General features: G+C 45.9%; 2 protein-coding genes across 8 annotated transcripts; both read right to left on the reverse strand.

Annotated features, from left to right (window-relative positions):
* Nucleotides 1-3,394: 3,394 nt before the first annotated feature.
* MKNK1 (MAPK interacting serine/threonine kinase 1) lies at nucleotides 3,395-25,672 on the reverse strand. 6 transcript variants are annotated; one of them, XM_056497628.1, is made up of 14 exons: nucleotides 25,567-25,672; nucleotides 24,645-24,758; nucleotides 22,124-22,219; nucleotides 19,045-19,143; nucleotides 18,254-18,351; nucleotides 16,795-16,874; nucleotides 15,294-15,367; nucleotides 12,218-12,322; nucleotides 9,235-9,290; nucleotides 8,578-8,673; nucleotides 7,611-7,805; nucleotides 6,827-6,991; nucleotides 6,169-6,209; nucleotides 3,395-5,239 (listed from the first exon to the last, which is right to left on the reverse strand). In XM_056497628.1, exons 4-14 carry the CDS (start codon nucleotides 19,139-19,141, stop codon nucleotides 5,011-5,013), a joined length of 1,236 nt encoding a protein of 411 aa, XP_056353603.1. In that variant the 5' UTR covers nucleotides 19,142-19,143; nucleotides 22,124-22,219; nucleotides 24,645-24,758; nucleotides 25,567-25,672; the 3' UTR covers nucleotides 3,395-5,010. The 6 variants fall into 6 exon arrangements, with proteins under 6 accessions (XP_056353603.1, XP_056353601.1, XP_056353600.1 ...); XM_056497626.1 differs by having other exon boundaries at nucleotides 6,169-6,212; XM_056497625.1 differs by having other exon boundaries at nucleotides 19,045-19,279.
* A 7,084-nt stretch (nucleotides 25,673-32,756) lies between these two features.
* MOB3C (MOB kinase activator 3C) lies at nucleotides 32,757-54,264 on the reverse strand. 2 transcript variants are annotated; one of them, XM_056498030.1, is made up of 5 exons: nucleotides 53,746-54,264; nucleotides 53,036-53,206; nucleotides 46,314-46,813; nucleotides 37,440-37,642; nucleotides 32,757-34,329 (listed from the first exon to the last, which is right to left on the reverse strand). In XM_056498030.1, exons 3-5 carry the CDS (start codon nucleotides 46,729-46,731, stop codon nucleotides 34,300-34,302), a joined length of 651 nt encoding a protein of 216 aa, XP_056354005.1. In that variant the 5' UTR covers nucleotides 46,732-46,813; nucleotides 53,036-53,206; nucleotides 53,746-54,264; the 3' UTR covers nucleotides 32,757-34,299. The 2 variants fall into 2 exon arrangements, with proteins under 2 accessions (XP_056354005.1, XP_056354006.1); XM_056498031.1 differs by having other exon boundaries at nucleotides 53,036-53,199; nucleotides 53,746-54,149.
* Between the last annotated feature and the right edge of the window lie 7,294 nt (nucleotides 54,265-61,558).

Here is a 61,558-nt window from a genome sequence, read left to right on the forward strand (position 1 = left end):
GGAGCACCTCAAAAATGGCTTTGCAGGGCATCACAGCACTGTGAGGCAGTTTAAGGCCAGTCATGAGGAAAAGCTGCATCCTGATGCTGCTGGAAGAACATGTGGGGGATAAACAGGACCTTCCCAAGCCAGGGGTGACATGAACTTTTCACAAAACACAGCAGGAAGTTCTGGATGGCATACTCCACTTAACTCGGACAGAATTAGAAGATTGCTGTAAACTCAGCTTGAAAATAACCAAACTGGGTTAAGAGTTCTCTGTAGAGCAGCAAGGCTATGAAACAGCTCAACATAAGAGGAAGTCAGCCAGAGTGGAAGCAACACTTGCTGAAAGTCACTTGGAAGCTTTGTACCAGAGCTTGGAGCTTAGGCTGAGCACAGAAAGCATTTGCTCCACAAAAGTTTTCCATGGCAGGGAATTACATTTTTCTCTGAAAGCAGCACATCCCCATGGACAATGTCACACTGAGCACAACTCTCACTTGTGAATTATCAAATGAGTCCACTCCTGTATCACCCCAGCAGTGCTGAGTGCAGCCCATTCTGCCCTCCCTTATCTAGCACTACTTGTCTCAACCCCTCTGCTAGAGAACAAAAGTCAATCTGCTTCATCCACCACCACCAGAAGTCCCTGGATTGTTACTGTCACCAACAAAACCCCTCAGTAAAGCTTAGTGACCAACAGGACCAGCCTCATAGGTCTCCAGCAGACAGCAATGGTGCTGTTTCTCCATTCCACAGCAGGCTGCAGAGGCTGCAGGAGAATCCCCTGGCTAAGCCAGTGGATCTAGAGCTGCTGCAAGAACATGAGGGTGAAAAATAGGAATGAAAAAAGGAGCAGGAAATAGATGAGGCAGCTCTGCTTTCCCCACAAGTAGTCTGGAGCTGGGTGCAGGCATGACAGTGCTTAAGGCAGCTGATAAGAAAAGCTCTCAAGTCCTGAGGGTGATGATTTTGGGCAAGGGGACAATGAGGGAAGTAAGATTCCCACCCATATACACACACAGTGTTGCCTCAGAACTGGCCACAGGACTCTAATCAGATGTGGTGCCAGTTAGCTTTGTTCTGGATCAAAGAGAAAGCAAAAGCATGAAGCATCTGACTCCAAGCTCCTGTGTACCCTCTGCTCTGCAGTCCTTACCCTGCTTCTTGCTTAGCAAAACATTTCAGGAGGCCCAATTCCCCCTTCCCTCCCACTCCAGGCTGAATCAGAGCAAAGTTGCTGAACTGGGGCTGCTTGTCAGCCTGCCAAACCCTGCTAACCAATCTGAGTGTGAAAGCAGCTGTGACAGGCAGCAAGAGAAAATCTGGTGTCAAATTAATTAGTTGGAAGGGACCCAGCCAAACACTGGTACTGTGGCTCACAACCACTGGATGAGTCAATTCTCACCCTCCTCAGTATTACAGATATTGGGTTGGGTGCAGAGTCCAGTTTCCCAAACCAGCCCATGACAGCAAGCCCCCAAAAACAATCTAAACATGAAGCATTTCTTTTAGAGGTTTGTTTTGTTTTGTTTTGTTTTTCTTTCATATTGGAAGGGAATTTGTGTCTTAGTGAAAGATCCCTCCAGACTTGAAAGAGGTGTTTGTTTTTTTTTTCCCAAACAATGGCAGTGAAATGGCACCATTGGTTTTACAACTTTTTTTTTTTTCTTCCCAGAGAAGTGAATTTCTATGGTTGGAGAATTTTAAAAGTGCTGATGGATTCTGGCAGGGGTAACTAAATACACACATGGGGGGAAGGAAGGGAAGGAAGGGAAGCCTTTTGGTTACCATGGCAGTATGTTTCCATGGAAGCCAAATTTGAAGCCTGTTGCTGCCACTGGAGTGGCCTGAAGAAAATTATTAGTTTTGAAAATTAACAAAGCTACTCACTACCTTGAAAGCCAGCCCACCCACAGCCCTCCAAATAACAAAGGCATCTTTGCATCCCTGATAAAAGATTCAATAAACATCTGGGGAAGGAAGAGAGAGCAGAAAATATACAACAAAATGAAAAATGGGACCTTCTTTTTATGCAACCAACAATGCAGAAACCATGCTGGTAAGCAGAAGGCTGAGTGCAGTTTGTGAAATATTGCACATAAAGGTCAGCAATATCCTACAGAACATCCTGTGTCACTGGCTCCTGAGGGGACTGCTTTGAGACCAGAGCTGCTTGGTTGCCATTTGTTTGAAATTATTTCCCCATAAATCATGCTGACAGCTCTCCCTCAGTTTGCTCACCCACCTCCCAGAAAAACCTTGGGGATGGAAAGCAAGATTTTCTTGTGGGTTGCCTAATCAATATTAAAGATCAGCTTAGCTGCTCTGATGCTCTCCTTGCTGGTCAGAATATCTTTTTGAATTCTTGAAAGTCACCTTGTGCTTTCCCAATCCAATTTCTTCACCAAGAAAACACTTTTCCCTCATTTTTCAGAAGCCAGGGAGCCCACACAAGCTGCCTGGTGTAGTTTAGCACATGTAACTGAAAAAACATGGCACAGATTCAGCCCCCTTCCCAAAGGGGAGGCACTGGGATTCAGGGATGAAGCATTCATGTTCCACAGGCTGCCAAACAAGAGGTCCACAGGCAACACAAGCAGATCCAGCACTGCTTCAAAAGCACAGATCAGAGTCCCTGATTTAGTGACCTTCCACCTAGAAGCAAGCACCTCTTCCTCACTGACATGAAAAAAGCATTGTGAAGGCCTTCCAATGAGGCCCTCTGGGGATAACTCACCTGAAGAAAGCTGAGCTCTCAGTCAAAGGTAAAGATCAGAGGAAAAGAGGCATCTTTTGGATCACCAGCTGAATCTGACTTCTCATTTTGAGGCAAAGAAAGATTTAATGATCTGAAGCCCCACTGAAACATCACTCCTGTACTCCTGCTGAAAGGTCTCCTGTGCTCTGCTGCCTCTCTTGTCCAGGAGGAAAAGGGAAGGAGAAGCAGATAATTTTAAAGCACAGTTTAACTAAAAGCATTTCCTTTGAAAGAAAGGCAAGTAAAAATAAAAGGCCTGGCACCTGGTTTGGGATTCCTGCTCTGTTCAGATTTCACTCAAGGCAGGAGCTGCACAGAGCACTGGGGAGTGCTGCATCCCAGCCTCTGGGAAAACAAGAGCCACAGACCTCCAAAGAAACTAAAAAATGACTCTGCAAGAGGCATTCAGAACTAGACTACACAGAGAGCAGAACAATTGGCTTAAGTTAACACCTCTTCCCTGCTTGAGGCTCTTTTCTCAGCTTCCAAAAAGAAATCTGAGATCACAGACTGATAAATAAAATAAATCAATAGAAGAGGGAGGTATGCCTAGTCCTCAGAGACTTCAACTGTCTTAAATCCAGTATCACACAAAGAAGTAATTCTCTTTTCTGTGTCACCACAAATAAAAAAACACAAAGAACTGCCAAATGTGTTAAATACATAACTTAGGGCATTTTAATTAAAAAAGCAAAATACATTTAATCGTTCATAGGCTGGCACGATGTATAAAAACTTTTACATAACAACTTTAATATTAGTCACAAAATACAGCATGTTTTATAAAAATAGCTGTGTGCACTGATATTACTGATAATGTAAAACCACTCTAAATAGGCCATGCAAAGACATTCAATTTGACCTTTCAACTTCCAAGTGCTTGTTGCATCTGCTACTTTAGTCCTCCTCACTCTGCTTGGGAGGGTTTTGTGCTGGCACCTGGGAGCCTCCTCCTCCCCCTCTGCACACAAAGCCCTGGAGAAAGGTTTCTGAAAGGGCTGACAAGTTAAGGTGCATCATGGGCATCTCAGTTGCCCAATTTTCACAGCTTATGTTTCAGAAAGTGCTCAACATCTGTGTCCTTCTCCACAGACCTCCCTTTGGTCACTCAAAATCTTCAGCTTTTCAGCCAAAACCCTTCCAAATGATTCTTTGCTCTGTTGCACCACAGTATTGAAACTGGAAGCAAAACTCTAGACATCCAGCCTGAGATTACTGCAGGAGGCAGAATTTAATGGCTGCAGCACCATTTTTGTACAGTTGTACCTCTGCTCGTGGCATTTCTAAATTATTCACATGCCAAAATTCACTGATGCCTGTCTGTTCATGTTAGGAACTCCAGGCAGGAGACACAAAAGGTCATGGAGAAATACAATTTTACAGAGAGGAAGGTTTAGCTGAGGATAGCATTAATATAATAAAACCCCACATTAGTATTAAAAAGCCTACCAAACTGCAAATATAAACTGTTACATAAACAGTCTCTTACACTGTGGTTATCAGATTTAAGAATGTAACTATTCCAAGGGGACACCAAACTCCAGAAAATTAAAAAAGAGATGGTTTGGAGTACATTATAGTTAAGGGTGAAGATATGCCAGATAAAAAACCCCACCTCTTCAAGTTCTCACCCCACATGCTGACACACAAATTATCAACAATGTAAAAAAGCTACCCAAAAGTTCTCTCCATCTCTAGAAGTATGAGCAATCCTTGCACCTTTACAGTGCCATCCTCATTCCATTTAAGCCCAACAAATGTAATGGAGACAGAGATCCACCCAGCCATCATCTTCATTCCTGAGTCTGCAGAAAGAGAGGAGGGCACTGTTGGTTGAGAACAGTCCCTACTGCTGGCAATAACAGCAGCACCTTCAAAATGTGCCATCAAGGAGGGCAGCCACTGGCAGGGAGAGGCTTGATGCTCTGCCTGGCAAAGTGTGGGTTTTTCCTGATGTTTTCAAGTTTGCATTTTAAATTGTGCTCTTCTAAGAAGAAAATGAGGAAAACTTAGTGATTTATCACCTCAGATAATACAGCAGCAAACTCATCTTCTGCAGTTAAAAAAAAAATCAGTTGAATTATCTTAATGCACTAAATCTGACAGACAAAAAACATTCCCATAAAAGCTGTCCCCTTAAAGTTACAAGTCACATCACAAGTGCAAGCTCCTAATCAAAGTGTCAGAAGCAGAGCAGCTTTTATCAGCGCTGAAAATCCAAATAAGAACACAGACTGCGCCTGACCCCCACGCAGCAGGAAAGAACTTCAGAAGGCTTTATGGGGAACCGGCTGGAAGTCGCTGTTTTTGGTGGCGTGGGCCATGGCCCTGCGCCGGGCCAGGCGGGATTTGGAGGGAGGGGACAGTCTCACGGAGCACACGGTGTGGGCGGTGCTCTCCTGCTCCGCGCTCAGCTCGCTCTCGTGCTGGGACAGCTGCCGGTTCAGCGCTATGGCCTCGGCAGCGAACAGGGTCAGCTCCTTGGTGCTGCTGTTCCTGGCCAGGCAAAGAAAAGGAGGAAACAGTTTCAACACAGGCACTTCACCCACTTGTTCTCACAGCAAAGTATCTATTTCCAGGCCTGTTTATTTCTTTTACCAAATCATTGAGACTGCAGACAGAATGACCAGTTAATATTTGCATTCATCCTCACTCAGAGGACCAGCAATACATGAGAAAAACACTCTGGTATTTTGGAAACAGCCATAGTTCTACTCCTCCTTCTGCCAAGGACTTCTGATTATAAACCCAGGAAGCCACCTGAGATGTCACCCTTAATTTCTACCTGACCTCAAAGGAAGGGTATATGGGCCCATGCTGCTGTCCTTCTCCAGAGAACTGCAGCCCCACCATAACTGCACCTGTGGTGTAAGGAAATGCATTTCTGATGGGAGAACCTCCTGAAACCACCAGCAGCAGACAGAGACAGAAACAGCTGTGTGACTCAGCCTCTCTGGCATACAGAATCTCACATCAAATCACCTCCAATGAGGCTTGCCCTGCTCACAGTAAATGGCTATTGTGAGTGCCACCAACTACAAGGAAAGTCAGATCCAAGGCTGTGTTTATGGTGATTATTCACCCATCAGAAAGCAGTCTCTTTGGGTAGCACACGCCTTTATGCCTTTTTCTCTCCCTCCTGGGCAGCAAGCTGACAAAACCATCATTATCTCCTGTCTAAGATTAACACTGCACTGCAGGAATTCCCTCTAATGCTTTTCCCATAAACAAGCACGATTAGACCATAAAGAGAATTCAGAGCTTTAATTTTTCTGATGTTCTTAACAAAATTAGTGAGGCACATTTATGAAGCTCCATTCTCAGCCAGGGATGTTACCTCCTCATTTGTCAACTCCTCTCTCCCACCCATTCTTTCAGTAATTATTCTTGGCCAAGTTTACAGATGTTTAGAAAACAAACCCTACCTTCGAAGAACTTGGGGGGTGGGCAATCCCCTTTCAGGAGCCTGCTAGAAGAAGCAGTTAAGAGAAGTTAGTTACATACTAGCAGCTGGGAATCAAGCTTTCCAAGAGTGAGAAAAACCAAGTGACTCCCCCAAATCTTTACAATTAACAGATACTGCAAATAAACTAATTCACTGTCAGCTTACAAATCACTGTTTGCAAAGCATATTTCATAATCTGTCTCCCCTCTCAAGAAGATTTCACAGCTTGCAGGTGTAAGACTACAGCTTTGGAAGCTCTCCAGAGGGTCTATTCCTTCTTTCCTGAACTGGAAACTGAAACAAAAGAGGAACACTGCTGTTCTTTTATAACCGTATTTACCAGCATTCTGCATTACTGTATTAGCACAATAATTTGTGTACTGCAGTGCTTGCTATTCACAAGAAAGCCATTTAAAATGCACAAAGCAATAATTAAACAAAACAAACATTTAAAAAGCTGACATATTCATCCAAATATCTACCACTCAGAAAAAAAAAAGCCACTGCATATAATTTAATTAATCAAGATACAAGCACTGAAACACAAAAGGACTCTAATAAAAAGTTCAGAGACAGGGAACAGCTTGTTTGTCACTTTGGAAGAAGAATAACTCTTAATATAAAGGGGGGATACATACTCCTTGAACCCATGAATGTTGCAAAACTTGAGCAGCACTAAGTCGTTCTCTGGCATCACAAACCAGCAGCTTTGAGATGAGATCTTTGGCCTCAGAGGAAATATGTGACCAGTCCTTGTCAGGAAATTCATATTTGCCTTCCTGAATGCTCTCAAAAAGCTTGTTCTAGTAAAGAAAAAAATATTCAATTGAAATACAGTGCAACCAGAAGGTTTCTCAGGTGAGACCTCCTACTCACTTTTATCCACCTAATGTGGAAGGCAACAACTGAAACCATCCAGTCTCCTTATGCAGTCACTGGTGAGTGACAGGCAGCTCCACAGAGTGGCTCAGTGCAGCCTAAGATGGACACAACACACTGTCTGCTGTAAACACTTCCTCCCACCCCTAAGAGGGCAGATAAAAAACTCCATTTCTAGAAAATAAATTCAGGCCCTGCATAGCAACTGTCCCAGGGCTCAGCTTTTATCTGAGGAATTGCAGTGACTACCATAAACCAGATCAAGAATTACAGAACAAGGCAGGATTACAGAGTGGGGAAGAGGGTGAGGAGAAGCTCTGAGATCTCACAACAGGAAGAAGGAGAAGCAGTTGCCCAACCTTCCTTTAGCAACTGGCATCACTCAACTTCTATACTGCCACCCTCACTTCTCAGTGACAGCTCACCCTCCAGCTACCTGCCAGCATCAGGCACAGCTCCCCACTGCTGACATTACAGCAAGTCCTACACACAAAGCCCAGGGGGCACTCTGCACTCCCCACACACCAGGAAATGCACACCCACCTGGCAAACTCTGCAGACTTCTCCTCTGTCCCAGCCACAGTCCGTGCCGCAGTTGCCCACGAAAGGGGGGTAACCACTGAGCATGATGTACAGAATCACCCCCAGGCTCCACAGATCACACCTCTTGTCATAGAACGTGGCCTCCTCCATGAAGACTTCCACCACTTCAGGGGCCATGTATTCTGCAGAGCCACACTAAGAAAACAAATTCAAGCAAGTTTTTAAAGGGAGGGTCACATCAAGACAAGACTCAGGTTTCTCATTTTCCACTCTGTATACCAAGTGACTCGGTGTAAAAGCAGAAATTAGGCATCAGTGAATACTGAAATTCCTATAGCTCTTTAGCACCACTACAAGTTGTTCCACATGGCTGTGAACCTTTAATCCAAGGTCAAAATATTAATTTACATTTTTCAGGTTTTTAAATCTTATCCATTAGTTATAAGACAAGTGTATCAAGGGAATAGATTTCTGTAAGACTTCTGCAACACTTCTGGAATTTTATCTTTCACAGTAAATGGCAAAAGCACAGGACTGTAGTTTTTCAAACTAATGGGTATTATAAAGCTACACACATTACAGAGCTTGCATTCTCTTTAGCTTGCTGGCTTGGCTACAGAACCAAAACGTGGGGAAATGAACACAAAACCAAGTTTCAAAGTCTGTCCATAAGCACACAAAAATGGGCACAAAAATTTTCCCCACTCGATTGTGTAAGAGGTAAGCAGGACCAATGTGTTGTGTGCTTGCCAACAGGAGAATTAACACTGTGAGCTCCTGTGCTTTTGCGTATTTGCTCTGTGACTGGGAAAGTGTGCCAGTATTTACCACACATACACTTGCTTGAAATGAACTGTCCAGCACTGGGTGCAGTGGCAGTAAGCCCTTTGGAAGGTCTCCTCTGGAGATAACAAAAACTGGTTTCTAGTAGAACAACAAAAGCACAGAACCACACTAGGTCTCTCACCGGCGTTGTTAATTCGGGAGTAGTTATCGGAGTACATGCACTGTTCAGCTTCACCCCACTGCCAAGATCAAAGTCACATATTTTTACTGGTGATATCTAAAAACATTAAGAGGTCAGGAGAATTGGGATTAATGCAAAATATATTAATACATATATATGTGAAGTAGAAAACCGCAGGACAGAACACAAGTCCTAGTGAGAGCCAGTCTCTTACAGCCACCTTCCACTCCTTGCCTTTACCTGCCCTGCCCCAGCTGCACCCACACCACCAGCACCTGATCCTGCTACATCATTTTTTTATTTGGTTAGGCAAGTGCCAGTACACACGGGGGCACTTTGAAAAGTGGTCATATAATGTGACCAGCTGGCCTCTAAATGCTGCTTGTCTATCTGGGTACTGGCTCAGAACAGATGAGGCACTAGGGTGCCATTGCCATCCCTCTATAAGGCCAGTTGGCTCTTTATCTCTTAGCCAGCTGTTCACATTTTCACAGCTCAAAGAAGATTTTAGTCTCTTTTAAGCTTCAGTTCTGTTAGATTTAGTTGAAGTTCACTAATGGGTTCAACAGCTTTCAAGAAGAGAAAAAACACAAGGGCTGTTTTTGAGAACCAAGTTTTAAAAATTCAGTTTGGAAAGTTAAGAGACTAGAGCAGCACCTTTTCTGGAGATTCACACAGGATGTTTTCAGGCTTCAGGTCCCTGTGAGCAATACCTAAACACAGAGTACAAATGTTCATTAGAAAGGATACTCCCCTGTTTTATTTCTCATAACTTCTCTTTATTAGAAGGTGGCCTGAGAAATATTCTAAATCTGAGCCTGCTACACAGATCTGCCCCCCTTAAATATAAAAACTTAATTGTAAAGTGCAACTGTTAAAAATCACTGTTGCATCCTGCTATGCCTTTATCATCCTTAACTGTACAGGAGAGTCTGTCAAGCAAATAAGAACCTGACATCAGAACTTTTTGTTAGCCCAAATTAATTACGTTAAAACCAGCTTATTGAGATGACTGACGTGTAGGAAAGTTTAATTCTTTAAACAGTTTAATGAAATTGGTTTTTGTGCCTTTTACAGTAAAGTTGTTCTTTCCAAATGGATCAACTGGCTTGCTGAAATTCTGTCAGCACAAACAGTACTTGAGGCACTCTGCTCTGCAAAAAATCCCCCGACTCCCAGATGAAAATATCCCTTTGAGGCACATACTCATTGCTGAAGCAAATGAAAAATTAAGGGTTCAGTTAGAGATGCAGAAGAAAAGCTAAAGGAAAATAACCAAAGGGCTTCTTCATTCAACTCCTATCAGAATAGGCAAACCTAACAGGGAAGCACAAAGTTATCTGTGTAATCCACATGCAAGGTGGTTCTCTGCTGTCAAAGAAGTTCTTCAAATGCCTAAAACCACAATTTCTGGAAGTCCTCCATTAAATTTGATCAAACTTAGTTGGAAGATAGAAAACAAGAGGCAAAACAAATCAAATCCAATGAGCAACTTGGCTGTAATTAACTGCAGTCTAGCCTTGATTTAGAAACTTACACTCCAAGGACACCTGATATTACTTCAGAGTACAAGAAGGAAAATTTTACCAAACTCTAGGCAAGGGAGCTTTTAATGTCGTTTCTTCAGCACACTCCACAAGATGTGGCTTAAAATGTAACACCAGAGCCCAAACCTAAAGGAATCAGTGTTCATACTGACACAGTGCACATGGCCTTGGCACAAAAGATGGAACAAGGAACCCATGGAGGTGGCCTGTGCTGACATTTACAGCAAGACTGACCAAACTCCCAACAGTTGGCTCACAAGGGGAAAGTCATCAGAATCTTTTTGTATTATTGTGTGAATTCAAATGTCTGATTATGTAACATTTGATTTTGCAGTTGCCCAGAGCACTGAGAAAACAACTGCCTTTAAACACCCCTCCAGCAGATTATTAGCAATAAAGCACACACATCCCAAGTGGGTGTAAGGCAGGATTATCATCCAGCTGAGTTTTAAACTACTTCTGGCAAAAGGATTAGTTGTCCTCATTCAAATTTTTTTAAAACCATTTAGCTATAGGACTTTACCATTAAGCTGTGCAATAAAACTGCTTTAATTTCCTGTTTACTTCAGTGTTCTGTATCCTACTTACTAATTATTTTAATGTCACACGGAAGAACCATAAAGAGAACTATAAAATGAAAAGGGGATGTGGCTGACTCTGCAAGCTATGTCCCTGCTGTCCCAGCCCACAGCAAACAACAAGAGAACAGATTGCTGCTCTACAGCTATTTTAATCAAACACCCTCCTCTTCTTTGGGAAAAGGGGAATTAAAACTAAAAGCTAAGAGAGAACTACAGAAAGGTATTAGCTCAATTGATGTTAAACCTCTTGAGTGGGGTACCTGGACTTTCAGCTGTTAAGAAACCTACTATAGCCCTGAACATCAAAAAAGAATTTTTCCACACATTCAGCCTAAGTTTCCTGTTTCTTATACGTCCCATATCTCAAAAGTCAAAATCTTCTAAATGCAGGTATTCAAGAAGCACCATCTCTGAAGGTTTAATGTTGAATTATCACATAGCCTGTGAAGATTACAAAAACTCTTAATGCAAACTAAATTTGGTTTCATATTCAGAATAACTTCTTGTAATAGTCACAACATCTGACAAGATCCACATCCCTCAGGTTTACCACTGTTACCCCTATGCATTGTTACAATTTTCTTAATGGGTCCAACCTGTTGAGGAACCCAGTGCTATGATTCCATCTCAGCATATAAACAGTCCTGTGACTTAAAAGTAGACTAAACATTTATTGAACCAGGGCCAGTACTAAGCAATTTAGGCAGCAAATGCAAATCTATTGAGATCTACCAGGCTAATCAGAACTGAAAAAAGAAAAAATACATCAAATAACCCATAAACAGTTTCCAATTAGATGCCATTCTATTCAGAGCTAGCTACTGTAACTGAAGCTGCAAGGCCAGATAATCACAAAATAGGAAAGACTTCAAAAGTATCCATCACATTCAACCCAAAAATATACTCTGGGATGACCATAATGCACAGAACTTTTTGAATTTAAACCAAAGTATTCCCAAGTCAAAAAAGCAGCAGAAAAACACTAACATAAAAAAAAAATCTCTACAAATATAATTGCTTTAAATCTAAGCAAATTTCAAAGGAATTGAAGACACTTTGAAATAAAGACTATGGTTCACTTAGGTCTCTCAACAGTGAGAGTCTAAATGTGAGGGCCAAAAGCTACTACAAACCAACAGGTCTCGTGACCAGCAGAAATTTTGAGTAATCACAATAAAGTAACTCTGTTCACATGGAAAACGGGGAAATTAAAATTTTATTAGATCTCTTTTGAGTAACCTTTATATGGTGGCTTATGTAACAGGAATAAACAGAGTGAACCCTAATGTTAACTCTCCCTGTTTTCTTCTTGAAAAGCCTATATCATCTAAACACTCCCAATCACTTAAAATACTACAATATGAAAATAATATCATAAAGAAAAACAGCTGAAGTCATCTGGCATTGCTGTAAATGCAAACATCAGCAAAAGCTGGCTACTTAGAGATACATGTGCTTTATAACCTGAGTGTATAGTATTAACCAGTAAAGATGGAGGCAGCCTTCTCTCACCTTTTGTATGAAGAAAGTCCAGAGCAGAGGCAATGTCTCTCACCACTTTGCTTGCTTCTCGTTCATTGAAGTGCTTTCTCTTTTGTATATGGGCCAGGATTGAACCTGTCAGGGTAACAGGTGAAAGAGAAAACCTCAGTATGAGTGCTGAACTAGTTCCAAGTATCATGAATCCACAACCTCATTTTCACACTTTATAGCAGCCTTTCACAGCAGGCAACTTCTGTGAAGCAAAGAGGGGAATGACTAAGAAGAAAAGGCACAACTGAGCAGCTTCACCTCTTAAGTGTGCTAGAACATAATTTTCAAACAGTACAGCTGTCTAGTTTAAGCACAGCATGAGAGGCAATCACTTTTTACTGCCCCAGGACATGACTGGTCTGTTTTCCACACACTGGGACAGTAGAGATTTGCCAATAGTACCAGTAAAACTCAAACATCAGAAAAGGAGATACATAAACAATTCAGCAAAACCCAACCTACCCGAGGTCCTGGGTGGTCATACTCAAACTCTCCTCATTTTCTATCATGTCACCACTGAAACCCTGCCCTGAAAGTCAAGGATACATGTTTTGTGCCTCAAAACTATCTAAGTAAAAAGAGATTTGACCTTTAAATACACATCAAAATTCCCACAGGCATCAAGACAAGGCTTCTGCACTGATACAAAATCTGACAAAAGATCTCTAAATTAAAATATTCTGAAGGACTGGTAGCTTGCAGGCAGAACCTCACTGGTATCACTTTAACAAAGAATAAAGGGAGGTTTGATTCCTCATCTTCTTAAAGTGAATTCAGCCAAACCTCCCAAAAGATTAAAAACCATGTAGTCCACAGAGATCCCAGCTCCCTAAGTAGCCTTACTATTGCCTTTTATTTTCTTATTCAGAGAGGTGTATTTGTAAAAGCAATCAAACAAAGAAATTCAAAGAGTAACTGCCATTTGTTATTAGCCCCAGTACACTAATTTCTATCTCAGGTGATTTCATTTTTATTCTTCAGTTCTAGATGTGGAAGGAAATCTCCTACTGGGTAATTCCTATTCTAATACCATCAATGCCACTGCCACTTCTCCACAGTGAGCATTCAGAGAGGGAAGAGAAAGGATATTCAGAAAGGAGAGATGGACAAAAGACTGCTCAGATATGCACAGCCATGCTGTGTCAGGTAGGTGGAGGAAGGCCACTTTGGACCAATTTATTAGATTTCAAACACAGACATTTTCCCTTGCCAAAACCAACACCTTCTAGTTTGCTACAGATTTCCTGAGTGCACAAAGTTCAAAGGGGTTTCCTGGTGTAGTTGTTTTTTGCACCTTTAGAAACCAGTAACAGCTCTTCAATGTTTCCAGCCCAGTGGAAAAGACTCCACACTTTGCAGGAAACAACACTAAGCCATTTGAAGTTCTCATTTCACTCAGCAGGTTTATCTGAAATTACCTTTCTGAATAGAGCTGATGTTCAAACTCTCTCAGATAAGAATTATATCAATAAAAACATACTTTACTGATTTTATATTCAGCCCACATAGAGAATTCTCATGAAGAAAGAATAGCAGGGCACTCCTGCCACAGTTGTTCTTACCTTTCCAGTACTCAGAGAGAAAGCATCATATAGCACCTCTCAAAATGCTTTTCAAAGGTGGGGGGGGGGAAAGAGGAAAAAACTCTTAAATCATGTAAGTTCAATCTAATCAGCTCAATTTAAACTCATTCAATTATAAAATGTTGTCAGACAAGGATACTAAAGGGACTCTGGACATCACAGTGAACTGAAAACATAAAACAAGAGCAGAGCTCCTTCAGTTACCACAGCTACTGGAAGGCAAAGTTGAAAATGGAAAGCCCAAAATTTGCTCCAACACTGTAAGTAAGAGCAGCCTCTGAAACTGGAGTTATTGAAGTAAGGCTTGCATTGAAGATCAATGTTCTCATTCTTGCCAGCCTTGCCACTCACATCAGAATCTGTAGTGCATCAGATCTGACCCTAATTCCCACACTTTGTCTTCAAACCATGTACCTAACTCTTCAAGTACTTTTTTTTAAAGTATATTTTTTTAAGTATTTTTTTTTAAGAGAAAACTGGCCTCAGCCCTAGCTGAGCCTGTAAAAACAGTTAAGAGGGAAGGAGTAGCATTATTTTCCTCTTAGCAGCTGTGCAGGTACAATCAGAGACTCACAAAGAAGAGGGTTAACTAATGGAAGAATGTGGAGATGAAAAAAAGACAAAGTGTTACGGAAAAACACTATAAAAAGATGCAGCAATTTTGAGAAAAGTTAAACAAAAGCTTTTTAGTCACGAAAAAAACACATCCATCTCTTTCAAAAATAGTTCTGCATCTATGCAGAAAGAGTTTTTATTTCTTGAACATACAGTTTAGATCTGGAAACCTTGTTGACCAGAGACAACAGATGATGTTCTCAGGGCAGCAGGATACTCCAGAAGCTCAGTTTTCCTTTGAAGGGTTGGCCACATTCACTCCTGGTTTTGCACAGCCATGCAATCAGTGTGTACTGTAATTATACTCCATGCAGACAAATGTGAGAAAGTCCATAAAGTGCTTGCTGCAGCTTTCTCATTCCCCAGGTGAGTGGGAAATGCTGGAGCCCAGTGACCACTCAGGCTCACTCGATGGACTCTCCAACACCCACAAGCACAACTGGTTCTCAATAACACCAACCCCAGGCACAGGCAAGATGATTTTCATGAGTTGCAGGCAATGAAGGCCATCCTACATCAAGGGAAAACTCTGCCAGAGATGCTGCACTAGGATCAGGCATAACACCTGACATCCTGTGTCTCCCCTTGCCAAAGGGTACTGTGACCTACTGACTGTATTTCAAACCTGCCACTTTAATAGAGCTGACATTTCCATCACTCAGCCACAGAAAGGGATTGCAAATGCATGACCAAACCCATCAATATTCCAGAATAACCATACTTCAAGCTGTGTGTAATACTTCCTCTACTTTTGTCTTGAAATTCTCAAGCATTTTAAAGTAAGTTCTTCAATTACTACTTCAAAGCAGAGGCAAATAGGAGCCAAAATGAGCAAAGGCCCAGTTTCTGCACAGTACCTCCTCGTAGCTTCTCAAAGACCAGGTAGTATCTTGTGTCATCTTCAAAAAATTCTATTAACTCCAAAATATTCCTTTAAAAAAAGAAAGAAAAAAGAAGGGAATAAAAGAAACAAGCATGGAGTGTACACACAGCAATGAAGAGCTTCAGCATGGATAACTAGGAAGTGCCAGAAGTAACCAAAAATACAAGTTCTAGTTAAACAAGTTGTTTTGGTTGCCTGTGGCATTAAAACCACATTTCCAATTCACACTGAAATTTAAGCACAGGAAACAGGCCAAACACCACACTCAGACAAGATTGTGAGAGCTCTGCTACTGCTCAATTGACAGGAAGATAACTGGTACTAGCTTGTGTTTAATAATTTAAAACACTGCATTTGTGCTGAAGGCAGAAATAAAGAAAAAATAATTAAACTGGCGTTCTTTCTCTGCAGAAATCACAAAGCAAAACACACAGGGCTCAAAGGATACAGGCATCTGTCAACAAGATATTAAATCCAGCTCCTTAGTTGCCATTTTTACACCAACTCCTGTTTAGCTCATGTAAATTCTTTGCAGCACAAATACCCCAGGTTGCTTTGAGAATGCCAAACATCTAAGTCAGAATTTTTTATATTTAATGGTACACCCAACCCCCAAAATTCTGCATATGGTTGTGTGAGCTTGAGTTTTCCATCAGTTGTGCACTGGATGACCATTTAACCTCACAAAATAAGAAAGACATGGTCTGCTCCTCTACAGCACAACATAAGCCCATGAGTTTGGTAAACAAATTGGTTTAAAAATTATTTCTGTATATTATATTAACTATTTGTTGGAAAAATTCAATCTAAACTGCACAACTGAAATATATACACCATCTGTTGTATATACATTATATATTAACATAGACATCTAAAAGTAGCCTCAGAACTGGCTCAAATCCATCACAAAGCTCCCAGAGAATGCTGCCAGTGCCTGCACAGCTTTTCTTCTCTTCAGACATGAGTAGCAGTTTTACAGTTGCTTCATCCTGTGGCTACATGAAGTCAGCACACATCCAAATGAGAACTACATTAGCTTTTTGCTGATCTAAGAGTTCCAGTGCAAAAGCAGGAAGGCTAACACAAGGAGGAAGACAAATCACACATCAGGGAAAGGAATGGTAAGACTTCCTTTCCACAGCAGCTGGTACCATGTCAGCTTTTGCTGATGGTGAAATCACAGGGGAGAGTATCAAAATGTTAATTTCACATCTGGACAAAAGCCATGCAGCACTGAAGCACAATCAAGCTACATTGACCTGGATGCTAATTGAGTTCTGTAACTATTGATCTGTAAATAGCTCCTCTAAATTTAACAGGTAAAGAAGGGGAAATTCTTACTCTGAATAAGTCAAGTCTAAATTTCAAGTGGTTTTAAGGAGACTACTACAGAGCTTCTAAACTTGTCACACATAAAAATTTGAAAACAAATAATCAAAACAACTTTAAATAAACACAATCAAGACTGTACTTACTTGTTACCTTGACACTGGTACAGAGTTTCTATTTCACGAAAAACCCGACTCCGACTGTGCCCAGCATTTTTTTCAATGATCTGTGAAAAAGAGTTTTAAGAACTCATATTTGAAAAATTACTGCAGGAAGCATGCATGTAGCTCTGGAACTAGGTAACTGTTCCAAGGTTTGAATCTAGGGCATGCCCACTGGAGAAAAACACTCCACACCTCTGTTTGTTTGTTCAATTTCTTATTTGGCAATTGTTTACAGAGCAGAGCAGTTTCAGCAGAGCTCTGGAAGGCATTCAGAGGACAAGAGAAATTAAGGCAGGAAGAGAAGAAAGGAACAAAATCCACGTGTTACACAGTCAGGAACCAGCTACCACAAGCTTTTTCTTGCATCATTTTAACTTTGCAATGTGCAGAACAGGATATCCTCCTGAGTTCTACCAAAAATAGATTTGAGTCACATCAGACACTGACCAGTCAAAAAGAAGAGATTTGTCATTAGAGGTACTTAAGCAACAAGTACTAAATTCACCACAAAATGAGAGTTAAGTTCATAGTGTTAACTTTATGGAGACCCAATAATAAAACCTAAAGAAAATATACATTCAGTCTCAGAGTCACCTTCCTTCACACCATCCTCAGGTTGAAAGAGGATGAGAACAAGGGCTTTCCACAGAGACTGAGCCTGAATGATTGCTGCATAAACTGAAAGCCCATGATACTACCAAAACACCACCAACATCTTTATTCAGGACTGGCTTCTCATTTCTGCAGTCTGAGTTCTCTGGTGCAGAACAGGCAACTGCTCACCACAGGTCTCTGTATCTGATCACATCAAATTCCCAACGCAGAGCTTTGTTTATTTCAGCCTTCCAACTTGAACAATTTTACAAAGTACAGACAAAATCCCAGCATCTACAGAACCACATTTTTAAAGGGACTTAAAATTTTGTGCTTATTTTTGAATAGAATCAAACATAAAGATATTATTTGTGTTTGTAATTAAATGGGGGGTTCAGGATGGCAACGAATTTGTAAATGAATCCTAACACTTTACAGTGATATTACAGGAAAAAGATTGGCCTCTATCAAAAAATAAAGCTTTACATGAACCATTGGCAGCTCTCTGAACTTGGAGCAGCACCCTAAAGCTTTGGGAGGCCATGCTGTATAGTGACTCAGCCTCTTTCACAAGAAGAGACAAAGATAGACTACAACTAAAGCAGGGCCTGAGAGGAAAGCTTGCCCTGAGATCCAACCATTACAGTGATTTACTGCTTTTGATTTTTACCTGCAGCTGAAGGCACAACAGTTAAGATGATAAGTTTTCTCAACACTTATAAAACAAGCTCATTTCAAACATCAAAAACTTCCTAGAAGGATTTGCTATTACCCACTCTATTGCAGACACTCAGAGGGAGAGGACACATCACAGACAGAAGTGATGCTGCTTTTGCTCTTTACTTACTTTCACTGCATATTCTTTCCCAGTCTGGAGACTGATAGCACCCTGAACTTTAGCATATGCTCCCTCACCAAGCAGCTCAGCAGTCAGCTTGTACAAGTCTGCCAAAGAAATCCAAAGAAAGGACACATCCATCAAAGTGAATTCTGAAAGTGGAAGTTATTTTAACAGATAATATCACGACAAGCATCTGATAAGCATCCCTCAAATTTATGTGGTATTAAAGCAGACATGCCAGTTCTAACTATACTTCCTCTTTCACCTCCCTCTTTCAAGTTCCAGAAAAATTAGAATTAAACTTTATTACAGCATCAAAACTTCACATTAGTTCACACTAGAAATGTTTTACATCTCAGCAATCTCTAGGATCTCAGCCACCTTCTCTATCTTCATGTAAAACTGAAACATTTTTTTCAGGTGGAAAACAACTCTTTGCTCAGAAAATGCCTACCATACATAACCTACTTGAAGAGATGGTTTTAAGTATAACAAACTTGAACATTTAAACCTAGAACATTATTACCATTTTTATTTGAAATGTACCTTCCATTGCTACTTGCCCACTAAGAACTTTTACACTACTCATTTTTCTCACTTATATTTTAAGTGAGTTATAATTATAAAACTGTATTTTACTTACAAAAACTTCACACTATTTGTGCACATATCTATTCAATGAAAACACTTTGACATCAGCACTGTTGCTACCAAAAATGCAATGTTTAGCTAAGAAAAGAGAGAAACAGCAGAAGCAAAGCAGACTAACAATTAAAAGCTCTTAAACTGTCACCAACCTTCGAACTTCCCAGGGACCTGATCTGTGGCTCTGGTTCTTTTTTTCTTTTTCCTTTTCCCACTGTCTGCTATGGGGACAGGCTGACTGCTGACCATCTCTGTGTGGCAGAACATAGAGGTGACTTTAACAATCAATTACTTCAGGAGAAAATGCACATGTTCTTATCTATCCAAAAGTTTCTCTGCTTTTTTTCATCACAAGCTGCCATCTCTTTTCCAAATATCAGAGGAAACCTAAAAAGGCAATTGGAGTGTCAATTAATAGTGGGGGGGAGGGAGGTTGATAAATAAATGTAAAAACAGGAAGGAACAATAATACATCTACACTGAACCCTTATCTCACAGCACAGTAAGGCAAAGCACAGAAACAACCCACAATAGAACACATGCCCTGATACCAGATAGCAAATGCAGCCCTCACAAGGGCTCTCTTCTCTGAGCTATTCTACTGTTTTACAAAGAGATTTTTTTCAAATCAGCTCAAGAGCCTCCAAAACAGCAGGAAAGTGTGGGGAAGTTTCAAACCACCCAGTGAAACAAAGCAACCACAGGAGTTAGGGTATCACAGGAACAATCTAGGTCAGTTGATGCTGCCAAAAGGCCATAAAGAAAACCATTTCTCACAGAACCATAATATATCTTTCTAAACCACTGATCAGTGGGTAATTTATGCTCCAAAGCAAGAAGTGTTCATGGCATTTAGATTTTTCTTCCTACAATACTAGCTGCAGATACTACAAGAGCTTACTCAGAGATAACAATTCACTGATGCAAGATAACACGGCAGAAAAAAACATCTGCATATTGTTACTGAAGGCCTAAATAAGAACACTGCCATATCTGTGCAGCTAACCTATCTCCAAAAAAGTTAAATGATTCCATGCTGAGGTTCTAGGTGAGAGCACTCCACACCAGTCAAATCCAGCCAGGTTTGCCTCAACATTTTGAAATCTCAGCTGAAAGTCTTCAAGGCAGTAGCAAAGTGCAACTAAGTCACTTCACAGCCAGGAGGAATTCTGACTAAATTCACTTTTAGAGATATTGTACTGCAGAAAAAGCTAAATCAATAGAAATAGTGTAATTATGAGAACACTGGTAATGAAAGAGCAAGTCCCAAAAACTTCTGTCAATTCTCTTTTAACAGAGATTGTGAAGAGCAGTTTTTCTGCCTCTCGCTGTTTCTAAAGGACTCAAAACATGGGAGAAGCTCCAATGCAGAAAACATTCCACAACAATCTACCAATACATGAAGTACTTTTTCTTTGTTCCATTACATTTTTCTTGTTCTTATCTGTCAGTAATAGCTACTGTGTATGTCACTTAAAATCCACATGTCTAAAAATTTAGGACAAGTGTTATTTTGAAAGTCCTTTCCCCTTAACTTAGTGAAACACTTAAACATATCACTCAAAGCCTCAAAACAATAGTAAAACCTCATTTTCAAATCTTAGGCAGAATGTGTTCAGAAATGATCACGATGGATGTTATATGTGACTTCTTAAATACAGTAATATAAAGGACAATTTTACCAATTTCTGAAGAAACAGCTTCCTCTTAACTCAATCTGACACACAGCTTCAAATTTTAACATAAAGAGAAGATGAGCCTTTGGCAGCTAATTCCAGCTCTCCTCTTTTTCAATCCAACCTGCATCAGGAGTTACTCAGAACTGGGACTGAGATGACACACATAAAGCTGCTCAGAGATAGGGCTGCTCTGCTTGAAGGTGGTGCTTGATTTCCAGATGTCAAATGGGTAACTTTAATGACCTGACCTTCTATAAGGCATAGCTAGACAGATTCTATTCCATTTCAAATATCACAGTTTCAGAGCTTGAAAGAGACTGAAACTCAGCAAAAACTCCAGAATGTGAATCCTGTCTCTTAGCACAGTGACATATTCACAACCAGCTCCTGCACTCTACCAGTTGGCTCTGATACTTACAGTCAGCTGTTTATTAACTCACTACATTATTTCAATTCCCTTTAGCCTGACTCAATTCCTAAATTACAGAGAATTGCTTCCCTGAAAACAGGAAGTTCACTAGTCATGTATATAGAAACCAAATTGCTGAAAAGTTGACATTTTTAACCTACAGTCTTGACTAAATTTGCCATCACACTAAAGCATGAAATATTTGCTGTATTAGATTCTTATTACTGCTCTGGTCTGCTATTTCACATCTTTGTGTAGCTCACTTCTGCCAACACAGCTTATCCCTTAAAGGTATCACAGCTTCACTCTCATTACTCACTTTGTTATAATAAACCAGTAGTTAAGTAATAATTGGGAGTACAAGAAAATGCCTTTAGTCCAGCCAAACACTTCAGAGATTTTTCAAGCTTTCAAAGAAATGCTTTTTCTGCAACTGCACGACCAAAAGAGTTTCTGGTGGCACTGAAGGACAGTGTGCCTCAACCACCCAAGCAATGCTGAGGTGTTCTGCACACTGCAGGAGTGCTTCTGGTGACAGGGACACTGTGGGCTCTGAGGCAGCTCATCCTGCCAGACAGAGAGCCCAGGGACTGGATGGACTGCTCTGGAGGGAAATGGCCTGTGGCCACATCAGGTCCAGGATGAGTGTCTTCAGATTCTGGTCTGTCCTTCTCCAGTCAGGTTAGGATTACTACTCACAGGGTAATGTTACCAGTGAAATCCACACTGTAAGTAAAATGAGAGCAAGTTTCTGTCTTAGCTGTGCTTTTGTTGAATTTAATCACCATCATCATCACTCAGTGTTGAGGCAATATTTAACACACACATTATTCAGAGCCTGTGTGGGAAGGCAGTCACAGCCTTTTGCTGTTAAAAAAAAAACAACTTGCAAACAAAGGCAAGAGAAGAAAAAAGGGAACAATTACCACAAGTTTCACTTCATTCAGACTTTAAGTCGTCCTTATCTTGCTTCCTAACACTCCATATATGAACATGCCAAAATCCACTACCCAGACCTAACTCCCCTTACATTTTAATCCAAAGGAAGGAAGAGTATATTTGGAAAACAAGCACATGTGTGTAACAGGAAGCACATGGAGAAAAGAGAAGAGATGCCTTTTTGGAGAACACAGAAGAAAATACCTTGCTTGTGCGTTTGAACTCAGTGGAAGAAAGCAGAGTCCAGGTACCACCACCTGCTCCAAAACTGGGTCTTGCTTGAGCCAAATTGTTCTGGAGCTGAAAAAATACACCTTCACATTACCACTAAAAATCATGAAAATGTTTTTCCACATATTTTGGTAGTGCCAGAGACTAAAGACATTGCAATGATGTGCTGGCCCACAAACCACACACACACACACACACACACAGCACAAGCACACCCCTACAATTTCACTGGAACAAAATAAAAACATACTTCAGTCCAGTCCTCCTCCAGCTCAGTGTCTCACATTGTTCCTGGACCCTCCCTTCTCCATCAACACTGATTCCTGAAGTTGTGGCTCATAATGAAACTGGACACACTCAGCAGGTGCTGATTCTACAAAACCCATCTAGTTGCAGGAAGTTCAGAACAACCCAAGCTGCCTTTATAAAGCAACTACATAGTGATTAATTGTGTTTGTAATGTTACACATCAAGAGAAATACAATGTGAAGAGGACAAATGTGCAATGGTGTATGACAGTCCTATATCAAATCAGAGAGATTATTTTATACTCATTCTGTATTAGGTATATTAATTTCAAGTTGTAAGAAGTGAATACTCTCGATTTTTGCACTACTTTGCCACAATTCAGTTTTAGCTGTCAGTTACCCTCTCATTCCACCTACAATAGAACTTTTAGTTTCATTTAATCTGAGTTATCCATGAAGGGAGAGGAACTCAAAAACATTCCAACATCTTCTCAATAATATACAAGACCATTAACATTTTCAAATGATCACCCAAAAGTTCACAGGAAGCCCAAGCAATCCAATTTCATGAAAGAGCAAGTGTGACAAAAATTACTGATCCAGCCTTATCACAGCATCATTGTAACAACTCACAGAGTGTCACAGCTGACACCACCTGCCTGAAACCCTGCATCCTGGGGAAAAGGTTACAGCAACCTTTCTCTTTCCTTCCCCCTGCCACATTTTCAGAAGATCAGTGTCACATTATCTCCTGCTTGTGCAATTTGCAGAGTAACTTTTTGGTACTCTGAACTAACACTTCCCTTGCAAACTAAGTGGGGCGTTCCTGAGTCAAATCCTCCAGCAATGGGTGGATCTCACTTTTCAGAATAGCAAAACCAAGTTACTTCAGGTAGATTCCTCCCACCCCAATTTCTTACTTCTCCAGGATTACTGCTAGGGAAGCAGGGAGAACCTTAACAGAGAGGAGAGCACACACTTTCCCTCTCGTGCTGGAGAAACAGCATATTTTGATACACGTGCTGCAGACATGAGACCTCCTGATACCAGCCTGTGCTTCCCCAGGCACACATGCATTTCTTAAAAAGCATTAGTTATCATCCAGAATGACAGCAAAGAACTGTTATCATCCCCACTGGAAGGACAAAGGCAAACAAGTGTCCTGATCCAGCTAAGACATAAATTAGACTGAAGGTGGCTTAAAAACACTGTAATCTTCTTAATTTCTTGTTCAAGGACAATGTGTCTCCAAGGCAGCCACACAGATGGGAGGATATAATAGGGTGTATTTCACAGGGCTAACAAATAATTGTGAATGGTGAGCCCTGTTGGGAACAACACCGAACAAATGCTGGTTATTGAACTAAAGAACATCCTCTGTCCTTCCACATCCAGCAGAACAAACAGAAAATGTAATGCTACTCACTACCAGCAGATAGTTCACATTTAAGACTTACCATCATCACAGGGCAGTAAGAACTTATAAGCAAAGTTATTTTAAACCCCATCCCACACATTCTAAATGAGAAAACTCCTCACAATAGTGTGTTGACTCAACTACTTAAAAGATCCTTCAACCCCTAGAGCACTTTAAAATTAAGGAGATATCCAATATAAGTAGGTTCTGAGGGCCCCTTACTAAATAGCAAGCTGTTTACTCTCTTCTATATCTGATGGCATGAACAACTCTCAGAAGACTGTCTCTGCATCACCAAGTAGCTCTTCTAATCCCTTGCTAGTGTAAACCAAAGAGAAAGACTTCTTAGACAACAACTTTCCATTTCATACAGATATAAGATAAACATTTCCTGCTCTTGCTCCACACCCCACAAACTATCAATCAGATAATCACATCTGTCACTGGAAAATAAAGCTACACAACATACACCTGCATCAAAAAGCAGCCTTGTTTGGAGAAGCTAATCTAACTTAATGCTTTTCTAAACTTTGAAGCAAGACTGATTTTTCTTTATTTTTTCCCCTCTCCGTGCTTTCAACTCTAAAATTAAGTCATTAAACTCCACTGCATTGTCATATTTGATGTCACATAAGATTTGCACGTGTTTTAACATTTGTTACCAGGAAGGTACTAGAAGGAGAGAGGAAACTCCTCACAGCAGTAAACACTTTTTTGAAAACATTACAGAGTACTGGTTACCATTAAATAATGTCATAGAAGCATTTTGGTTGAAAAAGACCTTTAAAGAACCAAGGAAGGTTCAAATGCACAAGGCATCCCACTTTACCTGGAAGGCTGCCAATACAAAACACCTTTAGAACTGAAGTGAAAGAAGTTCAGCTATGCAGGAGTGTTTTTTGCCTTGCTTCCATCCAGCACCTGGGAGGCATGAAGAGGAGCTCTGTTTAGGTAGGGGAAAAAAACCAAAAAGACAAATTATAGTTCTTTGAAGTTATCAGAACATACACCAATCTTGTCAATCCAATTGTGAGTCATAACATTGTGTGATAGAGGCTTTTAGAAGTGGTCAACTTGAAAATGTAAAGGAAAGAAAAAAAAGAAAAAAAAAAAAAAAAGGCAGTGGCTAATTTCTCAACAAATCTGACACTTTACAGACAAGTGCCAGTGGTGTCAGGGAACAGGCTGATTTTTGGCTATCACAATTCCTGCTGATGCCAGCAGCCGAGCTGTCACCCGGGGCTGGCCCGCTGCTTCTCCTGCCTCAGAAGGTCACCCTGCTCCAACTAATGCCACAAAGTGCACATTAGGCAGCTCGTCAGTTCCTCGGGGTTCACAGCTCTCGTTTTATGCCAGAGGAAAAACACAGGACTAAACGATTGCTCGTGCTCACACCTAGGAGCTGGTTTATTCCTTCGCCTGCTCTTTTCCCACTCCAGCAACGTCCTCAGCTGAAAGCAGCTGCCGTAGTGTACACACTTACCACTCTTTATTGAAAACGTGAAACAAAGCACTTTAAACCTTCGGGGGAGAAATTTCCAGCTGCAGCCACGAGGAAACTCCCGCATTCCCTGAGGAGGGCCCCCAGACCCAAAGCTGCCGGCCGGAGCGCTGAGGCACCCGAGGCTGCCGGCGCCCGAGCGCTGCGCCCGGAGGAGCCGCAGCAGCTCCGATCCCCGGGGACTGCCCTCCCTCGCGTCCCCTCACCGGCCCGACCGGGCAGCGCCGCGGCCGCAGCCCCCCGCCCTCACCTCCATGGCGGCCGCGGGTCCCTCTCGGCGGGGCGGCGCCGCCAGCCCAGCCCCGCCACGCTGAGGGGCGGCGGGAGCGCGCCTGCGCGGCACCGCCACTGCCGGGAGCGCGCCCGCCCCGCCCCGCCCCGCCCGCGGCTCCGCTGAGGGGACGGGCCGGGCCACGGAGCGGCGAGCTGTCCGGAGAGTTAACCCACGAGCACCGCAGGAGACAGAGCAGTCCTTTTCTTTGTTCGAATAAAGGCAGAGGCCGTGGGGCATTCCCCGGGGATCTCTCAAGTTTTTGGAGTTCGCAGCCTCCCCTCTTATCCTGTTTTCCGGCGGCATTTCCCTCTGTCCTGGTTTGGAGGTGTCTGCCAAGAAAGGCAGGAGCTTTTCTTTGAAATGCAGAATGTAAACCACCCTCTCTCCAAATTATTATAATTTTGAAATTTAGGGCCTCTCAGGCGAAGATATGGGAATTAGGAATAACAGTTCTTTACTAGGAAAATTAAAACGGAAATACAGTATTACAAAGAACAATCCCAAACCCTGCCAGAATCAGAATCCAAGCTGACACCCGTCAGTCAGTCAGTCAGGGTGTTGGTAGCAGTCCCATTAAACGGTGGCTGCATCCTCCTGCAGTGGCAGATGTGGTTCAGCTGGAGCAGTGCTCCTGTAGAAGGTGCATTTTCTCTCTGAAGGCCCAGTGATTAATGGAATCTCTGGAATCCAGTGGAAAAAGGCTGCTTTGGAATTCCAAATCTCAGTTTTTATCTAGGTAGGAAAGGCTTGGCTCCTCTGGCTGGAGCATCTCCCAGTGGGATGATGTAATTTTATCAGTCATACAGTGGGACTCAATGGCCCATTAACAGAAGATATCTCCTGGAGGGAGGATGGGTTGTGGAGAAGATAAAGAACATTGCCCCACCTGGTTTAACAGCTGGCCCATTAGCAGAGAATATCTCCCACGGAGATAAGGATCACTGCCCCACCTGGTTTCAGCAGGTGGTGATAGAATACATACTTTTGGTCACTTCCTGTATTGCAGCCTAAGACACCCTCTCACTTTTCCCATTGGCTGAAGTATTTGAAAGGTACAGACTTCCTGGAACGCCTGATACCTGAGATTTCCCTCTTATCTATAACCCTCCCTTTTAATTTTTAATTATTATAGAATTCATAGTTTTTCACCATTGCTTATTTCATCTTCCAATATCCAATTTAATTTATCAGTAAACCTACAGTTTTCCCTGCAAGTTTTGCTGGGAAATGGGAGATATTGAGCCTAGAGACTGAAGCATTGCACTGTGTGGTTGCAGGTATCAGAGCAATAATGGGAAACTTTGAAGCAGAACCTCAATATGCCTGGAAAAAATTCAAAGTAAATTGCAAGTTATCAAGTTATCAGGACTTTGGAAATCATGTATAGATGTTTTAGCTCATTTTAGTTTGCATTTGTGAAGATCTGAAAATGTTCACACTGTGTTACCCTATTTCACCTGAACATGGAGATGGAAACTGCCAAATGGCAAAAAGCCTGTAGAAAAATGGATGACAAAGGGAAATAGCCCTTTCCACCTACAGAGTGCCAGAAGTGAGGTGCCAAGAAGTGAGAACAACTTCTTTTATCTATACTGGCCCAAACCTTTCTGCAGCCACATAGAGAGTAATTTGCTGATAACAGTATTTTTCACCCAAAGCTGTTCGATTCCAGTAGTGTTTGCTGTTGTTGAAATAGCTCAGGTGGAAACACAAAATTCAAATTAGTTAATGAGTTACAGCTTTAACCCACGAGCATCCCAGCACTTGATATCCACAACTCTGAAAGCCACAAGCTCAGCAGATCCAAGGCAAGCTCAGACATGTGTTACCTACTCTTGCTGCCTTCTCTGCCAAGGGGCCAGGAAGATGCACCACAGTTTCAGAGCTGCCAATTCCTCACCTGGGTTCAGAGGACTCAGCTCAGAAGCAGGGCAGAGCCAGCTGAAGCCTGCAGGTCCTGGGTTAGGTGGGGTTAGTGACCATCAGTGGTTTCTGTGGTATCCTCTGCCAGGATGAAAGCATGCTTTGTTCTTGCCACCAAGCTGGCAGCATAAACAGCAGAAACATTGAAGCCTGCCTTCTGAGGGATTCACTCATGCAAGTTGGTGCAGAATCTGATGTCTGAGAAGGTGCAAGCCCAGGAATATTTCTCCACAGCAAAGCCAGCCCCAGCTGCTGCTCCCCACAGGAATCTCTGGTAGCCCATCCAGGCCAAGGATGCTCCTGTTTCCCTCTCAGGGAAGGCTTTAGTAGTCTTTGCTCTCCACTAGCTGCCTACGTATTTCCACACCACCTCAAAACCTTTTATCCTTGAATGGGTCAGGACTCAGGTCTGTACAACTCCTCATGTTGATCTCCACTTGAACAGGAGTAAAGGGTAGACTGTGGGAGTAGCTCAAATCCAAGCAACCACATTCAGACTCTCAGCATCTAGAACTGTATCAATTCTGGGGAGCTCATGTCAAACTTCTGCAGAGTATTCTCAAATTGAATTCGTTGTGGTTTTAAATTCCCATCCATTTCTTCTTGTTCTACTTTTTTCTGCTGGGTTAAAGGGCTCTTACAGGAAACAGCATCTTCTTACTGTGGGAGCAGATGTCTGCTCTCAAAGCAAGGTGTGTATACTTGAGTTGTTTTTCTGCCCCTTTTGTTCTTTGAAAGATAACCCAGCTGCACAACACACTTAACCAGAGGGCAAATCTTTTTTCAATCTAGTCTGTTTTAAAGCAAGGGGGGAAAAAAAAATAAAAAATAGAAAAGTATTTTGGTTTTCATTTTGTTGTTTTTAATAGAATAGGCATGGTATTTCTGGGAAATGTTTATGCTAATACTTCAGGGGTAAGTCCCATATAAAGTGAAGAAAGCACCTCCTCAAATGGTATAATTAACTTATTAACTACAATATGTCGTTCTTCCACATCTCTTTTCCTTTTATTTTTTAATAGCTTTTCAAGTGCATGGCTGCTTTTTACCCATGCAACGTGCAGCAGAGAAGAGAAGGAGCCATCTGTGTTGGCTGTTAGGCAAAATAAGAAATAATTACCAAAGCTAGTTTTGATTTAGCAGTGTTACAAATGGATCACACTACTCTGGCCTATGTTTGACTGCTGAAATTATTTCAAGCCTTGACTAGAATTATTCTACTTTTATCTGCCCACAGCCAAGCACCTGGATCTATATTTAAGCACCTGCAATCTATTCTGATTTTCAGGACATACAGCATGTACTGTTCCCTCTGCTGTTCAAGGAATCTGTACAGGCTCAGTTTCTCTGAAAATTTAGGCAGTTAAACCCAGAGAGGCTTATGCAATCACATTTGCCAGGATCAAGCTTCTGTGTCATTCCTTTGTTGTGAATGTCCCTTCTTCACCTCCACCCACTAAAACCACCAAAAAAAAAAAGAAAGAAAGCACTGTTTCTTGCAGGAGACCTTATGATTAATGTGTAGTGTATCAGTAGTGTGGGATATCTCACATTTCAGTTTCTGGTGACCTTACACGTGGTGTTTTGATGATAAATTCCTATTAGAATGAACAGGGCAAAGCTGTCTCATGCCCTTGGGTTCCCTGGGATATTACTCAGATGAGTAACAACCTCTTTGGACATTTTTTTTGGATGCTGCAGTTTTATCCCATGACACTGTACATGCCACATCTCTCTGAGCTGTCCAGATGTTTAGGCATTATTTGTAGATAAATAAAAGTGTTGGGGCCAGGGATGACCAACAGTCCAGACAGTCCATTTGATACGTGAGGGTTGATAACTTCATCCTACCCAAGTGGGTTCCTCAGATGTGAGAGATGCTGCTGTACAAGTGATCAGCACAAAAGAGGGAGGCTCTCAGAGTCTTCTTTTTGTGCTTTTGTGCTTGTACAGGAGAGGAGCTTCTTTAATCCTCCTATTGCTATGGGCTTGTTACACGATAGTGTAATATAAAAGTGTCTGTGAGTTTTAATGAATTTGTAAGTCATAGCACAAAAAGGGTGTCTTGGGGAGAAGATTGTTGTCACTGCTGAAACCAGAAGTGGGAAGATGATTTTCCATCTGAGTGGTGACATTTTCAAATGCAGAATCCCAATTTTGTCTTATGTTCCTGATCTATTTAGGTTTGGAGGGTTTTTTGCATCAGAGAGCAGTAATACCCAGCAGATTGCTGCTCGAGGATCACCCAAATGGCAGTGAAGCTTCTCCTTCTAACACAGGCTGAAGAGTTGTACAGGTTGAAGAATGCTTAAAAAATGGATCCTCTCTCCTTATGATTATTGCTCTTGGCAGCAGATTGTTAAACACATTGCACCACTTGCTAAACATGGAGTGTCCAGCAGACAGCACCTGGACTCAGCTGTCTGTAAGAAAAGCCCTACATTCCAGGATTCCTACAAAGTCCTAAAATTCCTTCAGGTTTTTCCCACAACATATGGTTTGGGAGAACAAGTGCCAAATACATTTGAAAGCAGTTGTGGAGCTGCTGAACTCACTCAGTATCCAATGGGGATTGCCTGGACAGTGCTACCCCAGCTCTCCTGCTTGCTGCTGAGGAACCTGTGGCTCCCCCATTGGTGAGCCAGCTTGGCTTGACATCACCTGGAATCCCCAGAGCATTAAGGTGCCTCATTGGAGATGAATGGATTGTATTCCACTGAAACCTTCAAGAAATTTGCAGGCAGGCCAAGCTTTTGTTTCCCTCACAGCCACCTCTACAGCAAGAAATTCTCTTGTGTGAAAGACCTCATGGTGCTCTGTTCATGACTATATGGCATTTCAGGGTCTCTTTACAGCAGGGGCCTGAATGCTGCACTCTTGCTTTGGAGTTTTGCTGACATTTATGAGTGGTTTGTCCTTCCCTGACCTGCATGAGGGAACCTGCCCAACCAGGCTGTGTTAGCAAAGCCACCACTCCCCAGAAAGCAAAAGTTGCACACACTGAAGAGAAGCACTCCTGTTAGTGTTAGCACTCCTGCTAGTTGTGAAAGTCTTTTGAGTCATGTTAGCTCAGTTCCAGAAGAGTAAACAAGGAATTAGCAGAGTACTAAGTGGGATTAACCTGACCTAGTGTTATTAACCCAACTCAACCCTTTCTGATCCTGAGTGGATTCATGGTCATCTTCCACCACGGACAGATTTTGAACCCTTGGAAACAACAGATTCTAATTGTCTCCTTTTTTGCTCTTGTCCAGACTTCTCTTACATTTGAAAAACTTTTATCAGGAGAGGAATATCTCAGCCCAGATGGTGTCATGGTTATTGTGAGCATTTATCCAAACTGTCCAGCCTTAGCTCCGGCAGGTTTAAACTCAGGAGCCACCACTCAGACCAGCAAACCCTCCACAACCATCCCAGGTCCTGCTGGGCTAGGTCAGCCTTGATCCTTGCCTATGCCTGGACAAAGGCAATTTCCTTCAACCCCTCTCCATAGCCACATCCCTGTGGCAACTGGGACAACTGCCATTATGTTCCACAAAGCCCTTTTTCTCCCATCCAAAGCTATTCCTAAATTCCTCAATGTCTGCAGATATTTCCTAGCACAGTCTGTCCCATGCCAGCCTCTAGCTGACCTGGTCACCAGCAACACAGCCTTTTGTTCAGTTCCAAAGGAAATGCTGGCTGCAGAGATGAAAAACAAAATCCTGGCAGTAGCACATCTGCCCTTCATCACAAGAACCAAGGAATTCTGCATAGGGACAGATGAGTCTGAAGCACCTGGCAGGCAGCTGAGCAGATGAGTCATTTGAGGAGCTGGGGCTAACAAGTGATATGTGCATATTTAATGTATCCCAGGATTCCTGTCTGCTTTCAAATTGCTCAGGGATGCTTGTTGAGGCTCTGGGGATGTTGGAGCTTCACAGGCACACTTGAGACTCCTGAAAGGAGTAGTTTGACTCAGATACTTATCTCAGCACTTTCTGCTTCATCAATATCTCAGGCCTTAAAGTCTCCAGGCTGAGAGGCACTCAGATGGATGAGGACCTGGGGAGTAGTTCAGTGTCTTGGAGAGAAACAAAAAGACCTTTCTGGCAGTGAATGATCTCCCTGTCTCCTTTCTAAACTGCTTCCAGAGTTACTGAAGACAGTTGTCACAGCACGATCATGGGCTTTATTTTCTTGAGTGAACCAGAATAAAAAGGGAGAGAAATGAAAAAAAACACAATGAGACCTTTGAAACTCTTTCTAAATTGGTGCTTGAGATGAGCCTGTGAGTTGATCTTTCAAAAATAGTGTTTTCTGTTCCACAGGAATCTATAGGAGCTCCATGGTGTGGAGGAGATAAACAGGAAGCATTCCCAAAGCAGCAGGGTTGAAATCCTCAGGCATGAGTTTGAAGTACACTTCCCTTTTGCAATTCATAGTGAATAAATGACTTGGTGGAACTCATTGCCTCAGGACCATGGAAAGGACAAAAATAAAAGCAGGCTTCCGTGTTTCATTTATTTATGGAAATTATTTACACCACCTCTTGCCTAACCAAGGAAGGTTAACACTTTCTCTCTGGGTAGCTGTTTGCTGATTGCACCATTCCCTTACATTTTGTTTTCCACTGCCTAAGCTGAACCTCCCAAGCTGCAAATTGTTGCTGTGGGTCACCGCCTCACCATCATTCTCTGCTGAGAAGAGCTTGACTTTGTCATCCTGATCCCTCAGCTGGAAGTAGCTGTAGGCTGCTATCAGTTCATGCCTTGGACTCCACTGTTGAGACAGCTTCTCCATAATTCCCAGCCTCCCCAGCTCCCAGAGGGTGCTGTGCATTCAGTCCAGCCACACTTCACTCCTCAGGAAGGTAGAAGCTTCTTGACAGAGCTGTTGTTGACTCTTTCCTCTGCTCCACAAACAATTTGTGCCTGGTTCTGGTTTCTGTGAAGAGGCAGGAACAAGGATTCCAGGACCTACACACCTTTGCAAAAATACTGAGTAAAGCTCACCACCATGAATTGCTGGGAAAATGCCTTCAGGGGAATTCTGGTGCAAAGCCTGCAGGGGAGGATGCTGGCCAGCAGCACTGGCCTCTGTGAAGCTGCTCTCTGAGATGCAAGCTGAGGTCTCAGTGGGCACTGAGATCCATCAGTGCTGCAGCTCTCAGGGGAAAAGCACTCCTCAGGTTTTCCTTGTTCATTAGGCCTGGTTAATACAGATGGATCAGGGAAGAATGAAGTACATCAGGCTTATTAATGTTTCTTTAATTAGTAACAGAGCAAATATGTTTATTCGATTATTTTACACAGAGAATATTGGAATGATGTCGCAGGTGGTTTTGTGTTCATTTTGCTCTGTTTTATTTCCATGTAAAAATATATGTCTGGTACACAAGATTAAAAAAAATAGATTTTCACAACAAAATAAGTGCTTTGAGCACTAGAAATTCACTTGTGCACTTTAATGTTGTCCCAAACATTTACATTTTCTATCCACATCCCCTCCCTACCCCAAAAGTGGGCAAACCCCAGACTATAAATATTATCTGTGTCAGATATAGAAAACTTTCCCAGAAAAAGAGCAGGAAACACAAACATAACAATTCTGTGGCTCAGACAAATGTTCACTCCCCCAAAACAATAAAAAAGGAAAAATAAAAATATTTTTGTCAAAATTAAAATGGCACAGGGAACACAACACTAATTATCAGGCACTGCAAGCAGAAGGGGAGGAAATTGTGAGACATGATACCTTTCAATGGAGTAAAGGCACAGACCAGTAGCAATAGTATGCTTGCAGATGGTCAAAAAGGCTTAAGAATCACAGAATAATATTGGGTTGGAAGGGGACCTTGAGAACAGAGTCAAGGTGTCTCTTATGAGTCCTTCTTCACCTGCTGTAAGGTTGGATAATGGAAAACCAACAGTTTCTACAACCAGCATTTTGCCCATCTTGAGCCAAGACAACACATCAGGAAATGCTGACATGTTGAAAATGTTGTTTTCTGGCAAGAGCTTCTTTTCACCACTTTGTGAGACTTTCTCAGGTAGATTGTGCTGATCACACTGAATAGTGACCTAGTTCACCTCCTCAGTCACTTGCCATTAGTACAAGCAGTATTGGATGCATCTTAGAACATCATCAAATTCCCTTTTCCAAATGTGCTTTCACATCCCTTGAAGTGAAAAATGGTCCCTTTGGTAAACCATGAATTAGGGCAGAAGGAGATATTCATAGCTCATGGTTAAAAGCAGCACATAACAACTAACCATGTGAAGGCAGTGGGATGAAATGGCATCAGCTTTGCAGGGCTGATCTCAGGTGTTACCACAAATCCACTGCCTGTGGGAAAGGTAACAGGCATTACCTGGTGGCCAAGGTCACACCTGCTCACAGGCAGGAATTGCTAACAAAATATTTGGAGATCAATATAGCTGAGGACAAAACAAGAGGGAAGGTCGCTGAAAATTTGATGTCAGACATGGGATTGAGTCTTAGAAATCAGAGTGTGCAAAAGTAAACCTTTTAGAAGTAAACCAGACTTGCCTCATTCTCCAGTAAATCAGTGGCTTTCTAAAACAGGAACAATACAACAGAAATTGGGATCTGTTAAAAGAAGAAAAATCTGTCCAGAGGTTCTTGGAAAACTTAGGATTCAGCCCTGGCCTGAAGAGGCTCTTCTGCAGTGTTCACAGGAGCTGGAATGGCCAGAGCAAGTCCTAGGGAGCAGGTCTCCCACCACAGGGTGTCTTGTCCCACTGGACTCTGAGTGAGCCAGCTGAGTTTGTGTGCCAGAAAACTTCAGTGGCAAATCCGTTCTGTCATTTCTTTCTGCATTGAAGGGGGAGAGAAAAGAAAGAAACAGTGAGTGCAAAAGACAGGTTTGAGTAGCATGATGTGTCAGGCAGTTTGGGAGGTGTCCAAAACCAACGCAGGGAAGCAGCTGTGGGAGTGTTGGAGAGCCTTCTTCTATTTCCCATGAGCTCTCCTGGGAACTCAGCTGCCTCAGCAGCTCCATGCTGGCACTCTCCCTGGTCTCTGTGGCACAAGGTTGTTTTGGCTGTGCCCTAGCCTTGAGAGCAGTCCAAGGAGAGAGCTTTGGCTGAGATGCTGAAAGATGAAGGTCCTGCTCCTGGCTCAGCTGCAGAGCAGCCAGACAAGGTAAAGCCACTGTCACAGCCTCTCTTTGCAGCCTTGAGGAGATGGGACATGGAGCTGCTCCCAGTTCTGGCTCCAGGAGCTGACCACAGCTCACCCAGAGGACCTGTGGTTACAGCAAGGGATCCCACAGTCACACTGCAATGCAAATGAGTGCTAATAACAGGGGCCACAGGAAACCTCCACAAGACCAAGCTCTGTTTAGCATTACAGACTTTTCTTTAGCCAGAATGGCATCATGTCAGCTACATTAGGAAGGTGTCCAGCTTTCAGCTGGTGGAAGATGGTATTTGTCCTTGCCTTAAAATGCTCAACTAGTATATTGAAAATCCTGCAGTGAGAAAAGTGTGATTCTGGCTCATTGGGTTTGTGAATCTGTGTGCCCACAGGTCCCTCCATGCACTCTAGAGGAAGTTTTGCACATTAAAAGTGCAAAATCTATTCTAAAATAGATTGGAAGTAGGACTGGTCCGTGGAGAAGGAAGAATGCAACTCTGAAAAAAGAAGAACTAGGAAAGAAGGATGACCTTTGAGTAATCCTATAAAAGGCCCTTTAGTTATATAACCAAGGGAGACAGAAGTAGCAAACTCTGATCTTCAGTGCTGAGAACTTTGTTTTTCAAATCCATCAGGGACAGTGGCAAAGAGAGGATTTTCTTGTAGGAGTGACATACAAAATCACTTGAGTACAGAACCTGACCATCAAATGAAAAGTTGATGCTCTGCCACAAAATCACATTGTAAACAGGAAATGTTTGCAAACATCTGGGAAGGAAAAGAGGAGGGTGAGAGGACTGTGCACATCCTCTTGCAACAGCAGTATGCCCACCCCACTAGCACACCACCATGCACAAAAGCAGCCATGAACAGGAGGGACTGCAGTGACCAGTGGGCTGATAAGTCATCAGTGAGCTCCTCAGACCAGCTCCAAATGTCCAAGGCATTCCTCACATTCAGGAAATCCCCACAGCAAGCAGCTGGACCCCTGCCAGTGCTGCAGCCCAGCACCACGAGCTGCCCTCATCAAGGAAGTGAGTGCAGGGCTTGTCTCCAGCCCCACATTCCTTCATTTACTGAGAGTGAATCACTGCCTTTTCTAGTTCTGCTGTACACAGGATCTCATTCTCAGTTCCCAAGATTTGCTGCTAAGAAATCACATCCCACAGAAGTTTGACAGCAGCAAAGGGAGATTCAGCCAGTGGGAAGCTTAGAGGTCTGTTGTGGGGTTCATGGGGACTAACAATGCAAGGTTAGGACAGCTGTGTGGGCTGGTGAGGCAGCCTGCTTGCAGGACACTCTCATAGACACCTAAAACAACTCACTGCCTGAGGGAAGGAGCCTCTCCCTCCTCCCTGGTCCTTCCTCTCAACCCTGTGGTTGTCTGCTTGAGGCTTGGATGGCAGGCAAAGAGACACAGATAGACCAGGGGCAAATGTGTCTCATTTCCTTGTAGTTTGACAGTGGTTGCATCACAGGGAATGAATCTGTTCACCTGAGATTTATGCAGACCCATCAATCATCTCATGTTGCATGTGATTCACTGGCATTGAAAGCCTATTTAGCAGAGTCAGCCTCTGCTTTGGCTCCCAGGTGCTAATTATTTACATTAGCAAGCAGCACTCCAAGGAGATGACACTATTATGGACTGTATAGCAATGCTGAAGAGGTTTGTCATGAGGAACATTGACAGAGGACAGAGTGATACTGAGCTGCCATTTTCTGGAGCTGAGGGCCATTGTGATGTGTTACAGTTGAATTCTACAAAATAATTAAAGTCAATACTGTTGTTCTCTGATTAGATCATCATCTCTCCATCCCCCTAAATCATTATTAGAGCAAATAGGCAGAAAATTGACTGAATGAAATGAAAGCAGAGGAGTAAAGTGCTCAGCACTTAGGGGCAGGGGCATCTCCCCCACCTCCAGATCCTAAGCAAGCAGCTGGGACTCTTTGGCTCTTTCTCAGATTATATCCTCTTGGTCTTCCCTGACTCTCTGCTGCTGGATATGGCCTTTTCTGCAGCCCAGCCCTTATCACACCATGCAAACTACTGGGTTTTCTATTAATTCTTTCTTCACTGCAACATGTCCTCCTTAGGTCACACTACACTCGACCCTGTCTGTGACAAACTTGCTTCTCTTACAAAGCCAACTATGTGCATTTTCTAGTTTATGAGCCCTGAGCTGTCTGGCCTCTGCTTCTCACAAATCCTGCTGTTGTCAAGGACTCTCACCTCCTGCCTGGCTAATTGCTTCCCAAGGGAGGCATAGAGAAACTGGGAATCCAGTGAAGCACGGCCTTGACAGCTATTGTCTGAAGCTGTGTCCTATTGGGACTTGCCTTCCCTGCAGCCTCAGTGTAATTCACACTAGGATCTCAAGCAGGGAATGCTAAAAGAAAAACGTGGAGAAGAGACTTTGTTTCAAATCTGACTCCTGAAAGCCATGGGGGCACAACTGGCAGGAAACACTTTGATGTGCAAATTGCATTAGAGCTACCAAGTCACTAAGGGGACACTACCCTGTGGTGGCCCTAAGGGTACTGAAGGTCAATTCACAGACATGACAACAGAGGCAAAGGTTAAGAAAGGATCAATGGTTTCCTTGGTGCTGCTGGGAATTTCTCTCTTAGAGCACTAAGGCTGATGGTCCCAGGACAGAAAGCATGACTGTGAGTCTGAGGTAGGGTGGCCACAAGAGTCCAGAGAGGGTCAGCACTGCTCAGAGTAGTCAGCCCCAACCCCAAACCTCCCAGTGCTGTGCCCAGCCCACACCACTCCTTACCAAAGGCTCCAGCTCCCGGTGGTCAATGAGGCTGAACTCCCTGATGAAATAGTAAAAGTGCTTGTAGCAGGTGTTGACGTGAGCCTCAGCACCCATGTTGATGATGCTGTCAAAGTGGTGGATGTAGACATGGACAAAGACACGGAAGAGGCGGGTGAGGATCTTGGTGCAAACTTGCTGGAACTGTTTGGGGAAGGGAACACCTGCAAAGCAGAAGCAAATTGGAATATTTGAACATTTCCAAAAAACAAACAGTTAGCATTTAAATGTCTCTGTCATGCTTGACAGGCAGTCACAGATGACGAGGAAGGACACCCTTGGCCAATGCCAAGAGTGACTCTGGGGCAGTGTGCCATTGAGCTCTTCCCACAGAGTCCCTCTTTGCCCAACTAGAAATTTCACACAGGCATGGGCTCAGGATTGGGAGAGTTGCCATAGGAGAGAAGATTCCTTATCTGTTTGAGGAGGCCACAACTCTCCACATCTGGCTGAATCCAGAGCGATGTGGCAGAAGATCCTTCTGCCCTCTCTCCCTGCCTTTCCCCTACAAGCCTGTGCAGGCACAATACAAGTCAAATTGTATTTAGCCAGGTCCATGAACAAAGCCAAACCATCTCTCACCAGAAAAAACACCTTTCTGTGACCTCAAAAGCATGGCTTGTACTGTTCTCCTTCCTCCTCACACCCTCAAACATCACTTCTGATGCATCAACAGAAATGGGTGGGGTTTCTGCCTTTTTCCTGATCCTTATTTCAATAAAATGTCTCATTAAATCAGGAAGAAAACCGCCCATCTTAATGATGTTTGCGTTGTAATTTTATTACACCTGTATAATCCTGAGATATCCTCATAGGATGGGACCCACCACACCTGGCTCTATACTTTCAGCTTTGTACCACCCTTTTCAAAATACACTGCTATCACAAGGAAAATCTCAGGGTGTGATACCATCAGTGCCAGCAAAGCTTGGGGTAAATCTAAAGGAAACATGGCTTTGAAACACTAAACTTTTTCATGGCTGGTTGTTTGTTTTTTTTTTTTTTGTGAGGAGGAGAATGAAACAACTGATACTTGTTTTCCTGAGGCTTCTTCCTCTCCCCAGAGCAATTCAATGCAAATGCACAAAGAACAAAATAAAAACCTCCCTTCCCACGGTTGTACCAGCCTCCTCCCTCAGCTTCTTATTAATGCAGCACATAACCTCTTGAAAATCCTTCCAAACAAACTCTGCTCAACCATGGCCAGCTCACACATTTTGTGCACAAGAAAGCATCAGCAAATCTCTTAGCTAAAAAATTAAAATTAAAAATTAATTTTATCTTTGAATCTTTCTCACCAGCCTTGCTAAGCAATTAAAACTGTTTTTTTCCCAAAGGCTCCTGGCAGTTTTGTTTCCCAGCAGCAGTGCTGAGCCCCTCTCCTCCATGGGTGGTAAAGACAAAGGATCCTTCCAGCATCATGTGTGGAGCCTGTTTTCAATTGCCAGGGCTGGGCAGGTGTTGGGTTTGGAAATCATAAAAGGAAATTATTTTTGGTGTAAAGCAGTCACCCTGAGCCCAGCCCAGTCTCCCTTTCCTGCACGCAGAGTTGGAGCAGAGGGCAGGACTGAAGCGCCTGTGCTCGTGCCACATCTGGATGTCCCAGCACTTGGAGAAGGACACAGATCTTGGCTCAGCATCACACAGAGAGGTGGTTTTGGTCTTTGAGACTGATTTGTGGCCACTGCTCTGCATAACCACGAGCACACTGCAGCCCCAGGGCTGCTCCTGCATGACCTGTTTCACTGCCAGCTCTGGCAGATCCCATAGGACTTTTCAGGAAAGGTGCTCACATCTGGCAAAGTACAAGCAGGCTATGCCAACACCTTAGAGCTGTGACTGGAGAAGTGCTTCTGCCCAGCACCCTTGCCTGCTGCTCTGACAGAGGCAGGGATCAGAGAGCTCTCCAGGTTCCCCTGCAGTCAGGAGGAACATGGCACTTCATCAATGGCTTCATTTGAGCTTTCTGCACTGAGTGAGGATGTGCTGAGCAAATAAAAGCTGGAATCACCCAACTGGCGACTCAGACATGCCCCTGCAGACCAGCTTTGAAGAACTGGTTAAAAAACACTTTTTTAAAATAAAGCTCACCACAGTAAATGATTTCTGGTGAATGCACATTTCAGGGCAGTGACTGGGGAATACACACTGCTCTGGACAGGCTGTCATTCTCTGGGATCTCAGCAGGTGCCCAGGAGCAGGCAGGGAGGCATTTGCTGCCTTCAGTTTGTCCCCACCCCAGTCACCAACTCCTCCCCAGTCAAAGCAGGCAGCGAGGGAGAAATCTGACCTGACCATCACCGGGAATTTATTGCCAAACTGCAAAAAGTGATAGTGAAGGAAAGCAGCAATCCTCAACCCAGTCCTGAGCTGAGAAGGAAATAAGCTCAGTGACAGCAGATCAAACAGATCTCAGGCTCCCAGGGCTGACAGCATCTATGGTGCAGATCCTGCTGTCAGATGGGCCACCTCCAGACGTGGCAGATGGTGACAAGTGGCTTTCCACAGCTTTTGTCCTGAGGTTAGCCAGGAATTGTCTTGTCTTACACATCTGTCACCAGTGAGTCCTCATGGACATGCTGGCAGCTGGGAGACCTAGAGAAGACAGGCCTCCAGCTACATTCTGGGTTCTCCAAAGGCAGCTTTTGCATCAGGGAACAGGGAATTAGTTTAAATCACAGAATCAAAGAATAGTTTGAATTACAAAGGATCTTTAAAAGGTAGCTAATTAAAATCTCATGGTCATCAGCAAGTATAGGAGCTGTTGAACTCCTAAACCTAATGATATATGGTAAGACACTATCAGGCTGGCAGGACCTTCAAGCTCATTTCTGGATACTCAACCACTGTGTTTCCCATGAACCAGGAGCACGGGAAGCTCCCAGGAGCTGAGGCTGAGCTGCCCTTCTTTGTGTCCATCACCAGGTGTCAGTGTGTGGCCGTCCCCTCCAGGCATGGCCAGGCTGTGGTGCTGGCTGCCTGTCACTAATGGATTTCTGCAGGTCCCATGTCAGGACTCACCCCTCACTATGGTCCTTTGGGACCACTTGGCTCTGACTCTTTCTCCCTCTGGCTTCCACACCTGCCCAGGGAGGCACAGCAGAGTCCTGCTTTCTCTCCCTGTGCTGCAGCCACGTCTGTCTCCTGGCCAGGACCCTCAACACAGGCTAGAGATGGTTGACTGGACCCTGCATCTGGCACAGGGCTCTGTGCCAGCTGATCAAAGCACTTCCCCTGGGGAAGGAAGCAGGGCGGATATCTGATGTGCAGATTGCCTCTGCAGCAGTGGTGCCTCGCTGCTGATCTCCAGTGACTTGGGAGGAAACCCACAGCAGCCCCTGCAGGCACTGGCCATGCTGGTGGGGAGCTGGGAAACACCCCATCCCCTTGCCCAGAGCTGAAAGAAGAGGGCTGTGCAGTAAAGGCTGCACTGAGAGCAGCAGGAGGATCTGGCACAAATGCAGCTTGCCCTGGGTCAGCGCTGCTAGTGCAGCGGATGTCCAGCAGACAGCACGTGTGACATCCTCTCCAGCATCCCTCCAGGGAGGGAACAGGCTGTGCCTCCTCCCTGCAGCCTGTCCCAGCCAGGGGACAGCCATGGGGCAGGGACCTCTGGCCACACACACCTGTCCTGCCCTGGCAGGTGCTCAGCTGCACACTAAGCACCGGCCAAGCTCGCTGCTGTCCCACCAGAGCTGCTGGGAGGGGTCACTGCAACAGCAGCTGCAGTGATGTGGGCCTTCCCCACACATGGAGGGGGGAAGCTGCTCCCCCCAGGGCTCCCACCTCCCTGCCAGGCTGGGCCAGGCACAGCCAGCACAGAAACCCCAGTGCAGTGTGGCCAGTGCACTGGTAAATGGCATTTGGGAGTGGGGCACTGGTGGCCCTTGCTTAGGGGACTTGCTCCATCTCAAAGGTGGCACAAACCAGGGACAGTAGCAGATGGAAGAGGCTAGTGGGACAGGCCCTGCATGGCTGAGATGTCCTCTCAGCAGAAATACAGCAGGCCTGGGGAAAGCCAGGAAGGACCTCTAGGTTAGACAAACTGCCCCAACAGGGTGACACTGCCAGGGTTTGCTTCACCCTCCCCAGTCCTGCACACCTGCAGGGACCAAGAAACATCATCCTAGTTCATCCCATTGATGGTAGTCTAGCTGCCCCAGGGGGACAGCAGAGCATCACAAAACCCACCTGGGCTGATTTAAAAGCATTGAAATTACCTTTACCTTTAATTCCCTGGTGCTCAGCATCCAGCAACCTTGGAGAAAGCAGCAGCAAGCCCACAGTCTGGTAGGCAGCAGCCACCCTCTGACTCTTCTTGCATGATATTTAGTTTAGATATTGGGAAGAATTTCTGCTCCAAGCCAAGGCAAAAAGCTGTAAGTACAGCAGGTACAATTTCACTCCAAGCAGAGTGACTCATAGCCCTGAAATAAATTGGCACCTTTAGTTTGTCTTGGACGTTTTGCTTGAAAATCCCAAGATATGATTTAAAGCTCCAAGAAATCTGTTTTCCCCACTCTGTGCTGTCTGCTTCAAAACATAAGGAAAGCATGTGTAAAAGGAAATTAAAATTACAAGTAACAAAGTGCCTGTGCTTAGGGTAAGGGACTGCCAAAGGGTCCTGGATCTTTCCTGCCATCTCCTATCCCCAGTACTTGTACACCAGCCAATTTAAATTTTTCATGATGAATCAGTACTGAGAAGCTATTTTGCTTCTTGGCAATTGTATTTTTTCCTCTGCAAATGCAGTAATTCAGTGAACTTCGTGATGAATTGTTGTTGTTATTTCTCAATTTCATTTTGGCCATCGTGGTGTTTCGTGATTCATTTTCCCTAAAAATAAGTCTTTAAAGCCCTGTTTAAAACTAATGGCATGATGGCAGCTGCAAGCTGGCATGGCATTAATTTCAGAAGAAAAAAAGCAGGGGGAAAAAAAAAATGTAAAAAAGAGCCAGCTGAGAGAACACCAATAATTACCTGAATTCTGAACATTTTTCTCTTGTTGTTATGGCAAGAATGTATCAGATAATTTCGCACCAGATTTTCTCTGGTTTTAATAATTGTTTTGGGACTCTGCTTGAATGACAGGTTTGAGTTTTGAAAAGCTTTCCAAGAACTGTTATAAAAGCTCCTGTGGCCGGTGCTCTGTGGAGCCACAGGCAGATCTGGCAGAGAGCAGGGGGCGTTTCCAGGCTGAGGCTGCTCCAAGCCCTGTGTCTGCTCTCATTTAACAACAGGCAGGTTTCAGCAGGCACCAGGGTGCTGATGGAGGACACCTGGCCTTGTGCAACCAGCAGCCTGATGCTGTGCTGACCAGTGCTGACACAGCCATGGAACCTGGAACCCCATCCAGCCATCCTTCCTCCTCAGCACAGCACTGCCCAGCAGCAGCTCCCTGACACCAGGCACCACGGGGCACAGCAATCACTGGCAGGAGAGGATATTTTCCAGGTGATAGTCTGTTCATGTGGCCACTCACTGAATAAATCCACTGATATAGTTTTACCAGCTGGTGAAAGTACACCTGCAGAATCATTTATTCTTCTCCTTGCATGGGAAAAATGCCTGCTCTCCACTTAAATGTATTTTTCAGGACAATTACATTGGCTGGAAGAGTGGAAACAAAGCACTAGCACACACCAAATGATATGGGTTGTCTGGGAAAGCTGCTGCTTCTGTAGATTTATTGCTATCAGGCTGGCATAGCTCATGCCATGCAGGGATTTGTCTCATTTTAACTGGCTGACAAACAGGTTCCCACTCCAGAGAAAAGATTAGACAGTGAGATGGAGCCCTGCAGGTAGATTTCCCTGGCATGGGGAAGACATAGTATCTCCCCCAACCCTTGCTGTGGTATGCAGGGGGCTTGGCAGCCCCCCAGACCTGCTAATAATCTCCACCATAGGGATTTTCTACTGGTGCATCCGAGGGCTGCAGTCCTGCTGGTTAACTCTGCCAGGTCACAAACTGTCTGCTGGTGTTGGGCTCCCTTCCTGCCATGTCAGATGCCAGCTGTCCCTCTGGCCTCACTGCAGAGCTGCCAAGAGCTTTGCATCACACAGCTTGGCTAAACCAAAGGTGTTTGTCACTCTGCTCCCCTCCCACCTCTGGCATGTGGTGATGGACAGATGTTTTAATGTGCAAATCAGCCCAGCTCTGCTCTGGTCACTGGAGCTGTGAGCATTTACCCCAGCCAAGGTCTCCCCTGTGATGCCTAAGGACCCTGTGAGCCCAGAGGTCAGTGAACCACCTCTGCTCCTTTCTAGCTGAGGTGAAAGCTTTCCCCCTGTGACCCATGAGGTACCTCTCAGTTGTCAGGAGCCTACCAGCAAGCCCTGCTAAATCACTGCTGTTCAGGCTGTGCAGCTCTTGGGTGGAGGAGGATGCTGGTGGAGGAGCCTCCAGCAATCTTTGTGAGTTTGGAAAGCACTTGCTGCTTCTAAAAAAAGAGAAAAGTCTGTTTTGTCTGCGGTCAGGTGGCTCAGCCAGGGAAATCTTTCTGCTGGGACAGCTTTACTGCACATGGCAAAGAGGGGCCAGGAGGGAAAGCTGAGATGCACAAAGCTCATGAAAACACCAGCTGAGATAGTGGCCAGCTGTGCCCAGGGACCTCTCCAGCACAAGCAGGAGTGAAACAAACCTTCATGCTAAATCCCATCTCTGCTGCACACATCCAAGAGTCTCACCACAGCTCCAAAGTATGACATTTGTAATTTCCCCTCATCACCTCATCAAGCTCCTCTCCCCTCCTTAAAACAGTTCACATCTCCTCTGTGTCCTCTCATGCCCTATTCCCCTTGTCCTGGGTCTTTTCCCAAGGGCCTGCTCTTTAGGAGAGAGATTAAGCACCTCTGTTTGGTCACCCTGGCCACTGTTTTGGGGTCCCACATCCTCTGTTCTCCAGTGTATTCCCTTCAGCCAAACACTCCATCTTCTGAAATGCCAGAGCTGCCAAGCAATTACCCAGTGAACAAGGCAGGCCAGTGAAAGGAAGATAATTGGGGACACACTGATGACAAAGTGCCACCAGCTCCCTCCTCCCCCTGCCTCCCCCAACAGCCTTTCATGTGTTTTAGAGTGCAACCTCAGCCTGAGTTCCCCTTCACTTGTGTGAGGCCAAAGCCACCAAAATAGGCTGACACAGGGCCTGAAGTCGTTCAGGGGACAGAAGGGTCCCCACCACAAAAGGGCTTGGAAAAGGGACCCCAGGAACAGCCTTGGAAGAGGAGAGAAATGGGTTTCACCCATGTTCACCTACAGTCATCCTGGATCTCACCCAGAGCTGCCCCAAGCTGAAACGGAAGGAGAAGTGGAAGCCAGAGGCACCAGCCATCCTTCTCCACATCAGGATGTGCTACAACTCAGAGGGAGAAGTGCCAGAAATGAGGTGAAAACCACCAGGACCATCACTGTATTGGGCTTTTGTGCCTCAGAGAGATGTGGGAGAGCAGAGGGTGCTGCAATGTCCCTCCCATGGCTGCCTGCTTTCTGAGCTGTTAATACCCCCTTTATTCCCAGAGCACTGTCAAGCAGCATCACATCCCAAATCCATCTGAAAGCCTGAAATCAGAACAGGACATGCCTTTCTGGCTGGAGGGAAAACAGGGTAAATCCACATCTGTGCCTGTGCTTTGAATGGCATGCAGGTCTTCTCCCTGGGGACAAGCCACCTCGGGAAGAAGAGCACCTGCCCTGCTCCCTGTGGCTGCTGTCTCACCCCTCAGCAGCAGCAAGTCTGTGCAGCCAGGATGAACAGGGACTTTTCTGTCCCCAGCAGAGCTGGGACTGCTGGCCCAGAGTACAGCTACATGTACAGCACAGCCAAATGGGGCTACAACAGTGAGTAATGCCAGCAATCCCACACACACTATTTTCTTCAATGTTTCCCAGCATATTAATGAAAATCTTAAGCTGCACTGATTTCATACAGCTCTGTCTGCTTGGCAAACAAAAGAGGTCAAGCAGACTTGCAAAGCTATGCCTTTCCCCCCCTGCCAAACTCCTTAAATCTTTTTTTTTTTTTACAGTCAAATAGCTTCATGTTCCATCTGAAAAACAACTTCTCCAAGACATTACCTGAGACTCTGGAAGCCCCATCAGCTCCAGCCTCTGAACTCATCTCCCCAAACGACAAAAAAAAACTAAGTAGCAGCTAATATCAGCCTTGGCAGCTGCTGAGCATTGCAGGTCAACAGCACAGGGGATAGTCTGAAAGCTGTGTTGCCTTTGGCAGCTGCTGCAAGCTCCTAAGGCCAAGCTTTTTGAAGAGGTGCATTATACCCCCTGGGCCTTGGCAGTGGCAAGGTCACATCCCAGGGACAGGCATCTCTGCTCAAGCAGTGCCTCAGCTACACAGCAAGATGTGAGGTATGATCAGGGCTGAGATGGAAAGGGGATGTGAAGTGAAGCAGCAAGGGTTGGATCTTGGAACCATGAATGTAAGTGGAAAAGCAGAGAGAAATTGACTTGATTAGTTGAGAGAAAAGCAGGGATGTCATGTCCACTTCTAGCCAGCCCTGCAGCTCAACCTCTCAAGAAAAGGCAAGGAAGCTAATGACCTACCAGCCTTCATTTCTCACAAACACAGACTAAGTTCAAGCACAGAAAAGGAGAACATTGTGATCCACATCCTCTAGTAGTGGGATGAGAAATCCCAAACTCAGTTTGGAGTTAAAGGGTGTGGGACAGACACTGAGAAAGGCCTGGAACAGGAAATGCCACAATACTTTGAGTCACAAAGTTCATCAATACCAACCCTGAGGTGCACCAGCAGCTTGGGAACCCGCCCCAGTTCCAAGCCCAGCTTTCCTGCAGGGAAGCAGAGCAGCTCACCTATCCTGGTGGGGAAGATGTCCTCGTTGTTGATGAGCATCTCGATCCAGTCCATCAGCATGCACATGTACTGCGGGGCCGACAGCTTGGTGGGCTTCTTGTACTTGCTGTCGTCCTGCCACCTGTACTCGTACTTGAGCCCCCCAGACATGATGGGGCAGCTCCTCTCGGTGCAGTACTCCGACATGGTGCCGTAGATGAGGTTGATGCGGTTGAAGAAGTCCACCACGTGCACGGCGATCCAGTCGTTGATGCTCTCGCCCGGAGGCAGCTGCACCACTGCCCTCAGGTCCAGGCCGGACTTGAGCGAGGCCTGGGCTTTCTTGTACAGCTCAAAGCGCTGCGTGCCCGGCTCGAACTTCTTCCGGGGACGGAACGTCTTGTCTTTGTTGAAGACTTGCTTGAGACACAGGGCCATGGCGGGCAGGGCCGGCCAGGCTGAGGGCAGGGGCTCAGAGCAGCGTGAAACCCAGGGCTGGGGTCTTCATTGAGGGAGGTTTCTGGAGGAGACAGAGGCACATTTCAGCCACACATGAAGACAGCTGCATGTGTGGGCACACTCGCAGGGGTTCGCACCAGGGTGCTGGCTGGCCCCACTGCTAGATTTGGAGTGAGCTTTGGCCCCTTCACACCCACCAGGCTGACCTGGAGCTGCTGCTGCCACCTCACACAGCAGCTGCTGGCACTGGAGAGGCTGAGCCCTGCCACATGTGCCCCATGCAAAGCTGGATGGGGCCAACAGATGGGGCGGACAGAGCCCCTCCTCCCTCCTGAGCATGCCAGGAGCTCACCAGGCTCCAGCCAACCTCTCCCCTCCAGGCCTTTACCAACAAGTGCTGCAATAAAACAAGAGCCATGATACCAGCAGAGCTCCCCAGCTGGGGCAGTCCCACTCTGGTGGCCTTCTCCTCTCCTGGCAGAGGGGAAGCATCTCTTTCCCAGGCACTTCTCTGTACAAACAAGCCCTGACCCTGCAGCAGTGGCTGGCAGGCAGGGCCCCGGGGGCGGCGCTGCGAGCGCAGCTGGCTGCTGGTTCACACAGCCCCAGCGCCGGCATCAGTGGGAAAAGGGGGGATTATTTCTGCTGCTCTGCCCGCTGTGTTTGTCCAAAAGAACAAAACCCACGTCCGAAGAAGGGAAGCGCACAGCAGAGCACATGCCAGGATGCACACAATGCAGGCAGTCCTCGTGCTGCTGGGGCTGCTGCCCTGGGTGACTCCAGGGCTCAGCAAAGTGCTGAGCTCACCCCTTCCTGCCCAAGATTAGCAGCACAGATGAGGGCTGGATTTTCCTTTTCTTCCCTGAGATCCAGTGGAAATGCCATCCACACAAAGCTGTCCTGGACGGGCTGAAATTGTGCATTTTGTTACCTGCCCTAATCACCAGTGCTTGTTACTGTGAGACCAAGGCCTCCTTGTGCTAAATGCCTTGCTGAGGCTTAGGGAAAAGAAAGTCTTCCAACAGCCTCCCCCTGATGGGAAGAGATGGAGAAGCAGTTAAGAAAAAAGGAAGGAAAATATTTATGGAAAAGGGAAGTGACTGGCCCAAAGTCACAAGCAGGAGAGAATGGTGAAAACCTTGGATGAACATTCATCATTAAAAGGCAACTTCAGCCAAAATCTTGCTATTTAAATTCTGTTTTCTAAACTCTGTCCTGAGCCTGAGGCAGGTCCTATTTTGTGATCAGCTAAACCTCTCTCAAGTGAAACCCTCTGCTCCCTTAAGGCTCACCCTGGAGTCATCACTGGGAAGCAGTAGGACCTAGTGCTCATCCCAATGCCTGCAGGATCTGCCTGGTGGGGATTTCTGCACTGCAGCCAGCACGTGTAAAACCCTGCCATGGATGCACCCCTGGTGTGGATGGGAAGCCCAGCACAAATGCCATTAGTGCATAACCACAGCCTTTCCCACAGGCTGGAGCCAGAACTCTGCCACCCTTACTCAGCTCACAGCACAGTGAAACCCCACCATGCTCTGCTGTACCCAGGTACAAAACAAGTGTTTTTTAGGTGCTTTCTGCCCCACAGCCATCACACAGCGTTATGCAGTATGACTTCAACACCAGGGTATCTGCAGACCTTCCTCATCTCATGCTGCTGGGTGGAATTTTAACTGCCACATCCCTGTCACCCTCATTTATTGCCTCAGGGCAAAGACTGGGGGATGTTTCTTGGATGCTTTTCCTTCCCCTGCTCCAACCATGGCAAAGAGCTTGTTTCCCACCTCAAAAAAAGAGCATGATCTTTCCAAAATGCCACCTGATGAAGCCAGCATGGTGCCATGACTCCTCTCTGTCCCTTGGGAATGGCCTGTGCTGCAGCAGTCCTTGTGGATCCCGTGGGACTCTGGGCACTGCAAGGCTCTAAAGAAAAGCCCTTATCCAGGACTTCCTGGATTCCACATATTCAAGCACATCCTGTTGATAACACCTCTAAAAAAAGCCTTCTGGGGAGTTTGCTAACACATAACGCTTTCAAAACTATGTATGCATACATACATATATATTTATATATAACCACTGCAACAGAGATCCTAATTTAGTAATGTAGGAAGTGCTGGGATACCCTCAGGATGAGGCACTCAGGAGGCTTTGCCCGTAGTGCAAAGTAGGAATGATGGGGCTGAGCAGTGCCTGGCCCTGCAGCCATGTTTCCCTGGAATTTCAGCAAGGGAAGTCATGCCAACAGACATCTCTCTATGTCACCATTTCTTCTGGCCTTGGCTCCATCTGCTCTGCTTCAGGAGCTGCTGCTGTTTGCAGACTCTTCCATGCAGAGACTGGGTTGTTCCATGGTGATGAGCAGCCACCCTAGCAGACAACATCCCTTCAAACATGTCACTTACAGGGGCTGACAGCTGTGAAATCAGCTCTCTTTTAGTGCCTCACACTGCAATCACTCCTCAAATATTGAGCCGCTGACTGGGAAATAAACATCTGCTGCAGCCAGACCTGTAACTCATCTACAACTGCATCCCTGCATCACCCACAGCTGGATCTCTGTGTTACCCTGCAAGATGCTCTCACTCATCAGGCAGGTGGGAAATGTGCTTCGTGGTTCAGCACCATCTGAATAAAACATCAGTTCAAAAAAAAGGAGCGACAAAACTGCTAAACATCTGCCAGGTTTATCACACATCTGTTGGAGTGGGAATGGAGAGTAAAACCCATTGCTGCCCAAGTGCTCGGAGCTGACCTGTCCCTGAGCCTGCAGAGGACACCAGCACAGCACTGCAGCCTCTCTGCCCCCCAGGCAGCAATCTTCTTTCCAGGATCCTCATCATCACCACTACCAAATCACCAAGTTGTTAAAAGACCTTGTTAATCTTTACTGGAGAAAAATGTTCTCCAGAAGTTATATTTAACACGAAGCCAAAAATACATCCTGGGATTTATGACCTGAAGAAGCAGAGAGAGGAGCTAAGCCAAAGAACACATTTGTCCTCCACTTCAGAGCTTTCACTGCTCAGAGAGATGGATGTAGAGGGAGGTAAGGGGGCAGTGGTGGCCAGGACCAGGACATGAGATCCCACCTCTCACCCTTGCAGATTCCCCTCAGCACCCACCTGTTTTCTGGGAAGAAAAGCAAACTCCTTTGTGAATTGACCCAAATACATCCTGAGTCTATCTGGTGGAGAAGGGCCTCAGCCAATGCAAAATCAGATTTTCCCAGTTTCCACCTTAATGCATCTGACCCGACCGGTGCTCTTCCATCATCAACCAAGTATTTGGGGCAGATCCATGTAAAGAGATGGAAAATGGGAAATCTTCCAAGGTTTATGGTACAAAGTTCAGCTGAGTCTGATGTTCAGGGCTGTCGTGTTCCTAGAAATCATGCTGTGGTCCACTGGGGCTTGGGGTGGGGCAGGAGCTCTCTCCAAGCCCTAATCACTGCTCACACTGTTTTGGGAAGTCCCAAGGGCGGAGTGCCATCCAACAGGCTCAGACAGCAACTTCCTACAACAGGACTGTGCAGGTCCCGCCCCAGCCCTGGCAGCAGCCTGCAGCTCTCTGCCCTCATTCCCACATGCAAAATCAAAGCTTTTCCAAGGGGAACCTTGGCAAAGGATGCAAACCCTCTTCCCCACACCACAGTTCCCATCACAGAGCAGTGCTGGCACTCCACAAATCCCTTTCTGAAGCATCTGCAGATCTCCAAATCAAACCTCATCCTATGCCTGGGAGCAGACAAGGAGTGAAGCAGGTGGAGCTGGAGACTTGTCCTGCTGTCACCCTGTGTCCCACAAAGGATGGTTGGAAGAGGATGAGAAAAGCTTTTGGGAGGAAAGAAACTGACATATCCCATGGGACATCCATGCCATGGTGTCCTTAGCGTTCACCCCCCATCCACACTCCCAGAACAGCCTTGGCTTTGAGGAGCTTGGCTACAAACCCAGCTGAGTGGCCACAAATCCCATCCCTGTCCATGAAGGCTGCTGGGCTTCAGTCCTGCCCCTGCTTTTGCTGCTGGCTTCAGTCCTGCTTCTGGTTTTAAAAGCAGCAGCAGCAACAAAATTCAGTGGGGTTTAGCAAAAACCAAAAAAGCACAGGGTTAAGCTGTGCAAGGACAAGGCAGAACCACTGCTGGGGAGGTAGCAGGCACAGACATGTGAAAAACTGATGTCCTAGATTGCTGGCAAGTCCAGAGATGAAAGGAAATGAACTGGATGGGAGGGATGCAAGCTCAGGGTCAGACTTACTCGCTAATTTCAGGTTTGAGGGTTGGTTATTTTATCTCAACTAGTTTCTTTTTCTTTCTTTCTTTCTTTCTTTCTTTCTTTCTTTCTTTCTTTCTTTCTTTCTTTCTTTCTTTCTTTCATTTGAAAACCACAGAGGAGCAAAGGCTTTGTTGTAAACTAAAAACAACTATGAAAGGTTTAGAAACCACGAAACAAAAGGAAAGAGCAGGCAGAGCTGTGGGAGAGTGGCTTCCTCCTCACAGTCCTGCAGGCATGGGGGCAAGGTCACCAAAGGAAACCTCTGGTTTTGAGCCCAAACAAGCTTTAGAACCAGAAACCCAGCAGGAATGGTGGTCACAGTGCTGGTCCCTGGCTCCCTGCCTCAGTGTCCCCAGTTCCAAAACTGATCTCCCTCTCCAGGATCCCTTTATATTAAGGGCTGAAACAGCAAAAGATTCAGTGGAAAAAGTGCTTTGCATGTGTCTCTGGGAAGCACTAACAGCCGTGAAGGGTAAGGAGAGAGGACAGCTCTGACACCAGCACCTCCCATGGCTCCAAGTGCATCCTCCCTGGATCCATCCCAAGACAGTGACACTGGCAGAAGCATCTGCCTGGAAACTGCTGTGTTAGCAGCACCATCCAACCCTCGTGGGCAGTGGGAGCACTGGGGAGCACAACAGGGGTCCAGCTCTGCAGGGAGACTCCAGCTCCCACTGCTCTGGGAAGAGGCCAGGGAGGCAGGGCACAGACCTATCCAGCTACAGGCACCTTAGAGCAAAGTGTAGGTTAATTACCACCTCTCTCAGGCTTCCCTGGGGGATCTTGTCTTTGGGGAACCCATTTATCCATGGCTTCTCTGCTTCAGGGGATTCCCATCTCCCCACCATAGGCAGTGTGAAAGTCCCACCAGCCCCATCCCAGATGGAGGAGGAGGACAGCATCAGCTCAGCCACCATGTGGCAGAGCCCTGAGACAGACAGACAGCCTCCAGATGGACAGTCTGCCCAGAAACCTGCTGGCCCCAGCTGGCTTTTCACTGCTCTAGGAAGCCTCACTGCCTGGCTGAGGAGTCTCAGCAGCCCTGTCTGAACTTCCCTTCAAGCCCCAAAGAAGTCCAGAGGCACTTTAGTCTTCAGCCAATCCTAGAGCATCTCTGCAAGCAGGGCTGCTTCTTGGGACTCATGCCCCAAAGACTTCTCCCAAGCAACCCTGAGCTGCAGACACTGCAGCCCAGACCAGGGAGGGACTGTGGGCAAATGGTGCTTCCAGGGGAGGGAGCATATTCCCTCTCTTTACAAGCCTTTCCAGCTTTGTAATCATCTAAGGAAGGGGGGCTGCAGAAGGAGGGTGCTGGGTGAGCAGAGCCCTGGGGCACTGACCCCACTCCCTCTGTGCTTCCTGCTGGAGCCAAGCCCCAGCTGGGCTGTCCGTGAGAAACAGGGTTATTGGCTGCTGATCCCAAATATAACCTAAACGACAGAGAATTCCAGGAAATAAGCCAAGACAAAATGCAGGGAGGGGGATCAAGGCCCAGCACATGGGCTGGGGGAGCTTCAGAGAAGCCTTGGGCTCTCAGCAGCATCTCCCTGCTGCCAAACCTCCCCTGTGCAAACTCCCCTGGTGCTGCAGAGATGCACGAGAGCATCCACGAGCACAAATCCCTGGAGCAGAGCAGGACTCAGACCCCCACACTCCAGCTGGGGACAGCTGCCAGTGGGAAGCTGTGCTGGTTCTTCCCCCAACTCACATGGTGCTTGGAAATCCCCAGCTCGTGAGAAACGGACCTGGATGGCTTCCAGGAACAGGACTGCTTACACCCGCCCTGCAGATGTCCCCTGCTGTCCCCAGCTCTGTCCTGCTCCTTGCCCTGCCTCCCTGCCACACCACCAGCAGCTCTCTGGCACAAAGGCACCAAAAACGTTTCCCCAGATCACACATGACACCTCCGAGCAGAAGAGCAAAGCAGCATCTCTCCACGTTAGAGGCAGCATGTCCCGTTCGTTTTAGGTGTGATACCCAGTGGGGCTGGGGGCTTTTTGGGGTACCTCATTCCTGGGAGCTGAGATCTCACTGCTGCTACCAGTAACTTGCTGTGAGTCCTAAAAAGAAGTGTCCAATGGCCTCACTGGCGTCCAACAGCTCTGGTTCAGTCCCAAGGGTGATTACTCTGTTGCCACAGCCGTAATTCCAAATCCCAGGAGCTCCAGGCCTGCGAGCTCAAGGAAGAAGACGAGAGGAGATAAGCCAGCCGCGGAAAACCCATCTCCACCGCTTGTTCTCACCCAGTTCCCCCGCCCACAACTTTCCACCCTCCCTCCGACACGGGCGAAGCCGCTGCCGGGGCTGTCCCGTTCGGGAAACGCGTGTGCTGCCTTCCCCTTCCCCTGCCTGTACCCCTGTCCCTGCCTGTCCCCCTGCCCCTGCCTGTCCCCCTGTCCCTGCCTGTCCCCCTGTCCCTGCCTGTCCCCCTGCCCCGGAGGAACTCCTTTCCCTGCGCATCCCGTGCCGGTCATTCGCATAGATCCCTGCCCAGCGTCCCCAAAACTGGGGATCCCTGGTATTTACACACTGGCTGCTGAGCTGGGACACCCCAGAGGAAGGGGAAGAGCCTTCTGCAGGCGTCCGTGGCCCGGCCGGGTGAAGAAGTGCTCCTTTCTAGGCTAATGCCACCCCAGCTCTTGGCCATCTCGCGCTGAAGAGCACGCCAGGAGCATCCCCAGGAGCGCGGTGTGGCTTTTTACCTCCCAGGACTCACCTCATCCCCCGGCACGGCGGCTTCCAGTCTCCAATAAATCCCTCCGCTGCACTTTCTGCTCTTATTCAGAAAAAAAGGGGAAAAAAATAAAAATTAAAAAGATACGAAGTCCAAGGCAGGCTCTCTTTCGGGACTATTGGGGATGGCGGCAGCAGCAGCCGAAGGGAGAACTGCCTCGCTCCAGCGCTCACGGGGGTTTCGTTAGAGAAACGGGGGCCGAGGGTTTTTCTCCGGTCGGTGATGTCACATCCTGACCCTGCCGGCAGCTCCAGCTGTCCCTGGAAAAGCCGCTCGGAAGCGGGGCTGCCAGCCCGCCCCATCCGCGGGCTGCGGGGTGGGCACGCACCCGCCAGACCCGCGCCCCGCAGCATTCCCGCACGCTGAGATCCTCCCTGGCTGCCTCCGCTTCCACAGGACAGCAGCGAGCTGCGGAACGGAGATGAAATCCCGGAGTGTTTTCCCCTCCTCCCCCCATCTTTTCACAGTTCGTCTCCCTTCATCCTTCCCCGCTCTGCACACACAAAAAACACAGCCGGGGGTTTCCGTGCCAGGCCAAGCTGGATGCCATCCAAAACAGAAATGCCGGAGAGGGGAAAAGAAAGAACGAGAAAAACTTTCTCTGCACAGAGCACTTACTTTCGGTGTCTGCCGGAGGTGGGGTGAGCTCTGCAGCTCGCAGCGCTATTTAAATCCTGCTAGCAAAGGCAAGCCCGAGCCAGCGCGCTCGGCGCCGGCAGGAGCGGCCAGCCAGCGTGGGATGGCTTGGCAGGAGCCGGGATCCGCTGTGGGGTCAGACAGAGCGGGTGGAACTCCGGTGTGTACCCACCGGTGATGCTGGGGGGTGTCGCAGCAGGGGCAGGCACAGCAGGGCCCCGACACTCGCGGTCCCTTCCTGGCACGGTGACGTGTCGCTGCCCGGGGAAGAGATGGGTGATGCTCTGGCCTTACTGAAACGCCTGCAAGTTGTTTGGCACCGGCACAGTTCTAGTGAGGGAAACGTTTCCAGCCTTTCTTACATGTGTGTTAAACTCAGGTCAAGCCAAGCGTTTGCAGGTGATGGGGCGAGCTGGGGCTTGGGGCACAGGGCAAGGAGGATGTGGCTGATGGGCACGTTTGCATAAAGCTGGAGGGTTTAGGATCAGGATTTGATACCCCGAACCCTTCCTGGCATCCCCGGTGCTGCAGCAGTGGATTTATCTCCCAACCCATGTGCCTGTGCATCCAGCAGGATGCATTTCTGCAGGATCCAGACTCCTTTCCCCAGAACACGGCTCCTCAGCTGCAGGTGATGCTAGGATTTGCTCTTGAGGCACAATGTTCAGAGGCACTCTTTACAAATAAATTTGTCCAGCAGCCTCCCAGACCAGCCAGCCACGAGGGAGCTCAGCCCAGCCCTGCAATGCTGGGCTTACTGTCCTATCCTCCCTCTCTCTGCAAGGCTGGTTTGGTGCAGGTGCAATAGAAACTCTTTGGCACCTGCAGCAGCGTCTTACTAGAAGTGAAGGAGACCCTGTAAGGCCCATTTCATCAGGCAGCAGCCACTGGTGGATCACTTTTGACTGGAGCTGAAAGGACTTGGAGCTTGCATGCCCCAGAAGCCCCTTGACTGTCCCCATCTGGGACATGGCTGAAGCTCAGGTCCTGAACAGGTGACAGGAGAAGGACACACCAAGGACATGCAAGATTCACCTGGGCTCTGCATCCATGGCTTAGGTTGCAATACAGGATGTGACCAAAAGTATGTATTCTATCACCACCTGCTGAAACCAGGAGAGGCAGTGATCCTTATCTCCGTGGGAGATATTCTCTGTTAATGGGCCAGCTGTTAAACCAGGTGGGGCAATGTTCTTTATCTTCTCCACAACCCATCCTCCCTCCTGGGACATATCTCCTGTTAATGTCCCATCGAGTCCCACTGTATGACTGATAAAATTACATCATCCCACTGGGAGATGCTCCACCCAGGGGAGGAGCCAAGCCTTTCCTACCTAGATAAAAACTGAGACTTGGAACACTAAGGCAGACTTTTTACACTGGATTCCAGAGGAAAACTGATCTTTCCACATCATCACTGGACCTTTGGAGGAAAACTGCACCTCCTACAGGAGCACTGCTTCAGCTGAACCACACCTGTCACTGCAGGAGAACTGCAGCTACCATTTAACCACACTAACTAGCAGGGTGTCAGGTTGTATTCTGTCAGTTGTTTTTCTTTTGTACTATTGCATGCATTTAATTTTTCACTTTTTTTCCTATTAAATTTTATTTCTGACATGGAATCTCTCACTAGTTTTGCTTTCAAAACATTACAATCCAGTACAGCATGAGATGGCTGAGGTGTCTCACATCTGCAGAAAGGGTAAAACCTTGAGTTGGAGTGCCCTGCACAGCTCTTGAGGCAGGAGGGAAGTACTGGCTGTCAAATTCATCTGTTCAGCTTCTTCCCACTACCATAATCAGCTAACCCAGTACAACAGCCATGACTTCAGAGCTCAGCTCTGTGCATCCTCCCTGGACCTGCAGGCTGAGCCTTTTCCACATCAGCCTCGCCCTGCTCATGAGTGAATCCCTCACAGTCATTGCAGGTAGTCTCAGGTCAAAGTAATAGCCCTAAAATCAGGATCCAGCTCAAGTAATCCAGCAGACTCTTCCTGGTCACTGGCAAACCAGCCACATTCCTGACTCCAGCAGGTTCAGGCAAAGTCTTTTCTCATCCCCAAAATGCTGGATGCTCATTACAACCGCCCCAAGTCCCAGTAAGGGCCGAGCAATGCTGCTGTCCTTTATCCCGGGGACCTGGGATGCAGGAAACAACAAAATGTCCTCAGACCCTGTGAGCAGGAGGTGGAGGTCTGTGGAGCAGATGTAACTCCCTACAGCAAATGCCAAGCCAGGAGGAAACTTTCAACTGAAATCACTGCAGAAAATGGGCAGAAATCCAAAACTGAGGGGGCTTGGCCGAACAGCAAAGATCCCAAAGGCAACTCGCAGCCAGGATTTACATCCAGGCAAGATGGAGCCAAAATACTTGGAGGCAAGATGGGATCCTCCCACCCTCATAAGTCTGGAGCCAAAGGAGAGGGGCCAGGAGAACAGCAGGAGGGCTGGAGTGACATCAGCTACAGCCCCACAAGTCCACAGGGGCAGCAGCACCTCCTGCTCAGGGACTCATCCCCCATGTGAGGTTTTGGAAACCTCACAGAGCGGAGAGCCCAACAGAGCCACCCAGGTGTGGGGAGGGGAAGCAGGGAGAGAGGAAAAGGTCCAAGGGACAGGTCTGGGGAAGGAGGGATGTGTTATTGTGAAGAGGGCATTTGTCTGCCTTGAGGAAGGAAGAGGGGAATGCTGGCCTCGCTCCTGCAGGCAGGTGCAGGGCTGAATTTCTCGGGGGAAGGAAGCAGGGACGGAAGCGAGCCCAGAGCACTGGGAGGCTCCATCGGAGCTAGGGCAGGCACAGGAAGAGGCCCAGGACAGCACAGCAGCTTACAAGGCTCGTCAGGACATGGGGGGGAGCCCCTGCCAGCCCCAGCACCGTGCTGGGCTCTCACACAGTGCCTGCACCGCACCTCATGGCACAGCCACCGCAGCAGCCGGGGAGATGCTTGCTCCCAGGCAGGGCTTGAGGGCTGTGAGTGCCCGTGCCCACCAGAAACCAGAGCAAAGGGGCAGTGGGTTTGCTCTGGTTATTCCCAGAGAGGAATGAGACATGTACAGAAAAGCTCTCTTTTTTCTCTCTCTATTTCTCTCATTCTAACTTTCTCTTAACCCTGTTTCTAACTTGGTTTTCCTTTCTAGCTTTAAAATATAAAAGCAGCAGTAGAAATGCTCAGGCTCCCTGGGAGTAAAAAAAAAAAAAAAAAAAAAAAACAAAAAAAAAACCAAACAAACAAAAAAAAACCAACAAAACAACTTTAAATTATTATTTAAATAAAAATATTTACTCCATGGGAGCCTGAAATTTTCTAGTGCTTCACCAGACATTTTTTTTTAATATGTATATATAGGGGCCCTAATTAGTACTCCAGATGGGAGTAACTAGTAACTACCTTGATTGAACATTACATGCCTACTCCCAGCTGGAGTACTAATTAATAAAAGAAATAACTAATTACACACCTAATTGGTTAATTGAATAATTACTTAATTAGACAATTAGCTAATTAGCCAATTTTTCAGAGCACTGCCACCACTATCACTGATCAGAAGATCCACCTCTCACACAAGCCCAGCCCCCTCCCAGGCCAGCAGCATAAACACGTGGCCACGCCCCTGGGCCATGTCACCCCCTGACGTCACGTGGCCCCACCCCCCTGGCCATATGACCCGCCCCCACAGTCACATGCCCCTCCTCCTCAGCCATGTGACACCCCCCTAGAGTCACGTGGGCCTGCTGCCCCCACCACCTGACCTTGGGCGTCACCTCATGTCACCTCACCTGCCTGCATGGGGGCCGCCATATTTGTCCGCTATGACTGCATGGGCACCGCCATGTTTGCTGGTATCACATGACTGCATGGGGCCGCCATATTTGTCCGCTATGACTGCATGGGCACCGCCATGTTTGCTGGTATCACATGACTGCATGGGGGCCGCCATATTTGTCCGCTATGACTGCACGGGCACCGCCATGTTTGCTGGTATCACATGACTGCATGGGGGCCGCCATATTTGTCCGCTATGTTTGCTGGTATCACATGACTGCATGGGGCCGCCATATTTGTCAGGTATTGAGTCATAATTTTAAAGAGTTAAGATTCTTGCTGAGGGTAGAAGCAATTTCCATGACCAAGATGTAAGTTAGGTAGGCAAGTGGAAGGTTAATGATTACTAGATGCTTAAGCTAGAGCTAATTGCTATATTTAGTATAGAGCTTGTGTATAGAAGAACGTAGAGTAAATGAAGCGTTACAAGAACAGACTGAAAGTGGTAAGAACAATGGCTGCATCACAAAGCACAGGGACTTGGATCGTGCCAGGGGGGTCACTGAGACCTGATGAAGACCCTTCTGACTTCATCCTTTGAAACCACTGACCCATTTCAAGACTGACCCAATTCAAGAGAAGAACTGCACATGCGTGAAGAACTAATAGCCTCATTTTAATATCGAATGGGGATGGGAGGTGCTGGGGTTATGCTTATGTATTGTATGTAAGACCTTGGGAAACAAATAGATGGCAAAGAACCTTGTTTGGGTGGTCACACCTTTCAGAGATGACTCCTGTGCCGCCTGCCAGCGAAAAAACATACCACTTTCTAACTTTAATTAGTTAGAGGGTCTTTGTCCGTGATCATATAGGTTTTGAACAATTCAGTATCACATGATTGCACAAATATATATCTGTCCCCTATCACATGACTTCCTGCAGGCCACCATCTTGGTCCCATTCTAGATGCCACAATGGAACACAGGGTTTTTATTCAGATTATACAGAAACCCTAATCAGCACTGCACATGAAGCTAACTAAATATTAACCTGACAAAGCAGGACATCACTACTCCCATCTGGACTACTAATTTCATTAGCCTATTAACTAATTACACAACAAATGCCTAACTGCACAAAGATCCAATTTTTCACAACAGCACCCCTTAACCCTAAGCCCTCCCCACCACCACCCCTAAGGCAAGCCCCTCACCAAGCACCAGCCCTAACCCTAACAGCCATCCCCCAGTGTTACCCCTAATTCTGATTCCATCCCCCAGCACCACCCCTAACCCTGATGCAGTGTCAGGAACAGTCAATTCCCCTGCTCTGCTCCACCATGCCTGCACAAACTCAGAGACAGGGAGTGAGAACTTCTTCAGCCGTGGATCAGAGGGCACTGGAATCTTGCCATTTTCTAAGGCATAGGGGAAAAAGCCAGGTGCAGATGAAAATGCACTGGAGTCATCATTTTAAGGGAGGGTAAGAATTGTCAATCTGCGCTTCCTTGATTGCTTCGACTGCCACCTTGGGAGCAGGATGGGCTCTAGGTGAATCTCCCCAGGGTGACAGGGGTGGGTGGGCAAGCCAGAGGTTTGAGATGCTGGTAACAAAGAGCCTCTGCCTGCAAAATTTGCTCCACCACTCCTAGCAGGAATTCCTGCCACACTCTGGGCTCTCCTCCAGCTGGAAGCAGACCACCGCCAGCTCTGAGGGGGCTCCTACAGCACCTGCTTCAGCCAGCAAATCCTTGCTGCAGGATGCTACAGGGGCTGAAGTTTACACAGGGCAATGGGAGTCTCAGCCTTCTTCCACTCAATGTGCCCATTTGACAGCTACTAAAACCAGACACATCCATCTTGTGAAAATTCTGGCCCAGGAGAATGGAAATCAGAAAACATGCTGGGAAACTACTGCAGGATGTTTGCCCTCCAAGGCAGCTCAGGTGGGATCTAGGACACAGGGTGGTGGAACCATGAGCTGAACTCAGCACAGCCCAGCTCATTATGGACCATACAGGAGGAGCCTGAGCATCTATATGGTTCTTAGCACACAACTGACAAAGTTCACAAAGTTGAGCAGGCAGCTAAGGCAAGCTGTGCCCAGAGCTCAGAATCAGGAGACAAATCTACCCTCTAGTGGCAGAATGGCACACGAATCCCACAGCCACCTTCTCCCTCTGTTACCTCTTTCCCCATGCCAAGCCTAACAGCATTAGTTTTCACCAGCCCTAAGGCTCAGCATAGATCCTAATGGTGTCAAATCTTAAAAATTCTATGTGAGTTTTTACTGGCTTAAAACTGGTGCAGCTGCTGATTTGCACAAAGCCAGACAGCCCTGCAGGCCTGTGTCCACTCTGCAGCCTGTAGTGCCCATCCATGCCCATGGTCAGCCCATGCCATGGCTGTGCCAGGCAGCACAGTTCATCCACAAGTGTGTGCCAGACACTGGAGAAGCCACACAGCCACAAATCACTGCAGAAAGGGTGGTTTGTAGGGCCAGTTCTTCAGCCAGGTTACTCCCTCATGCAGCAGCCATTCAGTGGGACAGAGGATTAGACCTAGAGATTGTCAGAACTATTTATTATGAGTCTTCTTCCCAGTTTCAGGCTCACCACTGTCCATTTCTGCCTTTTTTGAAACACTGGAGAAGTTATTATTTCAGGAAAAAATTACATGGTGGTTTGAAAAAAACACGACTCATAATTACAGGTAGTGATCACTACAGCCTTATACCTGAGAATCTGATTCATGCTCAGAAAGAGGCTGAGGTGTAGATTTGGAAGCCTTAGATTTCACTCTCAGGAATGTTACATTAAAAATAAATGCAGCAACTTTGACATCTTCAAAAGAGGAAGTAAATAATTAATCAAAACAGCCCTTCTATTAGCTAAGGAAAAATGATAAATGGAGCATGAACACTATAAACCAGAAATAGAAATGTCTTTTAATAAAGGTGATTTGCTGTTCAGATTATCACAGCACTATCCATGCCTCTGATTGATTATTCCCCTGCTCTGCAGACTGCTCTGTACACACTCAGTGAACAGAAACCAAAAGACATTATCAGGGAGCAAGACCATCTCCTTTCAGCAAAGCCCCAAGAGAAGATCTGCCTCCTCTAGAAACACCCTGCAATTTCCTGAATGGACAGGACTTCACACCTAACATCTAAGAGCTGGTGGTAAAACAGTCCTTAACATAAAACTGCACTGTGTAGTTTTAGTGTTCAGCTGAAGTGTTCATGTCATAAACTCAAAGAAAGAGCTGGGTTGGAAGGGACCTTTCAAAGGCCATGTAGTGCAAAGAATGGGCTGAGAAAGTACAGAGTGACAGTGGGCATTACAGCACCAGGATCCTCCAACTACACAGCAAAAAGATGCTGCAAGA

The sequence above is a fragment of the Oenanthe melanoleuca genome, chromosome 8, assembly GCF_029582105.1.
Source record: "Oenanthe melanoleuca isolate GR-GAL-2019-014 chromosome 8, OMel1.0, whole genome shotgun sequence".
NCBI lineage: Eukaryota > Metazoa > Chordata > Aves > Passeriformes > Muscicapidae > Oenanthe > Oenanthe melanoleuca.

What these genes read in the sequence shown, in the direction of transcription:
- MKNK1 (XM_056497623.1), bottom strand. Translation starts at nt 19,159, where the DNA reads ATGTTCTGCCACACAGAGATGGTCAGCAGTCAGCCTGTCCCCATAGCA. An exon ending in GGTCCCTGGGAAGTTCGAAG is followed by an intron (nt 18,352 to 19,044) that starts GTTGGTGACAGT and finishes TTTCTTTGGCAG; the next exon opens with ACTTGTACAAGCTGACTGCT. An exon ending in GGAAAGAATATGCAGTGAAA is followed by an intron (nt 16,875 to 18,253) that starts GTAAGTAAAGAG and finishes TCTTTTTCACAG; the next exon opens with ATCATTGAAAAAAATGCTGG.
- MOB3C (XM_056498030.1), bottom strand. Translation starts at nt 46,731, where the DNA reads ATGGCCCTGTGTCTCAAGCAAGTCTTCAACAAAGACAAGACGTTCCGT. An exon ending in CATCTTCCCCACCAGGATAG is followed by an intron (nt 37,643 to 46,313) that starts GTGAGCTGCTCT and finishes TCTGCTTTGCAG; the next exon opens with GTGTTCCCTTCCCCAAACAG. An exon ending in ACCGGGAGCTGGAGCCTTTG is followed by an intron (nt 34,330 to 37,439) that starts GTAAGGAGTGGT and finishes CCTTCAATGCAG; the next exon opens with AAAGAAATGACAGAACGGAT.